The following is a 72,089-nucleotide window of genomic DNA, read 5'->3' as shown; positions in this document are numbered from 1 at the left end:
TGTTTTACAGTGCCGGAGAAGCTTATTCTGATGGAGGAGAACGCTGATAGCATCTTTCCTGGTGAATAAAACAACTATTTTCTTCCTCCTGCCCTACACTGATCTATCTGATTGATGCGGTGTAGGAAAAAAAAGATAGCAGGATCTGCACGGATGCTGCACTCTCTTTATAGCTGTAGGCACTTTCAGGTCATGTAATCAGTCACATTCCTGGAAGGAATTTCAAAATATGGTAACGTATACATTGATTGTGTATATTTATGACATAATCACTATGATTTTGAACATGATAAAATCTATAAGAGGAACTGCTGTCACGAGGGTGATCCCTCCTACCGAGCCAATGCAAGAGGCTTCCGGCCTCAAAGTACAGGTTTGGACGAGGTGCTCTGCTTCTCCACATAGACCTAAGGCTCGGCGATTTTCACATTGTTGATCAGACATTTTGATACTATTCACTTGCTAAGACTTACGAATCTGAACGGAAATTGAAAGATGGGAAGCAAATGGCCTCTGGAAGGATGGAGACAGGCGAATAGGTTTCTTTCTTGCAAGAAACCTTCAAGGATCATTCCTAGAACCTATAACTGACCCTCATGGCTAAGGAGATAAGATCATCCAGAGAAGCGGGTATATCATGACCGGCCAGTTTGTCCTTGATTCTCCCAGATAGAACATCCCAAAACATGGCTGCAAATGCTTGATCATATCATCCTAATTTAGAAGCGAGGTTGGAAAACTGAACTGCATATTATTCCACTATCAGAACTCCATGACACAAGTACAGAGAAGAGGACAAAACCAAGATGACTCAAACCGGTCCTCAAAAACTCTCTGGAAACCTTGCAGAAATTCCTGCATATCAGTGGAAATTGGGTCATTTATGTCCAACAGGGGATTAATGCAAGTGAAAGCCTCTCCCCCGAGGTGCGAAATCAGTAACGCCACATTGGACCTGTCTGAAGAAAACTGATGGGCCAACAGCTCAAAGTGCTAAGCGCGCTGGTTCTTGAAACTTCGGCATTGTTTTGGGTCGCCGTCAAATTAAGGTAAAGCAACCAGAAGAGGTCCGGATGCAGACGACCAGAGCTGGAACGTTCAGACGGAGCCGGAGCTGCAGCAATCAGGTGGACATTTACTGACCATAGGTGGGCAAGAAGTTGATTTTGCTGACCTCGCATGTGCAACATCTCATGGTACAGTTCAGACAAAAGCGGAAAAGTTGAATTAGCAGCGTGCATGCCCTGAGCAAACTGTAATGCTCGCCACTGTTGATAGTAAGGCGGCAAGCAGAAGTGGACCCACTGAACCACAGAGGGCATCCAAACTTACCTTTTCTTCCGGACTTACCTTTTCTTGGGAAGGGCTTGAGTAAGCACCCGACATGAGGCAGACGCCAAGTGCCACTCCCAGGGCAGTGACTGGGACTGTGGCAGTTGACCCCCAGTGCAGAGGCGGACACATGTGAAGACAGGAAGAGCCTAACGGCCGGACGGTGTGCATGTTTTAAAGCTGTTTGTGTATCTAGGAGAGCTGTGTTTTTATCAGTAGGAGAGCTGTATGTGTATGTATGGCATAAAGTGTATGTCATCGCAAGTTCTTTTTGCAGCGGTGCCAGTCTGCAACCCAGGGAGTGAGCGAAATTCATAAAAAATGTCAGGCCGGGGGGTTATCATTTACTTTCCATAAATTATCAGCAAACTGATGAAATTACACCTATCAAAAAAAAAAATTAACAGCCTCCTCCATAACCCCTCTAGCTGTCCAATCCATCGCCAAGATAAGTGTGTCTTCTACCATCCCAGGTAGAAGTAATCTTCAATCAATTTGCTCCTAATTTAGACAAAGTAGCTGGAAGGTTTATCAAGCAAACTATACATGTGAGAGGTCTGCCTATTTTACAACAGGTGTAACATGTATTTATTAAACTTCAATTTTTTATTTGCCTGAACTATACTACTTCTTTATTTTAGTAGGTAATACTACAAAATGAGGTGGTCTTCACCTATAAGATCATCTATCTATCACTTGGACTGGGTAGCATTAATGGTATTTATTGGGCCCCAGATACTTAAAGGGAACCTGTCAGGTAATTTATGTGTTTTAACCTAGTAGCAGTGGGATGTGTGGCCTAGTAACCCCTTCCTACCGTTCTCTGTTTTGTAATATTGTGTAATGTGAATGTATAAAAATGTGTTTATTACTCATGTGCTCTGTATGTAAATGAGCAGGGGCTCTAGCCTCATGGGCATTGCATCGCCCTGTGGGAGTTTGCAAATTTTCCATGGTATCCCGCTCCTGTGGGCGGGATACCATGGATTTACATCAGTGACGTGACCGTCTCTACTTCACATCCCACGCATGCGCACTTACCATTCCCGCAGCCTTGCTTGCTTCTCATCTTCAGACGCGCTCTGCGCATGCTCAGAAGACTCCTGCGTTTCCGGTCATGCGCAGAGCGCGACTGAAGACGAGGAGCAAGCACCCGCATAACAAGGCTGGGGGAGTGGTAAGTGCGCACGTGCGGGATGTGAAGTAGCGACGGTAACGTCGCTGATGTAAATCCATGGTATCTGGCTCACAGAGGCATGATACCATGGAAAATATGCAAACGCCCACAGGGTGATGCGACGCACATGGGGCTAGAGCCCCTGCTCATTTACATACAGAACACATAAGTAATAAACACATTTTTATACATTCACATTATTACAACACAGGGATGGGTAGGAAGGGGTTACTAGGCCACACCTCACACTGCTACTAGGTTAGAACACATAAATTACCTGACAGCTTCCCTTTAAGTACAACTCAATATTCCTTCTAAAAAGGCAGTCAGGCACACATTTACTGGAAGAATGTTAAAATAGTAAGCAAAATTGTGAAAACTACTTATCAAAGCTAAAGCCACCACAAAAGAACCCAGCATGGTTAAACTCTTGAAATTTACCCATGACAACATACATGGCAAAAATGCATTATAAACTAATCTACTTTTTAGCTCCAGTATCTTTACGATAACAATAAATGTTGGTGAAAAGTGTATGTTTTACAGTGCCGGAGAAGCTTATTCTGATGGAGGAGAACGCTGATAGCATCTTTCCTGGTGAATAAAACAACTATTTTCTTCCTCCTGCCCTACACTGATCTATCTGATTGATGCGGTGTAGGAAAAAAAAGATAGCAGGATCTGCACGGATGCTGCACTCTCTTTATAGCTGTAGGCACTTTCAGGTCATGTAATCAGTCACATTCCTGGAAGGAATTTCAAAATATGGTAACGTATACATTGATTGTGTATATTTATGACATAATCACTATGATTTTGAACATGATAAAATCTATAAGAGGAACTGCTGTCACGAGGGTGATCCCTCCTACCGAGCCAATGCAAGAGGCTTCCGGCCTCAAAGTACAGGTTTGGACGAGGTGCTCTGCTTCTCCACATAGACCTAAGGCTCGGCGATTTTCACATTGTTGATCAGACATTTTGATACTATTCACTTGCTAAGACTTACGAATCTGAACGGAAATTGAAAGATGGGAAGCAAATGGCCTCTGGAAGGATGGAGACAGGCGAATAGGTTTCTTTCTTGCAAGAAACCTTCAAGGATCATTCCTAGAACCTATAACTGACCCTCATGGCTAAGGAGATAAGATCATCCAGAGAAGCGGGTATATCATGACCGGCCAGTTTGTCCTTGATTCTCCCAGATAGAACATCCCAAAACATGGCTGCAAATGCTTGATCATATCATCCTAATTTAGAAGCGAGGTTGGAAAACTGAACTGCATATTATTCCACTATCAGAACTCCATGACACAAGTACAGAGAAGAGGACAAAACCAAGATGACTCAAACCGGTCCTCAAAAACTCTCTGGAAACCTTGCAGAAATTCCTGCATATCAGTGGAAATTGGGTCATTTATGTCCAACAGGGGATTAATGCAAGTGAAAGCCTCTCCCCCGAGGTGCGAAATCAGTAACGCCACATTGGACCTGTCTGAAGAAAACTGATGGGCCAACAGCTCAAAGTGCTAAGCGCGCTGGTTCTTGAAACTTCGGCATTGTTTTGGGTCGCCGTCAAATTAAGGTAAAGCAACCAGAAGAGGTCCGGATGCAGACGACCAGAGCTGGAACGTTCAGACGGAGCCGGAGCTGCAGCAATCAGGTGGACATTTACTGACCATAGGTGGGCAAGAAGTTGATTTTGCTGACCTCGCATGTGCAACATCTCATGGTACAGTTCAGACAAAAGCGGAAAAGTTGAATTAGCAGCGTGCATGCCCTGAGCAAACTGTAATGCTCGCCACTGTTGATAGTAAGGCGGCAAGCAGAAGTGGACCCACTGAACCACAGAGGGCATCCAAACTTACCTTTTCTTCCGGACTTACCTTTTCTTGGGAAGGGCTTGAGTAAGCACCCGACATGAGGCAGACGCCAAGTGCCACTCCCAGGGCAGTGACTGGGACTGTGGCAGTTGACCCCCAGTGCAGAGGCGGACACATGTGAAGACAGGAAGAGCCTAACGGCCGGACGGTGTGCATGTTTTAAAGCTGTTTGTGTATCTAGGAGAGCTGTGTTTTTATCAGTAGGAGAGCTGTATGTGTATGTATGGCATAAAGTGTATGTCATCGCAAGTTCTTTTTGCAGCGGTGCCAGTCTGCAACCCAGGGAGTGAGCGAAATTCATAAAAAATGTCAGGCCGGGGGGTTATCATTTACTTTCCATAAATTATCAGCAAACTGATGAAATTACACCTATCAAAAAAAAAAATTAACAGCCTCCTCCATAACCCCTCTAGCTGTCCAATCCATCGCCAAGATAAGTGTGTCTTCTACCATCCCAGGTAGAAGTAATCTTCAATCAATTTGCTCCTAATTTAGACAAAGTAGCTGGAAGGTTTATCAAGCAAACTATACATGTGAGAGGTCTGCCTATTTTACAACAGGTGTAACATGTATTTATTAAACTTCAATTTTTTATTTGCCTGAACTATACTACTTCTTTATTTTAGTAGGTAATACTACAAAATGAGGTGGTCTTCACCTATAAGATCATCTATCTATCACTTGGACTGGGTAGCATTAATGGTATTTATTGGGCCCCAGATACTTAAAGGGAACCTGTCAGGTAATTTATGTGTTTTAACCTAGTAGCAGTGGGATGTGTGGCCTAGTAACCCCTTCCTACCGTTCTCTGTTTTGTAATATTGTGTAATGTGAATGTATAAAAATGTGTTTATTACTCATGTGCTCTGTATGTAAATGAGCAGGGGCTCTAGCCTCATGGGCATTGCATCGCCCTGTGGGAGTTTGCAAATTTTCCATGGTATCCCGCTCCTGTGGGCGGGATACCATGGATTTACATCAGTGACGTGACCGTCTCTACTTCACATCCCACGCATGCGCACTTACCATTCCCGCAGCCTTGCTTGCTTCTCATCTTCAGACGCGCTCTGCGCATGCTCAGAAGACTCCTGCGTTTCTGGTCATGCGCAGAGCGCGACTGAAGACGAGGAGCAAGCACCCGCATAACAAGGCTGGGGGAGTGGTAAGTGCGCACGTGCGGGATGTGAAGTAGCGACGGTAACGTCGCTGATGTAAATCCATGGTATCTGGCTCACAGAGGCATGATACCATGGAAAATATGCAAACGCCCACAGGGTGATGCGACGGCCATGGGGCTAGAGCCCCTGCTCATTTACATACAGAACACATAAGTAATAAACACATTTTTATACATTCACATTATTACAACACAGGGATGGGTAGGAAGGGGTTACTAGGCCACACCTCACACTGCTACTAGGTTAGAACACATAAATTACCTGACAGCTTCCCTTTAAGTACAACTCAATATTCCTTCTAAAAAGGCAGTCAGGCACACATTTACTGGAAGAATGTTAAAATAGTAAGCAAAATTGTGAAAACTACTTATCAAAGCTAAAGCCACCACAAAAGAACCCAGCATGGTTAAACTCTTGAAATTTACCCATGACAACATACATGGCAAAAATGCATTATAAACTAATCTACTTTTTAGCTCCAGTATCTTTACGATAACAATAAATGTTGGTGAAAAGTGTATGTTTTACAGTGCCGGAGAAGCTTATTCTGATGGAGGAGAACGCTGATAGCATCTTTCCTGGTGAATGAAACAACTATTTTCTTCCTCCTGCCCTACACTGATCTATCTGATTGATGCGGTGTAGGAAAAAAAAGATAGCAGGATCTGCACGGATGCTGCACTCTCTTTATAGCTGTAGGCACTTTCAGGTCATGTAATCAGTCACATTCCTGGAAGGAATTTCAAAATATGGTAACGTATACATTGATTGTGTATATTTATGACATAATCACTATGATTTTGAACATGATAAAATCTATAAGAGGAACTGCTGTCACGAGGGTGATCCCTCCTACCGAGCCAATGCAAGAGGCTTCCGGCCTCAAAGTACAGGTTTGGACGAGGTGCTCTGCTTCTCCACATAGACCTAAGGCTCGGCGATTTTCACATTGTTGATCAGACATTTTGATACTATTCACTTGCTAAGACTTACGAATCTGAATGGAAATTGAAAGATGGGAAGCAAATGGCCTCTGGAAGGATGGAGACAGGCGAATAGGTTTCTTTCTTGCAAGAAACCTTCAAGGATCATTCCTAGAACCTATAACTGACCCTCATGGCTAAGGAGATAAGATCATCCAGAGAAGCGGGTATATCATGACCGGCCAGTTTGTCCTTGATTCTCCCAGATAGAACATCCCAAAACATGGCTGCAAATGCTTGATCATATCATCCTAATTTAGAAGCGAGGTTGGAAAACTGAACTGCATATTATTCCACTATCAGAACTCCATGACACAAGTACAGAGAAGAGGACAAAACCAAGATGACTCAAACCGGTCCTCAAAAACTCTCTGGAAACCTTGCAGAAATTCCTGCATATCAGTGGAAATTGGGTCATTTATGTCCAACAGGGGATTAATGCAAGTGAAAGCCTCTCCCCCGAGGTGCGAAATCAGTAACGCCACATTGGACCTGTCTGAAGAAAACTGATGGGCCAACAGCTCAAAGTGCTAAGCGCGCTGGTTCTTGAAACTTCGGCATTGTTTTGGGTCGCCGTCAAATTAAGGTAAAGCAACCAGAAGAGGTCCGGATGCAGACGACCAGAGCTGGAACGTTCAGACGGAGCCGGAGCTGCAGCAATCAGGTGGACATTTACTGACCATAGGTGGGCAAGAAGTTGATTTTGCTGACCTCGCATGTGCAACATCTCATGGTACAGTTCAGACAAAAGCGGAAAAGTTGAATTAGCAGCGTGCATGCCCTGAGCAAACTGTAATGCTCGCCACTGTTGATAGTAAGGCGGCAAGCAGAAGTGGACCCACTGAACCACAGAGGGCATCCAAACTTACCTTTTCTTCCGGACTTACCTTTTCTTGGGAAGGGCTTGAGTAAGCACCCGACATGAGGCAGACGCCAAGTGCCACTCCCAGGGCAGTGACTGGGACTGTGGCAGTTGACCCCCAGTGCAGAGGCGGACACATGTGAAGACAGGAAGAGCCTAACGGCCGGACGGTGTGCATGTTTTAAAGCTGTTTGTGTATCTAGGAGAGCTGTGTTTTTATCAGTAGGAGAGCTGTATGTGTATGTATGGCATAAAGTGTATGTCATCGCAAGTTCTTTTTGCAGCGGTGCCAGTCTGCAACCCAGGGAGTGAGCGAAATTCATAAAAAATGTCAGGCCGGGGGGTTATCATTTACTTTCCATAAATTATCAGCAAACTGATGAAATTACACCTATCAAAAAAAAAAATTAACAGCCTCCTCCATAACCCCTCTAGCTGTCCAATCCATCGCCAAGATAAGTGTGTCTTCTACCATCCCAGGTAGAAGTAATCTTCAATCAATTTGCTCCTAATTTAGACAAAGTAGCTGGAAGGTTTATCAAGCAAACTATACATGTGAGAGGTCTGCCTATTTTACAACAGGTGTAACATGTATTTATTAAACTTCAATTTTTTATTTGCCTGAACTATACTACTTCTTTATTTTAGTAGGTAATACTACAAAATGAGGTGGTCTTCACCTATAAGATCATCTATCTATCACTTGGACTGGGTAGCATTAATGGTATTTATTGGGCCCCAGATACTTAAAGGGAACCTGTCAGGTAATTTATGTGTTTTAACCTAGTAGCAGTGGGATGTGTGGCCTAGTAACCCCTTCCTACCGTTCTCTGTTTTGTAATATTGTGTAATGTGAATGTATAAAAATGTGTTTATTACTCATGTGCTCTGTATGTAAATGAGCAGGGGCTCTAGCCTCATGGGCATCGCATCGCCCTGTGGGAGTTTGCAAATTTTCCATGGTATCCCGCTCCTGTGGGCGGGATACCATGGATTTACATCAGTGACGTGACCGTCTCTACTTCACATCCCACGCATGCGCACTTACCATTCCCGCAGCCTTGCTTGCTTCTCATCTTCAGACGCGCTCTGCACATGCTCAGAAGACTCCTGCGTTTCCGGTCATGCGCAGAGCGCGACTGAAGACGAGGAGCAAGCACCCGCATAACAAGGCTGGGGGAGTGGTAAGTGCGCACGTGCGGGATGTGAAGTAGCGACGGTAACGTTGCTGATGTAAATCCATGGTATCTGGCTCACAGAGGCATGATACCATGGAAAATATGCAAACGCCCACAGGGTGATGCGACGCCCATGGGGCTAGAGCCCCTGCTCATTTACATACAGAACACATAAGTAATAAACACATTTTTATACATTCACATTATTACAACACAGGGATGGGTAGGAAGGGGTTACTAGGCCACACCTCACACTGCTACTAGGTTAGAACACATAAATTACCTGACAGCTTCCCTTTAAGTACAACTCAATATTCCTTCTAAAAAGGCAGTCAGGCACACATTTACTGGAAGAATGTTAAAATAGTAAGCAAAATTGTGAAAACTACTTATCAAAGCTAAAGCCACCACAAAAGAACCCAGCATGGTTAAACTCTTGAAATTTACCCATGACAACATACATGGCAAAAATGCATTATAAACTAATCTACTTTTTAGCTCCAGTATCTTTACGATAACAATAAATGTTGGTGAAAAGTGTATGTTTTACAGTGCCGGAGAAGCTTATTCTGATGGAGGAGAACGCTGATAGCATCTTTCCTGGTGAATGAAAAAACTATTTTCTTCCTCCTGCCCTACACTGATCTATCTGATTGATGCGGTGTAGGAAAAAAAAGATAGCAGGATCTGCACGGATGCTGCACTCTCTTTATAGCTGTAGGCACTTTCAGGTCATGTAATCAGTCACATTCCTGGAAGGAATTTCAAAATATGGTAACGTATACATTGATTGTGTATATTTATGACATAATCACTATGATTTTGAACATGATAAAATCTATAAGAGGAACTGCTGTCACGAGGGTGATCCCTCCTACCGAGCCAATGCAAGAGGCTTCCGGCCTCAAAGTACAGGTTTGGACGAGGTGCTCTGCTTCTCCACATAGACCTAAGGCTCGGCGATTTTCACATTGTTGATCATACATTTTGATACTATTCACTTGCTAAGACTTACGAATCTGAACGGAAATTGAAAGATGGGAAGCAAATGGCCTCTGGAAGGATGGAGACAGGCGAATAGGTTTCTTTCTTGCAAGAAACCTTCAAGGATCATTCCTAGAACCTATAACTGACCCTCATGGCTAAGGAGATAAGATCATCCAGAGAAGCGGGTATATCATGACCGGCCAGTTTGTCCTTGATTCTCCCAGATAGAACATCCCAAAACATGGCTGCAAATGCTTGATCATATCATCCTAATTTAGAAGCGAGGTTGGAAAACTGAACTGCATATTATTCCACTATCAGAACTCCATGACACAAGTACAGAGAAGAGGACAAAACCAAGATGACTCAAACCGGTCCTCAAAAACTCTCTGGAAACCTTGCAGAAATTCCTGCATATCAGTGCAAATTGGGTCATTTATGTCCAACAGGGGATTAATGCAAGTGAAAGCCTCTCCCCCGAGGTGCGAAATCAGTAACGCCACATTGGACCTGTCTGAAGAAAACTGATGGGCCAACAGCTCAAAGTGCTAAGCGCGCTGGTTCTTGAAACTTCGGCATTGTTTTGGGTCGCCGTCAAATTAAGGTAAAGCAACCAGAAGAGGTCCGGATGCAGACGACCAGAGCTGGAACGTTCAGACGGAGCCGGAGCTGCAGCAATCAGGTGGACATTTACTGACCATAGGTGGGCAAGAAGTTGATTTTGCTGACCTCGCATGTGCAACATCTCATGGTACAGTTCAGACAAAAGCGGAAAAGTTGAATTAGCAGCGTGCATGCCCTGAGCAAACTGTAATGCTCGCCACTGTTGATAGTAAGGCGGCAAGCAGAAGTGGACCCACTGAACCACAGAGGGCATCCAAACTTACCTTTTCTTCCGGACTTACCTTTTCTTGGGAAGGGCTTGAGTAAGCACCCGACATGAGGCAGACGCCAAGTGCCACTCCCAGGGCAGTGACTGGGACTGTGGCAGTTGACCCCCAGTGCAGAGGCGGACACATGTGAAGACAGGAAGAGCCTAACGGCCGGACGGTGTGCATGTTTTAAAGCTGTTTGTGTATCTAGGAGAGCTGTGTTTTTATCAGTAGGAGAGCTGTATGTGTATGTATGGCATAAAGTGTATGTCATCGCAAGTTCTTTTTGCAGCGGTGCCAGTCTGCAACCCAGGGAGTGAGCGAAATTCATAAAAAATGTCAGGCCGGGGGGTTATCATTTACTTTCCATAAATTATCAGCAAACTGATGAAATTACACCTATCAAAAAAAAAAATTAACAGCCTCCTCCATAACCCCTCTAGCTGTCCAATCCATCGCCAAGATAAGTGTGTCTTCTACCATCCCAGGTAGAAGTAATCTTCAATCAATTTGCTCCTAATTTAGACAAAGTAGCTGGAAGGTTTATCAAGCAAACTATACATGTGAGAGGTCTGCCTATTTTACAACAGGTGTAACATGTATTTATTAAACTTCAATTTTTTATTTGCCTGAACTATACTACTTTTTTATTTTAGTAGGTAATACTACAAAATGAGGTGGTCTTCACCTATAAGATCATCTATCTATCACTTGGACTGGGTAGCATTAATGGTATTTATTGGGCCCCAGATACTTAAAGGGAACCTGTCAGGTAATTTATGTGTTTTAACCTAGTAGCAGTGGGATGTGTGGCCTAGTAACCCCTTCCTACCGTTCTCTGTTTTGTAATATTGTGTAATGTGAATGTATAAAAATGTGTTTATTACTCATGTGCTCTGTATGTAAATGAGCAGGGGCTCTAGCCTCATGGGCATCGCATCGCCCTGTGGGAGTTTGCAAATTTTCCATGGTATCCCGCTCCTGTGGGCGGGATACCATGGATTTACATCAGTGACGTGACCGTCTCTACTTCACATCCCACGCATGCGCACTTACCATTCCCGCAGCCTTGCTTGCTTCTCATCTTCAGACGCGCTCTGCGCATGCTCAGAAGACTCCTGCGTTTCCGGTCATGCGCAGAGCGCGACTGAAGACGAGGAGCAAGCACCCGCATAACAAGGCTGGGGGAGTGGTAAGTGCGCACGTGCGGGATGTGAAGTAGCGACGGTAACGTCGCTGATGTAAATCCATGGTATCTGGCTCACAGAGGCATGATACCATGGAAAATATGCAAACGCCCACAGGGTGATGCGACGCCCATGGGGCTAGAGCCCCTGCTCATTTACATACAGAACACATAAGTAATAAACACATTTTTATACATTCACATTATTACAACACAGGGATGGGTAGGAAGGGGTTACTAGGCCACACCTCACACTGCTACTAGGTTAGAACACATAAATTACCTGACAGCTTCCCTTTAAGTACAACTCAATATTCCTTCTAAAAAGGCAGTCAGGCACACATTTACTGGAAGAATGTTAAAATAGTAAGCAAAATTGTGAAAACTACTTATCAAAGCTAAAGCCACCACAAAAGAACCCAGCATGGTTAAACTCTTGAAATTTACCCATGACAACATACATGGCAAAAATGCATTATAAACTAATCTACTTTTTAGCTCCAGTATCTTTACGATAACAATAAATGTTGGTGAAAAGTGTATGTTTTACAGTGCCGGAGAAGCTTATTCTGATGGAGGAGAACGCTGATAGCATCTTTCCTGGTGAATGAAACAACTATTTTCTTCCTCCTGCCCTACACTGATCTATCTGATTGATGCGGTGTAGGAAAAAAAAGATAGCAGGATCTGCACGGATGCTGCACTCTCTTTATAGCTGTAGGCACTTTCAGGTCATGTAATCAGTCACATTCCTGGAAGGAATTTCAAAATATGGTAACGTATACATTGATTGTGTATATTTATGACATAATCACTATGATTTTGAACATGATAAAATCTATAAGAGGAACTGCTGTCACGAGGGTGATCCCTCCTACCGAGCCAATGCAAGAGGCTTCCGGCCTCAAAGTACAGGTTTGGACGAGGTGCTCTGCTTCTCCACATAGACCTAAGGCTCGGCGATTTTCACATTGTTGATCAGACATTTTGATACTATTCACTTGCTAAGACTTACGAATCTGAACGGAAATTGAAAGATGGGAAGCAAATGGCCTCTGGAAGGATGGAGACAGGCGAATAGGTTTCTTTCTTGCAAGAAACCTTCAAGGATCATTCCTAGAACCTATAACTGACCCTCATGGCTAAGGAGATAAGATCATCCAGAGAAGCGGGTATATCATGACCGGCCAGTTTGTCCTTGATTCTCCCAGATAGAACATCCCAAAACATGGCTGCAAATGCTTGATCATATCATCCTAATTTAGAAGCGAGGTTGGAAAACTGAACTGCATATTATTCCACTATCAGAACTCCATGACACAAGTACAGAGAAGAGGACAAAACCAAGATGACTCAAACCGGTCCTCAAAAACTCTCTGGAAACCTTGCAGAAATTCCTGCATATCAGTGGAAATTGGGTCATTTATGTCCAACAGGGGATTAATGCAAGTGAAAGCCTCTCCCCCGAGGTGCGAAATCAGTAACGCCACATTGGACCTGTCTGAAGAAAACTGATGGGCCAACAGCTCAAAGTGCTAAGCGCGCTGGTTCTTGAAACTTCGGCATTGTTTTGGGTCGCCGTCAAATTAAGGTAAAGCAACCAGAAGAGGTCCGGATGCAGACGACCAGAGCTGGAACGTTCAGACGGAGCCGGAGCTGCAGCAATCAGGTGGACATTTACTGACCATAGGTGGGCAAGAAGTTGATTTTGCTGACCTCGCATGTGCAACATCTCATGGTACAGTTCAGACAAAAGCGGAAAAGTTGAATTAGCAGCGTGCATGCCCTGAGCAAACTGTAATGCTCGCCACTGTTGATAGTAAGGCGGCAAGCAGAAGTGGACCCACTGAACCACAGAGGGCATCCAAACTTACCTTTTCTTCCGGACTTACCTTTTCTTGGGAAGGGCTTGAGTAAGCACCCGACATGAGGCAGACGCCAAGTGCCACTCCCAGGGCAGTGACTGGGACTGTGGCAGTTGACCCCCAGTGCAGAGGCGGACACATGTGAAGACAGGAAGAGCCTAACGGCCGGACGGTGTGCATGTTTTAAAGCTGTTTGTGTATCTAGGAGAGCTGTGTTTTTATCAGTAGGAGAGCTGTATGTGTATGTATGGCATAAAGTGTATGTCATCGCAAGTTCTTTTTGCAGCGGTGCCAGTCTGCAACCCAGGGAGTGAGCGAAATTCATAAAAAATGTCAGGCCGGGGGGTTATCATTTACTTTCCATAAATTATCAGCAAACTGATGAAATTACACCTATCAAAAAAAAAAATTAACAGCCTCCTCCATAACCCCTCTAGCTGTCCAATCCATCGCCAAGATAAGTGTGTCTTCTACCATCCCAGGTAGAAGTAATCTTCAATCAATTTGCTCCTAATTTAGACAAAGTAGCTGGAAGGTTTATCAAGCAAACTATACATGTGAGAGGTCTGCCTATTTTACAACAGGTGTAACATGTATTTATTAAACTTCAATTTTTTATTTGCCTGAACTATACTACTTCTTTATTTTAGTAGGTAATACTACAAAATGAGGTGGTCTTCACCTATAAGATCATCTATCTATCACTTGGACTGGGTAGCATTAATGGTATTTATTGGGCCCCAGATACTTAAAGGGAACCTGTCAGGTAATTTATGTGTTTTAACCTAGTAGCAGTGGGATGTGTGGCCTAGTAACCCCTTCCTACCGTTCTCTGTTTTGTAATATTGTGTAATGTGAATGTATAAAAATGTGTTTATTACTCATGTGCTCTGTATGTAAATGAGCAGGGGCTCTAGCCTCATGGGCATCGCATCGCCCTGTGGGAGTTTGCAAATTTTCCATGGTATCCCGCTCCTGTGGGCGGGATACCATGGATTTACATCAGTGACGTGACCGTCTCTACTTCACATCCCACGCATGCGCACTTACCATTCCCGCAGCCTTGCTTGCTTCTCATCTTCAGACGCGCTCTGCGCATGCTCAGAAGACTCCTGCGTTTCCGGTCATGCGCAGAGCGCGACTGAAGACGAGGAGCAAGCACCCGCATAACAAGGCTGGGGGAGTGGTAAGTGCGCACGTGCGGGATGTGAAGTAGCGACGGTAACGTCGCTGATGTAAATCCATGGTATCTGGCTCACAGAGGCATGATACCATGGAAAATATGCAAACGCCCACAGGGTGATGCGACGCCCATGGGGCTAGAGCCCCTGCTCATTTACATACAGAACACATAAGTAATAAACACATTTTTATACATTCACATTATTACAACACAGGGATGGGTAGGAAGGGGTTACTAGGCCACACCTCACACTGCTACTAGGTTAGAACACATAAATTACCTGACAGCTTCCCTTTAAGTACAACTCAATATTCCTTCTAAAAAGGCAGTCAGGCACACATTTACTGGAAGAATGTTAAAATAGTAAGCAAAATTGTGAAAACTACTTATCAAAGCTAAAGCCACCACAAAAGAACCCAGCATGGTTAAACTCTTGAAATTTACCCATGACAACATACATGGCAAAAATGCATTATAAACTAATCTACTTTTTAGCTCCAGTATCTTTACGATAACAATAAATGTTGGTGAAAAGTGTATGTTTTACAGTGCCGGAGAAGCTTATTCTGATGGAGGAGAACGCTGATAGCATCTTTCCTGGTGAATGAAAAAACTATTTTCTTCCTCCTGCCCTACACTGATCTATCTGATTGATGCGGTGTAGGAAAAAAAAGATAGCAGGATCTGCACGGATGCTGCACTCTCTTTATAGCTGTAGGCACTTTCAGGTCATGTAATCAGTCACATTCCTGGAAGGAATTTCAAAATATGGTAACGTATACATTGATTGTGTATATTTATGACATAATCACTATGATTTTGAACATGATAAAATCTATAAGAGGAACTGCTGTCACGAGGGTGATCCCTCCTACCGAGCCAATGCAAGAGGCTTCCGGCCTCAAAGTACAGGTTTGGACGAGGTGCTCTGCTTCTCCACATAGACCTAAGGCTCGGCGATTTTCACATTGTTGATCAGACATTTTGATACTATTCACTTGCTAAGACTTACGAATCTGAACGGAAATTGAAAGATGGGAAGCAAATGGCCTCTGGAAGGATGGAGACAGGCGAATAGGTTTCTTTCTTGCAAGAAACCTTCAAGGATCATTCCTAGAACCTATAACTGACCCTCATGGCTAAGGAGATAAGATCATCCAGAGAAGCGGGTATATCATGACCGGCCAGTTTGTCCTTGATTCTCCCAGATAGAACATCCCAAAACATGGCTGCAAATGCTTGATCATATCATCCTAATTTAGAAGCGAGGTTGGAAAACTGAACTGCATATTATTCCACTATCAGAACTCCATGACACAAGTACAGAGAAGAGGACAAAACCAAGATGACTCAAACCGGTCCTCAAAAACTCTCTGGAAACCTTGCAGAAATTCCTGCATATCAGTGCAAATTGGGTCATTTATGTCCAACAGGGGATTAATGCAAGTGAAAGCCTCTCCCCCGAGGTGCGAAAGCAGTAACGCCACATTGGACCTGTCTGAAGAAAACTGATGGGCCAAAAGCTCAAAGTGCTAAGCGCGCTGGTTCTTGAAACTTCGGCATTGTTTTGGGTCGCCGTCAAATTAAGGTAAAGCAACCAGAAGAGGTCCGGATGCAGACGACCAGAGCTGGAACGTTCAGACGGAGCCGGAGCTGCAGCAATCAGGTGGACATTTACTGACCATAGGTGGGCAAGAAGTTGATTTTGCTGACCTCGCATGTGCAACATCTCATGGTACAGTTCAGACAAAAGCGGAAAAGTTGAATTAGCAGCGTGCATGCCCTGAGCAAACTGTAATGCTCGCCACTGTTGATAGTAAGGCGGCAAGCAGAAGTGGACCCACTGAACCACAGAGGGCATCCAAACTTACCTTTTCTTCCGGACTTACCTTTTCTTGGGAAGGGCTTGAGTAAGCACCCGACATGAGGCAGACGCCAAGTGCCACTCCCAGGGCAGTGACTGGGACTGTGGCAGTTGACCCCCAGTGCAGAGGCGGACACATGTGAAGACAGGAAGAGCCTAACGGCCGGACGGTGTGCATGTTTTAAAGCTGTTTGTGTATCTAGGAGAGCTGTGTTTTTATCAGTAGGAGAGCTGTATGTGTATGTATGGCATAAAGTGTATGTCATCGCAAGTTCTTTTTGCAGCGGTGCCAGTCTGCAACCCAGGGAGTGAGCGAAATTCATAAAAAATGTCAGGCCGGGGGGTTATCATTTACTTTCCATAAATTATCAGCAAACTGATGAAATTACACCTATCAAAAAAAAAAATTAACAGCCTCCTCCATAACCCCTCTAGCTGTCCAATCCATCGCCAAGATAAGTGTGTCTTCTACCATCCCAGGTAGAAGTAATCTTCAATCAATTTGCTCCTAATTTAGACAAAGTAGCTGGAAGGTTTATCAAGCAAACTATACATGTGAGAGGTCTGCCTATTTTACAACAGGTGTAACATGTATTTATTAAACTTCAATTTTTTATTTGCCTGAACTATACTACTTCTTTATTTTAGTAGGTAATACTACAAAATGAGGTGGTCTTCACCTATAAGATCATCTATCTATCACTTGGACTGGGTAGCATTAATGGTATTTATTGGGCCCCAGATACTTAAAGGGAACCTGTCAGGTAATTTATGTGTTTTAACCTAGTAGCAGTGGGATGTGTGGCCTAGTAACCCCTTCCTACCGTTCTCTGTTTTGTAATATTGTGTAATGTGAATGTATAAAAATGTGTTTATTACTCATGTGCTCTGTATGTAAATGAGCAGGGGCTCTAGCCTCATGGGCATCGCATCGCCCTGTGGGAGTTTGCAAATTTTCCATGGTATCCCGCTCCTGTGGGCGGGATACCATGGATTTACATCAGTGACGTGACCGTCTCTACTTCACATCCCACGCATGCGCACTTACCATTCCCGCAGCCTTGCTTGCTTCTCATCTTCAGACGCGCTCTGCGCATGCTCAGAAGACTCCTGCGTTTCCGGTCATGCGCAGAGCGCGACTGAAGACGAGGAGCAAGCACCCGCATAACAAGGCTGGGGGAGTGGTAAGTGCGCACGTGCGGGATGTGAAGTAGCGACGGTAACGTCGCTGATGTAAATCCATGGTATCTGGCTCACAGAGGCATGATACCATGGAAAATATGCAAACGCCCACAGGGTGATGCGACGCCCATGGGGCTAGAGCCCCTGCTCATTTACATACAGAACACATAAGTAATAAACACATTTTTATACATTCACATTATTACAACACAGGGATGGGTAGGAAGGGGTTACTAGGCCACACCTCACACTGCTACTAGGTTAGAACACATAAATTACCTGACAGCTTCCCTTTAAGTACAACTCAATATTCCTTCTAAAAAGGCAGTCAGGCACACATTTACTGGAAGAATGTTAAAATAGTAAGCAAAATTGTGAAAACTACTTATCAAAGCTAAAGCCACCACAAAAGAACCCAGCATGGTTAAACTCTTGAAATTTACCCATGACAACATACATGGCAAAAATGCATTATAAACTAATCTACTTTTTAGCTCCAGTATCTTTACGATAACAATAAATGTTGGTGAAAAGTGTATGTTTTACAGTGCCGGAGAAGCTTATTCTGATGGAGGAGAACGCTGATAGCATCTTTCCTGGTGAATGAAAAAACTATTTTCTTCCTCCTGCCCTACACTGATCTATCTGATTGATGCGGTGTAGGAAAAAAAAGATAGCAGGATCTGCACGGATGCTGCACTCTCTTTATAGCTGTAGGCACTTTCAGGTCATGTAATCAGTCACATTCCTGGAAGGAATTTCAAAATATGGTAACGTATACATTGATTGTGTATATTTATGACATAATCACTATGATTTTGAACATGATAAAATCTATAAGAGGAACTGCTGTCACGAGGGTGATCCCTCCTACCGAGCCAATGCAAGAGGCTTCCGGCCTCAAAGTACAGGTTTGGACGAGGTGCTCTGCTTCTCCACATAGACCTAAGGCTCGGCGATTTTCACATTGTTGATCAGACATTTTGATACTATTCACTTGCTAAGACTTACGAATCTGAACGGAAATTGAAAGATGGGAAGCAAATGGCCTCTGGAAGGATGGAGACAGGCGAATAGGTTTCTTTCTTGCAAGAAACCTTCAAGGATCATTCCTAGAACCTATAACTGACCCTCATGGCTAAGGAGATAAGATCATCCAGAGAAGCGGGTATATCATGACCGGCCAGTTTGTCCTTGATTCTCCCAGATAGAACATCCCAAAACATGGCTGCAAATGCTTGATCATATCATCCTAATTTAGAAGCGAGGTTGGAAAACTGAACTGCATATTATTCCACTATCAGAACTCCATGACACAAGTACAGAGAAGAGGACAAAACCAAGATGACTCAAACCGGTCCTCAAAAACTCTCTGGAAACCTTGCAGAAATTCCTGCATATCAGTGCAAATTGGGTCATTTATGTCCAACAGGGGATTAATGCAAGTGAAAGCCTCTCCCCCGAGGTGCGAAAGCAGTAACGCCACATTGGACCTGTCTGAAGAAAACTGATGGGCCAACAGCTCAAAGTGCTAAGCGCGCTGGTTCTTGAAACTTCGGCATTGTTTTGGGTCGCCGTCAAATTAAGGTAAAGCAACCAGAAGAGGTCCGGATGCAGACGACCAGAGCTGGAACGTTCAGACGGAGCCGGAGCTGCAGCAATCAGGTGGACATTTACTGACCATAGGTGGGCAAGAAGTTGATTTTGCTGACCTCGCATGTGCAACATCTCATGGTACAGTTCAGACAAAAGCGGAAAAGTTGAATTAGCAGCGTGCATGCCCTGAGCAAACTGTAATGCTCGCCACTGTTGATAGTAAGGCGGCAAGCAGAAGTGGACCCACTGAACCACAGAGGGCATCCAAACTTACCTTTTCTTCCGGACTTACCTTTTCTTGGGAAGGGCTTGAGTAAGCACCCGACATGAGGCAGACGCCAAGTGCCACTCCCAGGGCAGTGACTGGGACTGTGGCAGTTGACCCCCAGTGCAGAGGCGGACACATGTGAAGACAGGAAGAGCCTAACGGCCGGACGGTGTGCATGTTTTAAAGCTGTTTGTGTATCTAGGAGAGCTGTGTTTTTATCAGTAGGAGAGCTGTATGTGTATGTATGGCATAAAGTGTATGTCATCGCAAGTTCTTTTTGCAGCGGTGCCAGTCTGCAACCCAGGGAGTGAGCGAAATTCATAAAAAATGTCAGGCCGGGGGGTTATCATTTACTTTCCATAAATTATCAGCAAACTGATGAAATTACACCTATCAAAAAAAAAAATTAACAGCCTCCTCCATAACCCCTCTAGCTGTCCAATCCATCGCCAAGATAAGTGTGTCTTCTACCATCCCAGGTAGAAGTAATCTTCAATCAATTTGCTCCTAATTTAGACAAAGTAGCTGGAAGGTTTATCAAGCAAACTATACATGTGAGAGGTCTGCCTATTTTACAACAGGTGTAACATGTATTTATTAAACTTCAATTTTTTATTTGAATGAACTATACTACTTCTTTATTTTAGTAGGTAATACTACAAAATGAGGTGGTCTTCACCTATAAGATCATCTATCTATCACTTGGACTGGGTAGCATTAATGGTATTTATTGGGCCCCAGATACTTAAAGGGAACCTGTCAGGTAATTTATGTGTTTTAACCTAGTAGCAGTGGGATGTGTGGCCTAGTAACCCCTTCCTACCGTTCTCTGTTTTGTAATATTGTGTAATGTGAATGTATAAAAATGTGTTTATTACTCATGTGCTCTGTATGTAAATGAGCAGGGGCTCTAGCCTCATGGGCATCGCATCGCCCTGTGGGAGTTTGCAAATTTTCCATGGTATCCCGCTCCTGTGGGCGGGATACCATGGATTTACATCAGTGACGTGACCGTCTCTACTTCACATCCCACGCATGCGCACTTACCATTCCCGCAGCCTTGCTTGCTTCTCATCTTCAGACGCGCTCTGCGCATGCTCAGAAGACTCCTGCGTTTCCGGTCATGCGCAGAGCGCGACTGAAGACGAGGAGCAAGCACCCGCATAACAAGGCTGGGGGAGTGGTAAGTGCGCACGTGCGGGATGTGAAGTAGCGACGGTAACGTCGCTGATGTAAATCCATGGTATCTGGCTCACAGAGGCATGATACCATGGAAAATATGCAAACGCCCACAGGGTGATGCGACGCCCATGGGGCTAGAGCCCCTGCTCATTTACATACAGAACACATAAGTAATAAACACATTTTTATACATTCACATTATTACAACACAGGGATGGGTAGGAAGGGGTTACTAGGCCACACCTCACACTGCTACTAGGTTAGAACACATAAATTACCTGACAGCTTCCCTTTAAGTACAACTCAATATTCCTTCTAAAAAGGCAGTCAGGCACACATTTACTGGAAGAATGTTAAAATAGTAAGCAAAATTGTGAAAACTACTTATCAAAGCTAAAGCCACCACAAAAGAACCCAGCATGGTTAAACTCTTGAAATTTACCCATGACAACATACATGGCAAAAATGCATTATAAACTAATCTACTTTTTAGCTCCAGTATCTTTACGATAACAATAAATGTTGGTGAAAAGTGTATGTTTTACAGTGCCGGAGAAGCTTATTCTGATGGAGGAGAACGCTGATAGCATCTTTCCTGGTGAATGAAACAACTATTTTCTTCCTCCTGCCCTACACTGATCTATCTGATTGATGCGGTGTAGGAAAAAAAAGATAGCAGGATCTGCACGGATGCTGCACTCTCTTTATAGCTGTAGGCACTTTCAGGTCATGTAATCAGTCACATTCCTGGAAGGAATTTCAAAATATGGTAACGTATACATTGATTGTGTATATTTATGACATAATCACTATGATTTTGAACATGATAAAATCTATAAGAGGAACTGCTGTCACGAGGGTGATCCCTCCTACCGAGCCAATGCAAGAGGCTTCCGGCCTCAAAGTACAGGTTTGGACGAGGTGCTCTGCTTCTCCACATAGACCTAAGGCTCGGCGATTTTCACATTGTTGATCAGACATTTTGATACTATTCACTTGCTAAGACTTACGAATCTGAACGGAAATTGAAAGATGGGAAGCAAATGGCCTCTGGAAGGATGGAGACAGGCGAATAGGTTTCTTTCTTGCAAGAAACCTTCAAGGATCATTCCTAGAACCTATAACTGACCCTCATGGCTAAGGAGATAAGATCATCCAGAGAAGCGGGTATATCATGACCGGCCAGTTTGTCCTTGATTCTCCCAGATAGAACATCCCAAAACATGGCTGCAAATGCTTGATCATATCATCCTAATTTAGAAGCGAGGTTGGAAAACTGAACTGCATATTATTCCACTATCAGAACTCCATGACACAAGTACAGAGAAGAGGACAAAACCAAGATAACTCAAACCGGTCCTCAAAAACTCTCTGGAAACCTTGCAGAAATTCCTGCATATCAGTGGAAATTGGGTCATTTATGTCCAACAGGGGATTAATGCAAGTGAAAGCCTCTCCCCCGAGGTGCGAAAGCAGTAACGCCACATTGGACCTGTCTGAAGAAAACTGATGGGCCAACAGCTCAAAGTGCTAAGCGCGCTGGTTCTTGAAACTTCGGCATTGTTTTGGGTCGCCGTCAAATTAAGGTAAAGCAACCAGAAGAGGTCCGGATGCAGACGACCAGAGCTGGAACGTTCAGACGGAGCCGGAGCTGCAGCAATCAGATGGACATTTACTGACCATAGGTGGGCAAGAAGTTGATTTTGCTGACCTCGCATGTGCAACATCTCATGGTACAGTTCAGACAAAAGCGGAAAAGTTGAATTAGCAGCGTGCATGCCCTGAGCAAACTGTAATGCTCGCCACTGTTGATAGTAAGGCGGCAAGCAGAAGTGGACCCACTGAACCACAGAGGGCATCCAAACTTACCTTTTCTTCCGGACTTACCTTTTCTTGGGAAGGGCTTGAGTAAGCACCCGACATGAGGCAGACGCCAAGTGCCACTCCCAGGGCAGTGACTGGGACTTTGGCAGTTGACCCCCAGTGCAGAGGCGGACACATGTGAAGACAGGAAGAGCCTAACGGCCGGACGGTGTGCATGTTTTAAAGCTGTTTGTGTATCTAGGAGAGCTGTGTTTTTATCAGTAGGAGAGCTGTATGTGTATGTATGGCATAAAGTGTATGTCATCGCAAGTTCTTTTTGCAGCGGTGCCAGTCTGCAACCCAGGGAGTGAGCGAAATTCATAAAAAATGTCAGGCTGGGGGGTTATCATTTACTTTCCATAAATTATCAGCAAACTGATGAAATTACACCTATCAAAAAAAAAAATTAACAGCCTCCTCCATAACCCCTCTAGCTGTCCAATCCATCGCCAAGATAAGTGTGTCTTCTACCATCCCAGGTAGAAGTAATCTTCAATCAATTTGCTCCTAATTTAGACAAAGTAGCTGGAAGGTTTATCAAGCAAACTATACATGTGAGAGGTCTGCCTATTTTACAACAGGTGTAACATGTATTTATTAAACTTCAATTTTTTATTTGAATGAACTATACTACTTCTTTATTTTAGTAGGTAATACTACAAAATGAGGTGGTCTTCACCTATAAGATCATCTATCTATCACTTGGACTGGGTAGCATTAATGGTATTTATTGGGCCCCAGATACTTAAAGGGAACCTGTCAGGTAATTTATGTGTTTTAACCTAGTAGCAGTGGGATGTGTGGCCTAGTAACCCCTTCCTACCGTTCTCTGTTTTGTAATATTGTGTAATGTGAATGTATAAAAATGTGTTTATTACTCATGTGCTCTGTATGTAAATGAGCAGGGGCTCTAGCCTCATGGGCATCGCATCGCCCTGTGGGAGTTTGCAAATTTTCCATGGTATCCCGCTCCTGTGGGCGGGATACCATGGATTTACATCAGTGACGTGACCGTCTCTACTTCACATCCCACGCATGCGCACTTACCATTCCCGCAGCCTTGCTTGCTTCTCATCTTCAGACGCGCTCTGCGCATGCTTAGAAGACTCCTGCGTTTCCGGTCATGCGCAGAGCGCGACTGAAGACGAGGAGCAAGCACCCGCATAACAAGGCTGGGGGAGTGGTAAGTGCGCACGTGCGGGATGTGAAGTAGCGACGGTAACGTCGCTGATGTAAATCCATGGTATCTGGCTCACAGAGGCATGATACCATGGAAAATATGCAAACGCCCACAGGGTGATGCGACGCCCATGGGGCTAGAGCCCCTGCTCATTTACATACAGAACACATAAGTAATAAACACATTTTTATACATTCACATTATTACAACACAGGGATGGGTAGGAAGGGGTTACTAGGCCACACCTCACACTGCTACTAGGTTAGAACACATAAATTACCTGACAGCTTCCCTTTAAGTACAACTCAATATTCTTTCTAAAAAGGCAGTCAGGCACACATTTACTGGAAGAATGTTAAAATAGTAAGCAAAATTGTGAAAACTACTTATCAAAGCTAAAGCCACCACAAAAGAACCCAGCATGGTTAAACTCTTGAAATTTACCCATGACAACATACATGGCAAAAATGCATTATAAACTAATCTACTTTTTAGCTCCAGTATCTTTACGATAACAATAAATGTTGGTGAAAAGTGTATGTTTTACAGTGCCGGAGAAGCTTATTCTGATGGAGGAGAACGCTGATAGCATCTTTCCTGGTGAATGAAACAACTATTTTCTTCCTCCTGCCCTACACTGATCTATCTGATTGATGCGGTGTAGGAAAAAAAAGATAGCAGGATCTGCACGGATGCTGCACTCTCTTTATAGCTGTAGGCACTTTCAGGTCATGTAATCAGTCACATTCCTGGAAGGAATTTCAAAATATGGTAACGTATACATTGATTGTGTATATTTATGACATAATCACTATGATTTTGAACATGATAAAATCTATAAGAGGAACTGCTGTCACGAGGGTGATCCCTCCTACCGAGCCAATGCAAGAGGCTTCCGGCCTCAAAGTACAGGTTTGGACGAGGTGCTCTGCTTCTCCACATAGACCTAAGGCTCGGCGATTTTCACATTGTTGATCAGACATTTTGATACTATTCACTTGCTAAGACTTACGAATCTGAACGGAAATTGAAAAATGGGAAGCAAATGGCCTCTGGAAGGATGGAGACAGGCGAATAGGTTTCTTTCTTGCAAGAAACCTTCAAGGATCATTCCTAGAACCTATAACTGACCCTCATGGCTAAGGAGATAAGATCATCCAGAGAAGCGGGTATATCATGACCGGCCAGTTTGTCCTTGATTCTCCCAGATAGAACATCCCAAAACATGGCTGCAAATGCTTGATCATATCATCCTAATTTAGAAGCGAGGTTGGAAAACTGAACTGCATATTATTCCACTATCAGAACTCCATGACACAAGTACAGAGAAGAGGACAAAACCAAGATAACTCAAACCGGTCCTCAAAAACTCTCTGGAAACCTTGCAGAAATTCCTGCATATCAGTGGAAATTGGGTCATTTATGTCCAACAGGGGATTAATGCAAGTGAAAGCCTCTCCCCCGAGGTGCGAAAGCAGTAACGCCACATTGGACCTGTCTGAAGAAAACTGATGGGCCAACAGCTCAAAGTGCTAAGCGCGCTGGTTCTTGAAACTTCGGCATTGATTTGGGTCGCCGTCAAATTAAGGTAAAGCAACCAGAAGAGGTCCGGATGCAGACGACCAGAGCTGGAACGTTCAGACGGAGCCGGAGCTGCAGCAATCAGATGGACATTTACTGACCATAGGTGGGCAAGAAGTTGATTTTGCTGACCTCGCATGTGCAACATCTCATGGTACAGTTCAGACAAAAGCGGAAAAGTTGAATTAGCAGCGTGCATGCCCTGAGCAAACTGTAATGCTCGCCACTGTTGATAGTAAGGCGGCAAGCAGAAGTGGACCCACTGAACCACAGAGGGCATCCAAACTTACCTTTTCTTCCGGACTTACCTTTTCTTGGGAAGGGCTTGAGTAAGCACCCGACATGAGGCAGACGCCAAGTGCCACTCCCAGGGCAGTGACTGGGACTTTGGCAGTTGACCCCCAGTGCAGAGGCGGACACATGTGAAGACAGGAAGAGCCTAACGGCCGGACGGTGTGCATGTTTTAAAGCTGTTTGTGTATCTAGGAGAGCTGTGTTTTTATCAGTAGGAGAGCTGTATGTGTATGTATGGCATAAAGTGTATGTCATCGCAAGTTCTTTTTGCAGCGGTGCCAGTCTGCAACCCAGGGAGTGAGCGAAATTCATAAAAAATGTCAGGCTGGGGGGTTATCATTTACTTTCCATAAATTATCAGCAAACTGATGAAATTACACCTATCAAAAAAAAAAATTAACAGCCTCCTCCATAACCCCTCTAGCTGTCCAATCCATCGCCAAGATAAGTGTGTCTTCTACCATCCCAGGTAGAAGTAATCTTCAATCAATTTGCTCCTAATTTAGACAAAGTAGCTGGAAGGTTTATCAAGCAAACTATACATGTGAGAGGTCTGCCTATTTTACAACAGGTGTAACATGTATTTATTAAACTTCAATTTTTTATTTGCCTGAACTATACTACTTCTTTATTTTAGTAGGTAATACTACAAAATGAGGTGGTCTTCACCTATAAGATCATCTATCTATCACTTGGACTGGGTAGCATTAATGGTATTTATTGGGCCCCAGATACTTAAAGGGAACCTGTCAGGTAATTTATGTGTTTTAACCTAGTAGCAGTGGGATGTGTGGCCTAGTAACCCCTTCCTACCGTTCTCTGTTTTGTAATATTGTGTAATGTGAATGTATAAAAATGTGTTTATTACTCATGTGCTCTGTATGTAAATGAGCAGGGGCTCTAGCCTCATGGGCATTGCATCGCCCTGTGGGAGTTTGCAAATTTTCCATGGTATCCCGCTCCTGTGGGCGGGATACCATGGATTTACATCAGTGACGTGACCGTCTCTACTTCACATCCCACGCATGCGCACTTACCATTCCCGCAGCCTTGCTTGCTTCTCATCTTCAGACGCGCTCTGCGCATGCTCAGAAGACTCCTGCGTTTCCGGTCATGCGCAGAGCGCGACTGAAGACGAGGAGCAAGCACCCGCATAACAAGGCTGGGGGAGTGGTAAGTGCGCACGTGCGGGATGTGAAGTAGCGACGGTAACGTCACTGATGTAAATCCATGGTATCTGGCTCACAGAGGCATGATACCATGGAAAATATGCAAACGCCCACAGGGTGATGCGACGCCCATGGGGCTAGAGCCCCTGCTCATTTACATACAGAACACATAAGTAATAAACACATTTTTATACATTCACATTATTACAACACAGGGATGGGTAGGAAGGGGTTACTAGGCCACACCTCACACTGCTACTAGGTTAGAACACATAAATTACCTGACAGCTTCCCTTTAATACAACTCAATATTCCTTCTAAAAAGGCAGTCAGGCACACATTTACTGGAAGAATGTTAAAATAGTAAGCAAAATTGTGAAAACTACTTATCAAAGCTAAAGCCACCACAAAAGAACCCAGCATGGTTAAACTCTTGAAATTTACCCATGACAACATACATGGCAAAAATGCATTATAAACTAATCTACTTTTTAGCTCCAGTATCTTTACGATAACAATAAATGTTGGTGAAAAGTGTATGTTTTACAGTGCCGGAGAAGCTTATTCTGATGGAGGAGAACGCTGATAGCATCTTTCCTGGTGAATGAAACAACTATTTTCTTCCTCCTGCCCTACACTGATCTATCTGATTGATGCGGTGTAGGAAAAAAAAGATAGCAGGATCTGCACGGATGCTGCACTCTCTTTATAGCTGTAGGCACTTTCAGGTCATGTAATCAGTCACATTCCTGGAAGGAATTTCAAAATATGGTAACATATACATTGATTGTGTATATTTATGACATAATCACTATGATTTTGAACATGATAAAATCTATAAGAGGAACTGCTGTCACGAGGGTGATCCCTCCTACCGAGCCAATGCAAGAGGCTTCCGGCCTCAAAGTACAGGTTTGGACGAGGTGCTCTGCTTCTCCACATAGACCTAAGGCTCGGCGATTTTCACATTGTTGATCAGACATTTTGATACTATTCACTTGCTAAGACTTACGATTCTGAACGGAAATTGAAAGATGGGAAGCAAATGGCCTCTGGAAGGATGGAGACAGGCGAATAGGTTTCTTTCTTGCAAGAAACCTTCAAGGATCATTCCTAGAACCTATAACTGACCCTCATGGCTAAGGAGATAAGATCATCCAGAGAAGCGGGTATATCATGACCGGCCAGTTTGTCCTTGATTCTCCCAGATAGAACATCCCAAAACATGGCTGCAAATGCTTGATCATATCATCCTAATTTAGAAGCGAGGTTGGAAAACTGAACTGCATATTATTCCACTATCAGAACTCCATGACACAAGTACAGAGAAGAGTTCAAAACCAAGATGACTCAAACCGGTCCTCAAAAACTCTCTGGAAACCTTGCAGAAATTCCTGCATATCAGTGGAAATTGGGTCATTTATGTCCAACAGGGGATTAATGCAAGTGAAAGCCTCTCCCCCGAGGTGCGAAATCAGTAACGCCACATTGGACCTGTCTGAAGAAAACTGATGGGCCAACAGCTCAAAGTGCTAAGCGCGCTGGTTCTTGAAACTTCGGCATTGTTTTGGGTCGCCGTCAAATTAAGGTAAAGCAACCAGAAGAGGTCCGGATGCAGACGACCAGAGCTGGAACGTTCAGACGGAGCCGGAGCTGCAGCAATCAGGTGGACATTTACTGACCATAGGTGGGCAAGAAGTTGATTTTGCTGACCTCGCATGTGCAACATCTCATGGTACAGTTCAGACAAAAGCGGAAAAGTTGAATTAGCAGCGTGCATGCCCTGAGCAAACTGTAATGCTCGCCACTGTTGATAGTAAGGCGGCAAGCAGAAGTGGACCCACTGAACCACAGAGGGCATCCAAACTTACCTTTTCTTCCGGACTTACCTTTTCTTGGGAAGGGCTTGAGTAAGCACCCGACATGAGGCAGACGCCAAGTGCCACTCCCAGGGCAGTGACTGGGACTGTGGCAGTTGACCCCCAGTGCAGAGGCGGACACATGTGAAGACAGGAAGAGCCTAACGGCCGGACGGTGTGCATGTTTTAAAGCTGTTTGTGTATCTAGGAGAGCTGTGTTTTTATCAGTAGGAGAGCTGTATGTGTATGTATGGCATAAAGTGTATGTCATCGCAAGTTCTTTTTGCAGCGGTGCCAGTCTGCAACCCAGGGAGTGAGCGAAATTCATAAAAAATGTCAGGCCGGGGGGTTATCATTTACTTTCCATAAATTATCAGCAAACTGATGAAATTACACCTATCAAAAAAAAAAATTAACAGCCTCCTCCATAACCCCTCTAGCTGTCCAATCCATCGCCAAGATAAGTGTGTCTTCTACCATCCCAGGTAGAAGTAATCTTCAATCAATTTGCTCCTAATTTAGACAAAGTAGCTGGAAGGTTTATCAAGCAAACTATACATGTGAGAGGTCTGCCTATTTTACAACAGGTGTAACATGTATTTATTAAACTTCAATTTTTTATTTGCCTGAACTATACTACTTCTTTATTTTAGTAGGTAATACTACAAAATGAGGTGGTCTTCACCTATAAGATCATCTATCTATCACTTGGACTGGGTAGCATTAATGGTATTTATTGGGCCCCAGATACTTAAAGGGAACCTGTCAGGTAATTTATGTGTTTTAACCTAGTAGCAGTGGGATGTGTGGCCTAGTAACCCCTTCCTACCGTTCTCTGTTTTGTAATATTGTGTAATGTGAATGTATAAAAATGTGTTTATTACTCATGTGCTCTGTATGTAAATGAGCAGGGGCTCTAGCCTCATGGGCATCGCATCGCCCTGTGGGAGTTTGCAAATTTTCCATGGTATCCCGCTCCTGTGGGCGGGATACCATGGATTTACATCAGTGACGTGACCGTCTCTACTTCACATCCCACGCATGCGCACTTACCATTCCCGCAGCCTTGCTTGCTTCTCATCTTCAGACGCGCTCTGCGCATGCTCAGAAGACTCCTGCGTTTCCGGTCATGCGCAGAGCGCGACTGAAGACGAGGAGCAAGCACCCGCATAACAAGGCTGGGGGAGTGGTAAGTGCGCACGTGCGGGATGTGAAGTAGCGACGGTAACGTCGCTGATGTAAATCCATGGTATCTGGCTCACAGAGGCATGATACCATGGAAAATATGCAAACGCCCACAGGGTGATGCGACGCCCATGGGGCTAGAGCCCCTGCTCATTTACATACAGAACACATAAGTAATAAACACATTTTTATACATTCACATTATTACAACACAGGGATGGGTAGGAAGGGGTTACTAGGCCACACCTCACACTGCTACTAGGTTAGAACACATAAATTACCTGACAGCTTCCCTTTAAGTACAACTCAATATTCCTTCTAAAAAGGCAGTCAGGCACACATTTACTGGAAGAATGTTAAAATAGTAAGCAAAATTGTGAAAACTACTTATCAAAGCTAAAGCCACCACAAAAGAACCCAGCATGGTTAAACTCTTGAAATTTACCCATGACAACATACATGGCAAAAATGCATTATAAACTAATCTACTTTTTAGCTCCAGTATCTTTACGATAACAATAAATGTTGGTGAAAAGTGTATGTTTTACAGTGCCGGAGAAGCTTATTCTGATGGAGGAGAACGCTGATAGCATCTTTCCTGGTGAATGAAACAACTATTTTCTTCCTCCTGCCCTACACTGATCTATCTGATTGATGCGGTGTAGGAAAAAAAGATAGCAGGATCTGCACGGATGCTGCACTCTCTTTATAGCTGTAGGCACTTTCAAGTCATGTAATCAGTCACATTCCTGGAAGGAATTTCAAAATATGGTAACGTATACATTGATTGTGTATATTTATGACATAATCACTATGATTTTGAACATGATAAAATCTATAAGAGGAACTGCTGTCACGAGGGTGATCCCTCCTACCGAGCCAATGCAAGAGGCTTCCGGCCTCAAAGTACAGGTTTGGACAAGGTGCTCTGCTTCTCCACATAGACCTAAGGCTCGGCGATTTTCACATTGTTGATCAGACATTTTGATACTATTCACTTGCTAAGACTTACGAATCTGAACGGAAATTGAAAGATGGGAAGCAAATGGCCTCTGGAAGGATGGAGACAGGCGAATAGGTTTCTTTCTTGCAAGAAACCTTCAAGGATCATTCCTAGAACCTATAACTGACCCTCATGGCTAAGGAGATAAGATCATCCAGAGAAGCGGGTATATCATGACCGGCCAGTTTGTCCTTGATTCTCCCAGATAGAACATCCCAAAACATGGCTGCAAATGCTTGATCATATCATCCTAATTTAGAAGCGAGGTTGGAAAACTGAACTGCATATTATTCCACTATCAGAACTCCATGACACAAGTACAGAGAAGAGGACAAAACCAAGATGACTCAAACCGGTCCTCAAAAACTCTCTGGAAACCTTGCAGAAATTCCTGCATATCAGTGGAAATTGGGTCATTTATGTCCAACAGGGGATTAATGCAAGTGAAAGCCTCTCCCCCGAGGTGCGAAAGCAGTAACGCCACATTGGACCTGTCTGAAGAAAACTGATGGGCCAACAGCTCAAAGTGCTAAGCGCGCTGGTTCTTGAAACTTCGGCATTGTTTTGGGTCGCCGTCAAATTAAGGTAAAGCAACCAGAAGAGGTCCGGATGCAGACGACCAGAGCTGGAACGTTCAGACGGAGCCGGAGCTGCAGCAATCAGGTGGACATTTACTGACCATAGGTGGGCAAGAAGTTGATTTTGCTGACCTCGCATGTGCAACATCTCATGGTACAGTTCAGACAAAAGCGGAAAAGTTGAATTAGCAGCGTGCATGCCCTGAGCAAACTGTAATGCTCACCACTGTTGATAGTAAGGCGGCAAGCAGAAGTGGACCCACTGAACCACAGAGGGCATCCAAACTTACCTTTTCTTCCGGACTTACCTTTTCTTGGGAAGGGCTTGAGTAAGCACCCGACATGAGGCAGACGCCAAGTGCCACTCCCAGGGCAGTGACTGGGACTGTGGCAGTTGACCCCCAGTGCAGAGGCGGACACATGTGAAGACAGGAAGAGCCTAACGGCCGGACGGTGTGCATGTTTTAAAGCTGTTTGTGTATCTAGGAGAGCTGTGTTTTTATCAGTAGGAGAGCTGTATGTGTATGTATGGCATAAAGTGTATGTCATCGCAAGTTCTTTTTGCAGCGGTGCCAGTCTGCAAACCAGGGAGTGAGCGAAATTCATAAAAAATGTCAGGCCGGGGGGTTATCATTTACTTTCCATAAATTATCAGCAAACTGATGAAATTACACCTATCAAAAAAAAAAATTAACAGCCTCCTCCATAACCCCTCTAGCTGTCCAATCCATCGCCAAGATAAGTGTGTCTTCTACCATCCCAGGTAGAAGTAATCTTCAATCAATTTGCTCCTAATTTAGACAAAGTAGCTGGAAGGTTTATCAAGCAAACTATACATGTGAGAGGTCTGCCTATTTTACAACAGGTGTAACATGTATTTATTAAACTTCAATTTTTTATTTGCCTGAACTATACTACTTCTTTATTTTAGTAGGTAATACTACAAAATGAGGTGGTCTTCACCTATAAGATCATCTATCTATCACTTGGACTGGGTAGCATTAATGGTATTTATTGGGCCCCAGATACTTAAAGGGAACCTGTCAGGTAATTTATGTGTTTTAACCTAGTAGCAGTGGGATGTGTGGCCTAGTAACCCCTTCCTACCGTTCTCTGTTTTGTAATATTGTGTAATGTGAATGTATAAAAATGTGTTTATTACTCATGTGCTCTGTATGTAAATGAGCAGGGGCTCTAGCCTCATGGGCATCGCATCGCCCTGTGGGAGTTTGCAAATTTTCCATGGTATCCCGCTCCTGTGGGCGGGATACCATGGATTTACATCAGTGACGTGACCGTCTCTACTTCACATCCCACGCATGCGCACTTACCATTCCCGCAGCCTTGCTTGCTTCTCATCTTCAGACGCGCTCTGCGCATGCTCAGAAGACTCCTGCGTTTCCGGTCATGCGCAGAGCGCGACTGAAGACGAGGAGCAAGCACCCGCATAACAAGGCTGGGGGAGTGGTAAGTGCGCACGTGCGGGATGTGAAGTAGCGACGGTAACGTCGCTGATGTAAATCCATGGTATCTGGCTCACAGAGGCATGATACCATGGAAAATATGCAAACGCCCACAGGGTGATGCGACGCCCATGGGGCTAGAGCCCCTGCTCATTTACATACAGAACACATAAGTAATAAACACATTTTTATACATTCACATTATTACAACACAGGGATGGGTAGGAAGGGGTTACTAGGCCACACCTCACACTGCTACTAGGTTAGAACACATAAATTATCTGACAGCTTCCCTTTAAGTACAACTCAATATTCCTTCTAAAAAGGCAGTCAGGCACACATTTACTGGAAGAATGTTAAAATAGTAAGCAAAATTGTGAAAACTACTTATCAAAGCTAAAGCCACCACAAAAGAACCCAGCATGGTTAAACTCTTGAAATTTACCCATGACAACATACATGGCAAAAATGCATTATAAACTAATCTACTTTTTAGCTCCAGTATCTTTACGATAACAATAAATGTTGGTGAAAAGTGTATGTTTTACAGTGCCGGAGAAGCTTATTCTGATGGAGGAGAACGCTGATAGCATCTTTCCTGGTGAATGAAACAACTATTTTCTTCCTCCTGCCCTACACTGATCTATCTGATTGATGCGGTGTAGGAAAAAAAAGATAGCAGGATCTGCACGGATGCTGCACTCTCTTTATAGCTGTAGGCACTTTCAGGTCATGTAATCAGTCACATTCCTGGAAGGAATTTCAAAATATGGTAACGTATACATTGATTGTGTATATTTATGACATAATCACTATGATTTTGAACATGATAAAATCTATAAGAGGAACTGCTGTCACGAGGGTGATCCCTCCTACCGAGCCAATGCAAGAGGCTTCCGGCCTCAAAGTACAGGTTTGGACGAGGTGCTCTGCTTCTCCACATAGACCTAAGGCTCGGCGATTTTCACATTGTTGATCAGACATTTTGATACTATTCACTTGCTAAGACTTACGAATCTGAACGGAAATTGAAAGATGGGAAGCAAATGGCCTCTGGAAGGATGGAGACAGGCGAATAGGTTTCTTTCTTGCAAGAAACCTTCAAGGATCATTCCTAGAACCTATAACTGACCCTCATGGCTAAGGAGATAAGATCATCCAGAGAAGCGGGTATATCATGACCGGCCAGTTTGTCCTTGATTCTCCCAGATAGAACATCCCAAAACATGGCTGCAAATGCTTGATCATATCATCCTAATTTAGAAGCGAGGTTGGAAAACTGAACTGCATATTATTCCACTATCAGAACTCCATGACACAAGTACAGAGAAGAGGACAAAACCAAGATGACTCAAACCGGTCCTCAAAAACTCTCTGGAAACCTTGCAGAAATTCCTGCATATCAGTGGAAATTGGGTCATTTATGTCCAACAGGGGATTAATGCAAGTGAAAGCCTCTCCCCCGAGGTGAGAAAGCAGTAACGCCACATTGGACCTGTCTGAAGAAAACTGATGGGCCAACAGCTCAAAGTGCTAAGCGCGCTGGTTCTTGAAACTTCGGCATTGTTTTGGGTCGCCGTCAAATTAAGGTAAAGCAACCAGAAGAGGTCCGGATGCAGACGACCAGAGCTGGAACGTTCAGACGGAGCAGGAGCTGCAGCAATCAGGTGGACATTTACTGATCATAGGTGGGCAAGAAGTTGATTTTGCTGACCTCGCATGTGCAACATCTCATGGTACAGTTCAGACAAAAGCGGAAAAGTTGAATTAGCAGCGTGCATGCCCTGAGCAAACTGTAATGCTCGCCACTGTTGATAGTAAGGCGGCAAGCAGAAGTGGACCCACTGAACCACAGAGGGCATCCAAACTTACCTTTTCTTCCGGACTTACCTTTTCTTGGGAAGGGCTTGAGTAAGCACCCGACATGAGGCAGACGCCAAGTGCCACTCCCAGGGCAGTGACTGGGACTGTGGCAGTTGACCCCCAGTGCAGAGGCGGACACATGTGAAGACAGGAAGAGCCTAACGGCCGGACGGTGTGCATGTTTTAAAGCTGTTTGTGTATCTAGGAGAGCTGTGTTTTTATCAGTAGGAGAGCTGTATGTGTATGTATGGCATAAAGTGTATGTCATCGCAAGTTCTTTTTGCAGCGGTGCCAGTCTGCAAACCAGGGAGTGAGCGAAATTCATAAAAAATGTCAGGCCGGGGGGTTATCATTTACTTTCCATAAATTATCAGCAAACTGATGAAATTACACCTATCAAAAAAAAAAATTAACAGCCTCCTCCATAACCCCTCTAGCTGTCCAATCCATCGCCAAGATAAGTGTGTCTTCTACCATCCCAGGTAGAAGTAATCTTCAATCAATTTGCTCCTAATTTAGACAAAGTAGCTGGAAGGTTTATCAAGCAAACTATACATGTGAGAGGTCTGCCTATTTTACAACAGGTGTAACATGTATTTATTAAACTTCAATTTTTTATTTGCCTGAACTATACTACTTCTTTATTTTAGTAGGTAATACTACAAAATGAGGTGGTCTTCACCTATAAGATCATCTATCTATCACTTGGACTGGGTAGCATTAATGGTATTTATTGGGCCCCAGATACTTAAAGGGAACCTGTCAGGTAATTTATGTGTTTTAACCTAGTAGCAGTGGGATGTGTGGCCTAGTAACCCCTTCCTACCGTTCTCTGTTTTGTAATATTGTGTAATGTGAATGTATAAAAATGTGTTTATTACTCATGTGCTCTGTATGTAAATGAGCAGGGGCTCTAGCCTCATGGGCATCGCATCGCCCTGTGGGAGTTTGCAAATTTTCCATGGTATCCCGCTCCTGTGGGCGGGATACCATGGATTTACATCAGTGACGTGACCGTCTCTACTTCACATCCCACGCATGCGCACTTACCATTCCCGCAGCCTTGCTTGCTTCTCATCTTCAGACGCGCTCTGCGCATGCTCAGAAGACTCCTGCGTTTCCGGTCATGCGCAGAGCGCGACTGAAGACAAGGAGCAAGCACCCGCATAACAAGGCTGGGGGAGTGGTAAGTGCGCACGTGCGGGATTTGAAGTAGCGACGGTAACGCCGCTGATGTAAATCCATGGTATCTGGCTCACAGAGGCATGATACCATGGAAAATATGCAAACGCCCACAGGGTGATGCGACGCCCATGGGGCTAGAGCCCCTGCTCATTTACATACAGAACACATAAGTAATAAACACATTTTTATACATTCACATTATTACAACACAGGGATGGGTAGGAAGGGGTTACTAGGCCACACCTCACACTGCTACTAGGTTAGAACACATAAATTACCTGACAGCTTCCCTTTAAGTACAACTCAATATTCCTTCTAAAAAGGCAGTCAGGCACACATTTACTGGAAGAATGTTAAAATAGTAAGCAAAATTGTGAAAACTACTTATCAAAGCTAAAGCCACCACAAAAGAACCCAGCATGGTTAAACTCTTGAAATTTACCCATGACAACATACATGGCAAAAATGCATTATAAACTAATCTACTTTTTAGCTCCAGTATCTTTACGATAACAATAAATGTTGGTGAAAAGTGTATGTTTTACAGTGCCGGAGAAGCTTATTCTGATGGAGGAGAACGCTGATAGCATCTTTCCTGGTGAATGAAACAACTATTTTCTTCCTCCTGCCCTACACTGATCTATCTGATTGATGCGGTGTAGGAAAAAAAAGATAGCAGGATCTGCACGGATGCTGCACTCTCTTTATAGCTGTAGGCACTTTCAGGTCATGTAATCAGTCACATTCCTGGAAGGAATTTCAAAATATGGTAACGTATACATTGATTGTGTATATTTATGACATAATCACTATGATATTGAACATGATAAAATCTATAAGAGGAACTGCTGTCACGAGGGTGATCCCTCCTACCGAGCCAATGCAAGAGGCTTCCGGCCTCAAAGTACAGGTTTGGACGAGGTGCTCTGCTTCTCCACATAGACCTAAGGCTCGGCGATTTTCACATTGTTGATCAGACATTTTGATACTATTCACTTGCTAAGACTTACGAATCTGAACGGAAATTGAAAGATGGGAAGCAAATGGCCTCTGGAAGGATGGAGACAGGCGAATAGGTTTCTTTCTTGCAAGAAACCTTCAAGGATCATTCCTAGAACCTATAACTGACCCTCATGGCTAAGGAGATAAGATCATCCAGAGAAGCGGGTATATCATGACCGGCCAGTTTGTCCTTGATTCTCCCAGATAGAACATCCCAAAACATGGCTGCAAATGCTTGATCATATCATCCTAATTTAGAAGCGAGGTTGGAAAACTGAACTGCATATTATTCCACTATCAGAACTCCATGACACAAGTACAGAGAAGAGGACAAAACCAAGATGACTCAAACCGGTCCTCAAAAACTCTCTGGAAACCTTGCAGAAATTCCTGCATATCAGCGGAAATTGGGTCATTTATGTCCAACAGGGGATTAATGCAAGTGAAAGCCTCTCCCCCGAGGTGCGAAAGCAGTAACGCCACATTGGACCTGTCTGAAGAAAACTGATGGGCCAACAGCTCAAAGTGCTAAGCGCGCTGGTTCTTGAAACTTCGGCATTGTTTTGGGTCGCCGTCAAATTAAGGTAAAGCAACCAGAAGAGGTCCGGATGCAGACGACCAGAGCTGGAACGTTCAGACGGAGCAGGAGCTGCAGCAATCAGGTGGACATTTACTGACCATAGGTGGGCAAGAAGTTGATTTTGCTGACCTCGCATGTGCAACATCTCATGGTACAGTTCAGACAAAAGCAGAAAAGTTGAATTAGCAGCGTGCATGCCCTGAGCAAACGGTAATGCTCGCCACTGTTGATAGTAAGGCGGCAAGCAGAAGTGGACCCACTGAACCACAGAGGGCATCCAAACTTACCTTTTCTTCCGGACTTACCTTTTCTTGGGAAGGGCTTGAGTAAGCACCCGACATGAGGCAGACGCCAAGTGCCACTCCCAGGGCAGTGACTGGGACTGTGGCAGTTGACCCCCAGTGCAGAGGCGGACACATGTGAAGATAGGAAGAGCCTAACGGCCGGACGGTGTGCATGTTTTAAAGCTGTTTGTGTATCTAGGAGAGCTGTGTTTTTATCAGTAGGAGAGCTGTATGTGTATGTATGGCATAAAGTGTATGTCATCGCAAGTTCTTTTTGCAGCGGTGCCAGTCTGCAACCCAGGGAGTGAGCGAAATTCATAAAAAATGTCAGGCCGGGGGGTTATCATTTACTTTCCATAAATTATCAGCAAACTGATGAAATTACACCTATCAAAAAAAAAAATTAACAGCCTCCTCCATAACCCCTCTAGCTGTCCAATCCATCGCCAAGATAAGTGTGTCTTCTACCATCCCAGGTAGAAGTAATCTTCAATCAATTTGCTCCTAATTTAGACAAAGTAGCTGGAAGGTTTATCAAGCAAACTATACATGTGAGAGGTCTGCCTATTTTACAACAGGTGTAACATGTATTTATTAAACTTCAATTTTTTATTTGCCTGAACTATACTACTTCTTTATTTTAGTAGGTAATACTACAAAATGAGGTGGTCTTCACCTATAAGATCATCTATCTATCACTTGGACTGGGTAGCATTAATGGTATTTATTGGGCCCCAGATACTTAAAGGGAACCTGTCAGGTAATTTATGTGTTTTAACCTAGTAGCAGTGGGATGTGTGGCCTAGTAACCCCTTCCTACCGTTCTCTGTTTTGTAATATTGTGTAATGTGAATGTATAAAAATGTGTTTATTACTCATGTGCTCTGTATGTAAATGAGCAGGGGCTCTAGCCTCATGGGCATCGCATCGCCCTGTGGGAGTTTGCAAATTTTCCATGGTATCCCGCTCCTGTGGGCGGGATACCATGGATTTACATCAGTGACGTGACCGTCTCTACTTCACATCCCACGCATGCGCACTTACCATTCCCGCAGCCTTGCTTGCTTCTCATCTTCAGACGCGCTCTGCGCATGCTCAGAAGACTCCTGCGTTTCCGGTCATGCGCAGAGCGCGACTGAAGACGAGGAGCAAGCACCCGCATAACAAGGCTGGGGGAGTGGTAAGTGCGCACGTGCGGGATTTGAAGTAGCGACGGTAACGTCGCTGATGTAAATCCATGGTATCTGGCTCACAGAGGCATGATACCATGGAAAATATGCAAACGCCCACAGGGTGATGCGACGCCCATGGGGCTAGAGCCCCTGCTCATTTACATACAGAACACATAAGTAATAAACACATTTTTATACATTCACATTATTACAACACAGGGATGGGTAGGAAGGGGTTACTAGGCCACACCTCACACTGCTACTAGGTTAGAACACATAAATTACCTGACAGCTTTCCTTTAAGTACAACTCAATATTCCTTCTAAAAAGGCAGTCAGGCACACATTTACTGGAAGAATGTTAAAATAGTAAGCAAAATTGTGAAAACTACTTATCAAAGCTAAAGCCACCACAAAAGAACCCAGCATGGTTAAACTCTTGAAATTTACCCATGACAACATACATGGCAAAAATGCATTATAAACTAATCTACTTTTTAGCTCCAGTATCTTTACGATAACAATAAATGTTGGTGAAAAGTGTATGTTTTACAGTGCCGGAGAAGCTTATTCTGATGGAGGAGAACGCTGATAGCATCTTTCCTGGTGAATGAAACAACTATTTTCTTCCTCCTGCCCTACACTGATCTATCTGATTGATGCGGTGTAGGAAAAAAAAGATAGCAGGATCTGCACGGATGCTGCACTCTCTTTATAGCTGTAGGCACTTTCAGGTCATGTAATCAGTCACATTCCTGGAAGGAATTTCAAAATATGGTAACGTATACATTGATTGTGTATATTTATGACATAATCACTATGATTTTGAACATGATAAAATCTATAAGAGGAACTGCTGTCACGAGGGTGATCCCTCCTACCGAGCCAATGCAAGAGGCTTCCGGCCTCAAAGTACAGGTTTGGACGAGGTGCTCTGCTTCTCCACATAGACCTAAGGCTCGGCGATTTTCACATTGTTGATCAGACATTTTGATACTATTCACTTGCTAAGACTTACGAATCTGAACGGAAATTGAAAGATGGGAAGCAAATGGCCTCTGGAAGGATGGAGACAGGCGAATAGGTTTCTTTCTTGCAAGAAACCTTCAAGGATCATTCCTAGAACCTATAACTGACCCTCATGGCTAAGGAGATAAGATCATCCAGAGAAGCGGGTATATCATGACCGGCCAGTTTGTCCTTGATTCTCCCAGATAGAACATCCCAAAACATGGCTGCAAATGCTTGATCATATCATCCTAATTTAGAAGCGAGGTTGGAAAACTGAACTGCATATTATTCCACTATCAGAACTCCATGACACAAGTACAGAGAAGAGGACAAAACCAAGATGACTCAAACCGGTCCTCAAAAACTCTCTGGAAACCTTGCAGAAATTCCTGCATATCAGTGGAAATTGGGTCATTTATGTCCAACAGGGGATTAATGCAAGTGAAAGCCTCTCCCCCGAGGTGCGAAAGCAGTAACGCCACATTGGACCTGTCTGAAGAAAACTGATGGGCCAACAGCTCAAAGTGCTAAGCGCGCTGGTTCTTGAAACTTCGGCATTGTTTTGGGTCGCCGTCAAATTAAGGTAAAGCAACCAGAAGAGGTCCGGATGCAGACGACCAGAGCTGGAACGTTCAGACGGAGCCGGAGCTGCAGCAATCAGGTGGACATTTACTGACCATAGGTGGGCAAGAAGTTGATTTTGCTGACCTCGCATGTGCAACATCTCATGGTACAGTTCAGACAAAAGCGGAAAAGTTGAATTAGCAGCGTGCATGCCCTGAGCAAACTGTAATGCTCGCCACTGTTGATAGTAAGGCGGCAAGCAGAAGTGGACCCACTGAACCACAGAGGGCATCCAAACTTACCTTTTCTTCCGGACTTACCTTTTCTTGGGAAGGGCTTGAGTAAGCACCCGACATGAGGCAGGCGCCAAGTGCCACTCCCAGGGCAGTGACTGGGACTGTGGCAGTTGACCCCCAGTGCAGAGGCGGACACATGTGAAGACAGGAAGAGCCTAACGGCCGGACGGTGTGCATGTTTTAAAGCTGTTTGTGTATCTAGGAGAGCTGTGTTTTTATCAGTAGGAGAGCTGTATGTGTATGTATGGCATAAAGTGTATGTCATCGCAAGTTCTTTTTGCAGCGGTGCCAGTCTGCAACCCAGGGAGTGAGCGAAATTCATAAAAAATGTCAGGCCGGGGGGTTATCATTTACTTTCCATAAATTATCAGCAAACTGATGAAATTACACCTATCAAAAAAAAAAATTAACAGCCTCCTCCATAACCCCTCTAGCTGTCCAATCCATCGCCAAGATAAGTGTGTCTTCTACCATCCCAGGTAGAAGTAATCTTCAATCAATTTGCTCCTAATTTAGACAAAGTAGCTGGAAGGTTTATCAAGCAAACTATACATGTGAGAGGTCTGCCTATTTTACAACAGGTGTAACATGTATTTATTAAACTTCAATTTTTTATTTGCCTGAACTATACTACTTCTTTATTTTAGTAGGTAATACTACAAAATGAGGTGGTCTTCACCTATAAGATCATCTATCTATCACTTGGACTGGGTAGCATTAATGGTATTTATTGGGCCCCAGATACTTAAAGGGAACCTGTCAGGTAATTTATGTGTTTTAACCTAGTAGCAGTGGGATGTGTGGCCTAGTAACCCCTTCCTACCGTTCTCTGTTTTGTAATATTGTGTAATTTGAATGTATAAAAATGTGTTTATTACTCATGTGCTCTGTATGTAAATGAGCAGGGGCTCTAGCCTCATGGGCATCGCATCGCCCTGTGGGAGTTTGCAAATTTTCCATGGTATCCCGCTCCTGTGGGCGGGATACTATGGATTTACATCAGTGACGTGACCGTCTCTACTTCACATCCCACGCATGCGCACTTACCATTCCCGCAGCCTTGCTTGCTTCTCATCTTCAGACGCGCTCTGCGCATGCTCAGAAGACTCCTGCGTTTCCGGTCATGCGCAGAGCGCGACTGAAGACGAGGAGCAAGCACCCGCATAACAAGGCTGGGGGAGTGGTAAGTGCGCACGTGCGGGATGTGAAGTAGCGACGGTAACGTCGCTGATGTAAATCCATGGTATCTGGCTCACAGAGGCATGATACCATGGAAAATATGCAAACGCCCACAGGGTGATGCGACGCCCATGGGGCTAGAGCCCCTGCTCATTTACATACAGAACACATAAGTAATAAACACATTTTTATACATTCACATTATTACAACACAGGGATGGGTAGGAAGGGGTTACTAGGCCACACCTCACACTGCTACTAGGTTAGAACACATAAATTACCTGACAGCTTCCCTTTAAGTACAACTCAATATTCCTTCTAAAAAGGCAGTCAGGCACACATTTACTGGAAGAATGTTAAAATAGTAAGCAAAATTGTGAAAACTACTTATCAAAGCTAAAGCCACCACAAAAGAACCCAGCATGGTTAAACTCTTGAAATTTACCCATGACAACATACATGGCAAAAATGCATTATAAACTAATCTACTTTTTAGCTCCAGTATCTTTACGATAACAATAAATGTTGGTGAAAAGTGTATGTTTTACAGTGCCGGAGAAGCTTATTCTGATGGAGGAGAACGCTGATAGCATCTTTCCTGGTGAATGAAACAACTATTTTCTTCCTCCTGCCCTACACTGATCTATCTGATTGATGCGGTGTAGGAAAAAAAAGATAGCAGGATCTGCACGGATGCTGCACTCTCTTTATAGCTGTAGGCACTTTCAGGTCATGTAATCAGTCACATTCCTGGAAGGAATTTCAAAATATGGTAACGTATACATTGATTGTGTATATTTATGACATAATCACTATGATTTTGAACATGATAAAATCTATAAGAGGAACTGCTGTCACGAGGGTGATCCCTCCTACCGAGCTAATGCAAGAGGCTTCCGGCCTCAAAGTACAGGTTTGGACGAGGTGCTCTGCTTCTCCACATAGACCTAAGGCTCGGCGATTTTCACATTGTTGATCAGACATTTTGATACTATTCACTTGCTAAGACTTACGAATCTGAACGGAAATTGAAAGATGGGAAGCAAATGGCCTCTGGAAGGATGGAGACAGGCGAATAGGTTTCTTTCTTGCAATAAACCTTCAAGGATCATTCCTAGAACCTATAACTGACCCTCATGGCTAAGGAGATAAGATCATCCAGAGAAACGGGTATATAATGACCGGCCAGTTTGTCCTTGATTCTCCCAGATAGAACATCCCAAAACATGGCTGCAAATGCTTGATCATATCATCCTAATTTAGAAGCGAGGTTGGAAAACTGAACTGCATATTATTCCACTATCAGAACTCCATGACACAAGTACAGAGAAGAGGACAAAACCAAGATGACTCAAACCGGTCCTCAAAAACTCTCTGGAAACCTTGCAGAAATTCCTGCATGTCAGTGGAAATTGGGTCATTTATGTCCAACAGGGGATTAATGCAAGTGAAAGCCTCTCCCCCGAGGTGCGAAAGCAGTAACGCCACATTGGACCTGTCTGAAGAAAACTGATGGGCCAACAGCTCAAAGTGCTAAGCGCGCTGGTTCTTGAAACTTCGGCATTGTTTTGGGTCGCCGTCAAATTAAGGTAAAGCAACCAGAAGAGGTCCGGATGCAGACGACCAGAGCTGGAACGTTCAGACGGAGCCGGAGCTGCAGCAATCAGGTGGACATTTACTGACCATAGGTGGGCAAGAAGTTGATTTTGCTGACCTCGCATGTGCAACATCTCATGGTACAGTTCAGACAAAAGCGGAAAAGTTGAATTAGCAGCGTGCATGCCCTGAGCAAACTGTAATGCTCGCCACTGTTGATAGTAAGGCGGCAAGCAGAAGTGGACCCACTGAACCACAGAGGGCATCCAAACTTACCTTTTCTTCCGGACTTACCTTTTCTTGGGAAGGGCTTGAGTAAGCACCCGACATGAGGCAGACGCCAAGTGCCACTCCCAGGGCAGTGACTGGGACTGTGGCAGTTGACCCCCAGTGCAGAGGCGGACACATGTGAAGACAGGAAGAGCCTAACGGCCGGACGGTGTGCATGTTTTAAAGCTGTTTGTGTATCTAGGAGAGCTGTGTTTTTATCAGTAGGAGAGCTGTATGTGTATGTATGGCATAAAGTGTATGTCATCGCAAGTTCTTTTTGCAGCGGTGCCAGTCTGCAACCCAGGGAGTGAGCGAAATTCATAAAAAATGTCAGGCCGGGGGGTTATCATTTACTTTCCATAAATTATCAGCAAACTGATGAAATTACACCTATCAAAAAAAAAAATTAACAGCCTCCTCCATAACCCCTCTAGCTGTCCAATCCATCGCCAAGATAAGTGTGTCTTCTACCATCCCAGGTAGAAGTAATCTTCAATCAATTTGCTCCTAATTTAGACAAAGTAGCTGGAAGGTTTATCAAGCAAACTATACATGTGAGAGGTCTGCCTATTTTACAACAGGTGTAACATGTATTTATTAAACTTCAATTTTTTATTTGCCTGAACTATACTACTTCTTTATTTTAGTAGGTAATACTACAAAATGAGGTGGTCTTCACCTATAAGATCATCTATCTATCACTTGGACTGGGTAGCATTAATGGTATTTATTGGGCCCCAGATACTTAAAGGGAACCTGTCAGGTAATTTATGTGTTTTAACCTAGTAGCAGTGGGATGTGTGGCCTAGTCACCCCTTCCTACCGTTCTCTGTTTTGTAATATTGTGTAATGTGAATGTATAAAAATGTGTTTATTACTCATGTGCTCTGTATGTAAATGAGCAGGGGCTCTAGCCTCATGGGCATCGCATCGCCCTGTGGGAGTTTGCAAATTTTCCATGGTATCCCGCTCCTGTGGGCGGGATACCATGGATTTACATCAGTGACGTGACCGTCTCTACTTCACATCCCACGCATGCGCACTTACCATTCCCGCAGCCTTGCTTGCTTCTCATCTTCAGACGCGCTCTGCGCATGCTCAGAAGACTCCTGCGTTTCCGGTCATGCGCAGAGCGCGACTGAAGACGAGGAGCAAGCACCCGCATAACAAGGCTGGGGGAGTGGTAAGTGCGCACGTGCGGGATGTGAAGTAGCGACGGTAACGTCGCTGATGTAAATCCATGGTATCTGGCTCACAGAGGCATGATACCATGGAAAATATGCAAACGCCCACAGGGTGATGCGACGCCCATGGGGCTAGAGCCCCTGCTCATTTACATACAGAACACATAAGTAATAAACACATTTTTATACATTCACATTATTACAACACAGGGATGGGTAGGAAGGGGTTACTAGGCCACACCTCACACTGCTACTAGGTTAGAACACATAAATTACCTGACAGCTTCCCTTTAAGTACAACTCAATATTCCTTCTAAAAAGGCAGTCAGGCACACATTTACTGGAAGAATGTTAAAATAGTAAGCAAAATTGTGAAAACTACTTATCAAAGCTAAAGCCACCACAAAAGAACCCAGCATGGTTAAACTCTTGAAATTTACCCATGACAACATACATGGCAAAAATGCATTATAAACTAATCTACTTTTTAGCTCCAGTATCTTTACGATAACAATAAATGTTGGTGAAAAGTGTATGTTTTACAGTGCCGGAGAAGCTTATTCTGATGGAGGAGAACGCTGATAGCATCTTTCCTGGTGAATGAAACAACTATTTTCTTCCTCCTGCCCTACACTGATCTATCTGATTGATGCGGTGTAGGAAAAAAAAGATAGCAGGATCTGCACGGATGCTGCACTCTCTTTATAGCTGTAGGCACTTTCGGGTCATGTAATCAGTCACATTCCTGGAAGGAATTTCAAAATATGGTAACGTATACATTGATTGTGTATATTTATGACATAATCACTATGATTTTGAACATGATAAAATCTATAAGAGGAACTGCTGTCACGAGGGTGATCCCTCCTACCGAGCCAATGCCAGAGGCTTCCGGCCTCAAAGTACAGGTTTGGACGAGGTGCTCTGCTTCTCCACATAGACCTAAGGCTCGGCGATTTTCACATTGTTGATCAGACATTTTGATACTATTCACTTGCTAAGACTTACGAATCTGAACGGAAATTGAAAGATGGGAAGCAAATGGCCTCTGGAAGGATGGAGACAGGCGAATAGGTTTCTTTCTTGCAAGAAACCTTCAAGGATCATTCCTAGAACCTATAACTGACCCTCATGGCTAAGGAGATAAGATCATCCAGAGAAGCGGGTATATCATGACCGGCCAGTTTGTCCTTGATTCTCCCAGATAGAACATCCCAAAACATGGCTGCAAATGCTTGATCATATCATCCTAATTTAGAAGCGAGGTTGGAAAACTGAACTGCATATTATTCCACTATCAGAACTCCATGACACAAGTACAGAGAAGAGGACAAAACCAAGATGACTCAAACCGGTCCTCAAAAACTCTCTGGAAACCTTGCAGAAATTCCTGCATATCAGTGGAAATTGGGTCATTTATGTCCAACAGGGGATTAATGCAAGTGAAAGCCTCTCCCCCTAGGTGCGAAAGCAGTAACGCCACATTGGACCTGTCTGAAGAAAACTGATGGGCCAACAGCTCAAAGTGCTAAGCGCGCTGGTTCTTGAAACTTCGGCATTGTTTTGGGTCGCCGTCAAATTAAGGTAAAGCAACCAGAAGAGGTCCGGATGCAGACGACCAGAGCTGGAACGTTCAGACGGAGACGGAGCTGCAGCAATCAGGTGGACATTTACTGACCATAGGTGGGCAAGAAGTTGATTTTGCTGACCTCGCATGTGCAACATCTCATGGTACAGTTCAGACAAAAGCGGAAAAGTTGAATTAGCAGCGTGCATGCCCTGAGCAAACTGTAATGCTCGCCATTGTTGATAGTAAGGCGGCAAGCAGAAGTGGACCCACTGAACCACAGAGGGCATCCAAACTTACCTTTTCTTGGGAAGGGCTTGAGTAAGCACCCGACATGAGGCAGACGCCAAGTGCCACTCCCAGGGCAGTGACTGGGACTGTGGCAGTTGACCCCCAGTGCAGAGGCGGACACATGTGAAGACAGGAAGAGCCTAACGGCCGGACGGTGTGCATGTTTTAAAGCTGTTTGTGTATCTAGGAGAGCTGTGTTTTTATCAGTAGGAGAGCTGTATGTGTATGTATGGCATAAAGTGTATGTCATCGCAAGTTCTTTTTGCAGCGGTGCCAGTCTGCAACCCAGGGAGTGAGCGAAATTCATAAAAAATGTCAGGCCGGGGGGTTATCATTTACTTTCCATAAATTATCAGCAAACTGATGAAATTACACCTATCAAAAAAAAAATTAACAGCCTCCTCCATAACCCCTCTAGCTGTCCAATCCATCGCCAAGATAAGTGTGTCTTCTACCATCCCAGGTAGAAGTAATCTTCAATCAATTTGCTCCTAATTTAGACAAAGTAGCTGGAAGGTTTATCAAGCAAACTATACATGTGAGAGGTCTGCCTATTTTACAACAGGTGTAACATGTATTTATTAAACTTCAATTTTTTATTTGCCTGAACTATACTACTTCTTTATTTTAGTAGGTAATACTACAAAATGAGGTGGTCTTCACCTATAAGATCATCTATCTATCACTTGGACTGGGTAGCATTAATGGTATTTATTGGGCCCCAGATACTTAAAGGGAACCTGTCAGGTAATTTATGTGTTTTAACCTAGTAGCAGTGGGATGTGTGGCCTAGTAACCCCTTCCTACCGTTCTCTGTTTTGTAATATTGTGTAATGTGAATGTATAAAAATGTGTTTATTACTCATGTGCTCTGTATGTAAATGAGCAGGGGCTCTAGCCTCATGGGCATCGCATCGCCCTGTGGGAGTTTGCAAATTTTCCATGGTATCCCGCTCCTGTGGGCGGGATACCATGGATTTACATCAGTGACGTGACCGTCTCTACTTCACATCCCACGCATGCGCACTTACCATTCCCGCAGCCTTGCTTGCTTCTCATCTTCAGACGCGCTCTGCGCATGCTCAGAAGACTCCTGCGTTTCCGGTCATGCGCAGAGCGCGACTGAAGACGAGAAGCAAGCACCCGCATAACAAGGCTGGGGGAGTGGTAAGTGCGCACGTGCGGGATGTGAAGTAGCGACGGTAACGTCGCTGATGTAAATCCATGGTATCTGGCTCACAGAGGCATGATACCATGGAAAATATGCAAACGCCCACAGGGTGATGCGACGCCCATGGGGCTAGAGCCCCTGCTCATTTACATACAGAACACATAAGTAATAAACACATTTTTATACATTCACATTATTACAACACAGGGATGGGTAGGAAGGGGTTACTAGGCCACACCTCACACTGCTACTAGGTTAGAACACATAAATTACCTGACAGCTTCCCTTTAAGTACAACTCAATATTCCTTCTAAAAAGGCAGTCAGGCACACATGTACTGGAAGAATGTTAAAATAGTAAGCAAAATTGTGAAAACTACTTATCAAAGCTAAAGCCACCACAAAAGAACCCAGCATGGTTAAACTCTTGAAATTTACCCATGACAACATACATGGCAAAAATGCTTTATAAACTAATCTACTTTTTAGCTCCAGTATCTTTACGATAACAATAAATGTTGGTGAAAAGTGTATGTTTTACAGTGCCGGAGAAGCTTATTCTGATGGAGGAGAACGCTGATAGCATCTTTCCTGGTGAATGAAACAACTATTTTCTTCCTCCTGCCCTACACTGATCTATCTGATTGATGCGGTGTAGGAAAAAAAAGATAGCAGGATCTGCACGGATGCTGCACTCTCTTTATAGCTGTAGGCACTTTCAGGTCATGTAATCAGTCACATTCCTGGAAGGAATTTCAAAATATGGTAACGTATACATTGATTGTGTATATTTATGACATAATCACTATGATTTTGAACATGATAAAATCTATAAGAGGAACTGCTGTCACGAGGGTGATCCCTCCTACCGAGCCAATGCCAGAGGCTTCCGGCCTCAAAGTACAGGTTTGGACGAGGTGCTCTGCTTCTCCACATAGACCTAAGGCTCGGCGATTTTCACATTGTTGATCAGACATTTTGATACTATTCACTTGCTAAGACTTACGAATCTGAACGGAAATTGAAAGATGGGAAGCAAATGGCCTCTGGAAGGATGGAGACAGGCGAATAGGTTTCTTTCTTGCAAGAAACCTTCAAGGATCATTCCTAGAACCTATAACTGACCCTCATGGCTAAGGAGATAAGATCATCCAGAGAAGCGGGTATATCATGACCGGCCAGTTTGTCCTTGATTCTCCCAGATAGAACATCCCAAAACATGGCTGCAAATGCTTGATCATATCATCCTAATTTAGAAGCGAGGTTGGAAAACTGAACTGCATATTATTCCACTATCAGAACTCCATGACACAAGTACAGAGAAGAGGACAAAACCAAGATGACTCAAACCGGTCCTCAAAAACTCTCTGGAAACCTTGCAGAAATTCCTGCATATCAGTGGAAATTGGGTCATTTATGTCCAACAGGGGATTAATGCAAGTGAAAGCCTCTCCCCCTAGGTGCGAAAGCAGTAACGCCACATTGGACCTGTCTGAAGAAAACTGATGGGCCAACAGCTCAAAGTGCTAAGCGCGCTGGTTCTTGAAACTTCGGCATTGTTTTGGGTCGCCGTCAAATTAAGGTAAAGCAACCAGAAGAGGTCCGGATGCAGACGACCAGAGCTGGAACGTTCAGACGGAGCCGGAGCTGCAGCAATCAGGTGGACATTTACTGACCATAGGTGGGCAAGAAGTTGATTTTGCTGACCTCGCATGTGCAACATCTCATGGTACAGTTCAGACAAAAGCGGAAAAGTTGAATTAGCAGCGTGCATGCCCTGAGCAAACTGTAATGCTCGCCACTGTTGATAGTAAGGCGGCAAGCAGAAGTGGACCCACTGAACCACAGAGGGCATCCAAACTTACCTTTTCTTCCGGACTTACCTTTTCTTGGGAAGGGCTTGAGTAAGCACCCGACATGAGGCAGACGCCAAGTGCCACTCCCAGGGCAGTGACTGGGACTGTGGCAGTTGACCCCCAGTGCAGAGGCGGACACATGTGAAGACAGGAAGAGCCTAACGGCCAGACGGTGTGCATGTTTTAAAGCTGTTTGTGTATCTAGGAGAGCTGTGTTTTTATCAGTAGGAGAGCTGTATGTGTATGTATGGCATAAAGTGTATGTCATCGCAAGTTCTTTTTGCAGCGGTGCCAGTCTGCAACCCAGGGAGTGAGCGAAATTCATAAAAAATGTCAGGCCGGGGGGTTATCATTTACTTTCCATAAATTATCAGCAAACTGATGAAATTACACCTATCAAAAAAAAATTAACAGCCTCCTCCATAACCCCTCTAGCTGTCCAATCCATCGCCAAGATAAGTGTGTCTTCTACCATCCCAGGTAGAAGTAATCTTCAATCAATTTGCTCCTAATTTAGACAAAGTAGCTGGAAGGTTTATCAAGCAAACTATACATGTGAGAGGTCTGCCTATTTTACAACAGGTGTAACATGTATTTATTAAACTTCAATTTTTTATTTGCCTGAACTATACTACTTCTTTATTTTAGTAGGTAATACTACAAAATGAGGTGGTCTTCACCTATAAGATCATCTATCTATCACTTGGACTGGGTAGCATTAATGGTATTTATTGGGCCCCAGATACTTAAAGGGAACCTGTCAGGTAATTTATGTGTTTTAACCTAGTAGCAGTGGGATGTGTGGCCTAGTAACCCCTTCCTACCGTTCTCTGTTTTGTAATATTGTGTAATGTGAATGTATAAAAATGTGTTTATTACTCATGTGCTCTGTATGTAAATGAGCAGGGGCTCTAGCCTCATGGGCATCGCATCGCCCTGTGGGAGTTTGCAAATTTTCCATGGTATCCCGCTCCTGTGGGCGGGATACCATGGATTTACATCAGTGACGTGACCGTCTCTACTTCACATCCCACGCATGCGCACTTACCATTCCCGCAGCCTTGCTTGCTTCTCATCTTCAGACGCGCTCTGCGCATGCTCAGAAGACTCCTGCGTTTCCGGTCATGCGCAGAGCGCGACTGAAGACGAGAAGCAAGCACCCGCATAACAAGGCTGGGGGAGTGGTAAGTGCGCACGTGTGGGATGTGAAGTAGCGACGGTAACGTCGCTGATGTAAATCCATGGTATCTGGCTCACAGAGGCATGATACCATGGAAAATATGAAAACGCCCACAGGGTGATGCGACGCCCATGGGGCTAGAGCCCCTGCTCATTTACATACAGAACACATAAGTAATAAACACATTTTTATACATTCACATTATTACAACACAGGGATGGGTAGGAAGGGGTTACTAGGCCACACCTCACATTGCTACTAGGTTAGAACACATAAATTACCTGACAGCTTCCCTTTAAGTACAACTCAATATTCCTTCTAAAAAGGCAGTCAGGCACACATGTACTGGAAGAATGTTAAAATAGTAAGCAAAATTGTGAAAACTACTTATCAAAGCTAAAGCCACCACAAAAGAACCCAGCATGGTTAAACTCTTGAAATTTACCCATGACAACATACATGGCAAAAATGCATTATAAACTAATCTACTTTTTAGCTCCAGTATCTTTACGATAATAAATGTTGGTGAAAAGTGTATGTTTTACAGTGCCGGAGAAGCTTATTCTGATGGAGGAGAACGCTGATAGCATCTTTCCTGGTGAATGAAACAACTATTTTCTTCCTCCTGCCCTACACTGATCTATCTGATTGATGCGGTGTAGGAAAAAAAAGATAGCAGGATCTGCACGGATGCTGCACTCTCTTTATAGCTGTAGGCACTTTCAGGTCATGTAATCAGTCACATTCCTGGAAGGAATTTCAAAATATGGTAACGTATACATTGATTGTGTATATTTATGACATAATCACTATGATTTTGAACATGATAAAATCTATAAGAGGAACTGCTGTCACGAGGGTGATCCCTCCTACCGAGCCAATGCAAGAGGCTTCCGGCCTCAAAGTACAGGTTTGGACGAGGTGCTCTGCTTCTCCACATAGACCTAAGGCTCGGCGATTTTCACATTGTTGATCAGACATTTTGATACTATTCACTTGCTAAGACTTACGAATCTGAACGGAAATTGAAAGATGGGAAGCAAATGGCCTCTGGAAGGATGGAGACAGGCGAATAGGTTTCTTTCTTGCAAGAAACCTTCAAGGATCATTCCTAGAACCTATAACTGACCCTCATGGCTAAGGAGATAAGATCATCCAGAGAAGCGGGTATATCATGACCGGCCAGTTTGTCCTTGATTCTCCCAGATAGAACATCCCAAAACATGGCTGCAAATGCTTGATCATATCATCCTAATTTAGAAGCGAGGTTGGAAAACTGAACTGCATATTATTCCACTATCAGAACTCCATGACACAAGTACAGAGAAGAGGACAAAACCAAGATGACTCAAACCGGTCCTCAAAAACTCTCTGGAAACCTTGCAGAAATTCCTGCATATCAGTGGAAATTGGGTCATTTATGTCCAACAGGGGATTAATGCAAGTGAAAGCCTCTCCCCCGAGGTGCGAAAGCAGTAACGCCACATTGGACCTGTCTGAAGAAAACTGATGGGCCAACAGCTCAAAGTGCTAAGCGCGCTGGTTCTTGAAACTTCGGCATTGTTTTGGGTCGCCGTCAAATTAAGGTAAAGCAACCAGAAGAGGTCCGGATGCAGACGACCAGAGCTGGAACGTTCAGACGGAGCCGGAGCTGCAGCAATCAGGTGGACATTTACTGACCATAGGTGGGCAAGAAGTTGATTTTGCTGACCTCGCATGTGCAACATCTCATGGTACAGTTCAGACAAAAGCGGAAAAGTTGAATTAGCAGCGTGCATGCCCTGAGCAAACTGTAATGCTCGCCACAGTTGATAGTAAGGCGGCAAGCAGAAGTGGACCCACTGAACCACAGAGGGCATCCAAACTTACCTTTTCTTCCGGACTTACCTTTTCTTGGGAAGGGCTTGAGTAAGCACCCGACATGAGGCAGACGCCAAGTGCCACTCCCAGGGCAGTGACTGGGACTGTGGCAGTTGACCCCCAGTGCAGAGGCGGACACATGTGAAGACAGGAAGAGCCTAACGGCCGGACGGTGTGCATGTTTTAAAGCTGTTTGTGTATCTAGGAGAGCTGTGTTTTTATCAGTAGGAGAGCTGTATGTGTATGTATGGCATAAAGTGTATGTCATCGCAAGTTCTTTTTGCAGCGGTGCCAGTCTGCAACCCAGGGAGTGAGCAAAATTCATAAAAAATGTCAGGCCGGGGGGTTATCATTTACTTTCCATAAATTATCAGCAAACTGATGAAATTACACCTATCAAAAAAAAAAATTAACAGCCTCCTCCATAACCCCTCTAGCTGTCCAATCCATCGCCAAGATAAGTGTGTCTTCTACCATCCCAGGTAGAAGTAATCTTCAATCAATTTGCTCCTAATTTAGACAAAGTAGCTGGAAGGTTTATCAAGCAAACTTTACTGTGAGAGGTCTGCCTATTTTACAACAGGTGTAACATGTATTTATTAAACTTCAATTTTTTATTTGCCTGAACTATACTACTTCTTTATTTTAGTAGGTAATACTACACAATGAGGTGGTCTTCACCTATAAGATCATCTATCTATCACTTGGACTGGGTAGCATTAATGGTATTTATTGGGCCCCAGATACTTAAAGGGAACCTGTCAGGTAATTTATGTGTTTTAACCTAGTAGCAGTGGGATGTGTGGCCTAGTAACCCCTTCCTACCGTTCTCTGTTTTGTAATATTGTGTAATGTGAATGTATAAAAATGTGTTTATTACTCATGTGCTCTGTATGTAAATGAGCAGGGGCTCTAGCCTCATGGGCATCGCATCGCCCTGTGGGAGTTTGCAAATTTTCCATGGTATCACGCTCCTGTGGGCGGGATACCATGGATTTACATCAGTGACGTGACCGTCTCTACTTCACATCCCACGCATGCGCACTTACCATTCCCGCAGCCTTGCTTGCTTCTCATCTTCAGACGCGCTCTGCGCATGCTCAGAAGACTCCTGCGTTTCCGGTCATGCGCAGAGCGCGACTGAAGACGAGGAGCAAGCACCCGCATAACAAGGCTGGGGGAGTGGTAAGTGCGCACGTGCGGGATGTGAAGTAGCGACGGTAACGTCGCTGATGTAAATCCATGGTATCTGGCTCACAGAGGCATGATACCATGGAAAATATGCAAACGCCCACAGGGTGATGCGACGCCCATGGGGCTAGAGCCCCTGCTCATTTACATACAGAACACATAAGTAATAAACACATTTTTATACATTCACATTATTACAACACAGGGATGGGTAGGAAGGGGTTACTAGGCCACACCTCACACTGCTACTAGGTTAGAACACATAAATTACCTGACAGCTTCCCTTTAAGTACAACTCAATATTCCTTCTAAAAAGGCAGTCAGGCACACATTTACTGGAAGAATGTTAAAATAGTAAGCAAAATTGTGAAAACTACTTATCAAAGCTAAAGCCACCACAAAAGAACCCAGCATGGTTAAACTCTTGAAATTTACCCATGACAACATACATGGCAAAAATGCTTTATAAACTAATCTACTTTTTAGCTCCAGTATCTTTACGATAACAATAAATGTTGGTGAAAAGTGTATGTTTTACAGTGCCGGAGAAGCTTATTCTGATGGAGGAGAACGCTGATAGCATCTTTCCTGGTGAATGAAACAACTATTTTCTTCCTCCTGCCCTACACTGATCTATCTGATTGATGCGGTGTAGGAAAAAAAAGATAGCAGGATCTGCACGGATGCTGCACTCTCTTTATAGCTGTAGGCACTTTCAGGTCATGTAATCAGTCACATTCCTGGAAGGAATTTCAAAATATGGTAACGTATACATTGATTGTGTATATTTATGACATAATCACTATGATTTTGAACATGATAAAATCTATAAGAGGAACTGCTGTCACGAGGGTGATCCCTCCTACCGAGCCAATGCAAGAGGCTTCCGGCCTCAAAGTACAGGTTTCACCGAGGTGCTCTGCTTCTCCACATAGACCTAAGGCTCGGCGATTTTCACATTGTTGATCAGACATTTTGATACTATTCACTTGCTAAGACTTACGAATCTGAACGGAAATTGAAAGATGGGAAGCAAATGGCCTCTGGAAGGATGGAGACAGGCGAATAGGTTTCTTTCTTGCAAGAAACCTTCAAGGATCATTCCTAGAACCTATAACTGACCCTCATGGCTAAGGAGATAAGATCATCCAGAGAAGCGGGTATATCATGACCGGCCAGTTTGTCCTTGATTCTCCCAGATAGAACATCCCAAAACATGGCTGCAAATGCTTGATCATATCATCCTAATTTAGAAGCGAGGTTGGAAAACTGAACTGCATATTATTCCACTATCAGAACTCCATGACACAAGTACAGAGAAGAGGACAAAACCAAGATGACTCAAACCGGTCCTCAAAAACTCTCTGGAAACCTTGCAGAAATTCCTGCATATCAGTGGAAATTGGGTCATTTATGTCCAACAGGGGATTAATGCAAGTGAAAGCCTCTCCCCCGAGGTGCGAAAGCAGTAACGCCACATTGGACCTGTCTGAAGAAAACTGATGGGCCAACAGCTCAAAGTGCTAAGCGCGCTGGTTCTTGAAACTTCGGCATTGTTTTGGGTCGCCGTCAAATTAAGGTAAAGCAACCAGAAGAGGTCCGGATGCAGACGACCAGAGCTGGAACGTTCAGACGGAGCCGGAGCTGCAGCAATCAGGTGGACATTTACTGACCATAGGTGGGCAAGAAGTTGATTTTGCTGACCTCGCATGTGCAACATCTCATGGTACAGTTCAGTCAAAAGCGGAAAAGTTGAATTAGCAGCGTGCATGCCCTGAGCAAACTGTAATGCTCGCCACTGTTGATAGTAAGGCGGCAAGCAGAAGTGGACCCACTGAACCACAGAGGGCATCCAAACTTACCTTTTCTTCCGGACTTACCTTTTCTTGGGAAGGGCTTGAGTAAGCACCCGACATGAGGCAGACGCCAAGTGCCACTCCCAGGGCAGTGACTGGGACTGTGGCAGTTGACCCCCAGTGCAGAGGCGGACACATGTGAAGACAGGAAGAGCCTAACGGCCGGACGGTGTGCATGTTTTAAAGCTGTTTGTGTATCTAGGAGAGCTGTGTTTTTATCAGTAGGAGAGCTGTATGTGTATGTATGGCATAAAGTGTATGTCATCGCAAGTTCTTTTTGCAGCGGTGCCAGTCTGCAACCCAGGGAGTGAGCGAAATTCATAAAAAATGTCAGGCCGGGGGGTTATCATTTACTTTCCATAAATTATCAGCAAACTGATGAAATTACACCTATCAAAAAAAAAATTAACAGCCTCCTCCATAACCCCTCTAGCTGTCCAATCCATCGCCAAGATAAGTGTGTCTTCTACCATCCCAGGTAGAAGTAATCTTCAATCAATTTGCTCCTAATTTAGACAAAGTAGCTGGAAGGTTTATCAAGCAAACTATACATGTGAGAGGTCTGCCTATTTTACAACAGGTGTAACATGTATTTATTAAACTTCAATTTTTTATTTGCCTGAACTATACTACTTCTTTATTTTAGTAGGTAATACTACAAAATGAGGTGGTCTTCACCTATAAGATCATCTATCTATCACTTGGACTGGGTAGCATTAATGGTATTTATTGGGCCCCAGATACTTAAAGGGAACCTGTCAGGTAATTTATGTGTTTTAACCTAGTAGCAGTGGGATGTGTGGCCTAGTAACCCCTTCCTACCGTTCTCTGTTTTGTAATATTGTGTAATGTGAATGTATAAAAATGTGTTTATTACTCATGTGCTCTGTATGTAAATGAGCAGGGGCTCTAGCCTCATGGGCATCGCATCGCCCTGTAGGAGTTTGCAAATTTTCCATGGTATCCCGCTCCTGTGGGCGGGATACCATGGATTTACATCAGTGACGTGACCGTCTCTACTTCACATCCCACGCATGCGCACTTACCATTCCCGCGGCCTTGCTTGCTTTTCATCTTCAGACGCGCTCTGCGCATGCTCAGAAGACTCCTGCGTTCCCGGTCATGCGCAGAGCGCGACTGAAGACGAGGAGCAAGCACCCGCATAACAAGGCTGGGGGAGTGGTAAGTGCGCACGTGCGGGATGTGAAGTAGCGACGGTAACGTCGCTGATGTAAATCCATGGTATCTGGCTCATAGAGGCATGATACCATGGAAAATATGCAAACGCCCACAGGGTGATGCGACGCCCATGGGGCTAGAGCCCCTGCTCATTTACATACAGAACACATAAGTAATAAACACATTTTTATACATTCACATTATTACAACACAGGGATGGGTAGGAATGGGTTACTAGGCCACACCTCACACTGCTACTAGGTTAGAACACATAAATTACCTGACAGCTTCCCTTTAAGTACAACTCAATATTCCTTCTAAAAAGGCAGTCAGGCACACATTTACTGGAAGAATGTTAAAATAGTAAGCAAAATTGTGAAAACTACTTATCAAAGCTAAAGCCACCACAAAAGAACCCAGCATGGTTAAACTCTTGAAATTTACCCATGACAACATACATGGCAAAAATGCATTATAAACTAATCTACTTTTTAGCTCCAGTATCTTTACGATAACAATAAATGTTGGTGAAAAGTGTATGTTTTACAGTGCCGGAGAAGCTTATTCTGATGGAGGAGAACGCTGATAGCATCTTTCCTGGTGAATGAAACAACTATTTTCTTCCTCCTGCCCTACACTGATCTATCTGATTGATGCGGTGTAGGAAAAAAAAGATAGCAGGATCTGCACGGATGCTGCACTCTCTTTATAGCTGTAGGCACTTTCAGGTCATGTAATCAGTCACATTCCTGGAAGGAATTTCAAAATATGGTAACGTATACATTGATTGTGTATATTTATGACATAATCACTATGATTTTGAACATGATAAAATCTATAAGAGGAACTGCTGTCACAAGGGTGATCCCTCCTACCGAGCCAATGCAAGAGGCTTCCGGCCTCAAAGTACAGGTTTGGACGAGGTGCTCTGCTTCTCCACATAGACCTAAGGCTCGGCGATTTTCACATTGTTGATCAGATATTTTGATACTATTCACTTGCTAAGACTTACGAATCTGAACGGAAATTGAAAGATGGGAAGCAAATGGCCTCTGGAAGGATGGAGACAGGCGAATAGGTTTCTTTCTTGCAAGAAACCTTCAAGGATCATTCCTAGAACCTATAACTGACCCTCATGGCTAAGGAGATAAGATCATCCAGAGAAGCGGGTATATCATGACCGGCCAGTTTGTCCTTGATTCTCCCAGATAGAACATCCCAAAACATGGCTGCAAATGCTTGATCATATCATCCTAATTTAGAAGCGAGGTTGGAAAACTGAACTGCATATTATTCCACTATCAGAACTCCATGACACAAGTACAGAGAAGAGGACAAAACCAAGATGACTCAAACCGGTCCTCAAAAAAACTCTGGAAACCTTGCAGAAATTCCTGCATGTCAGTGGAAATTGGGTCATTTATGTCCAACAGGGGATTAATGCAAGTGAAAGCCTCTCCCCCGAGGTGCGAAAGCAGTAACGCCACATTGGACCTGTCTGAAGAAAACTGATGGGCCAACAGCTCAAAGTGCTAAGCGCGCTGGTTCTTGAAACTTCGGCATTGTTTTGGGTCGCCGTCAAATTAAGGTAAAGCAACCAGAAGAGGTCCGGATGCAGACGACCAGAGCTGGAACGTTCAGACGGAGCCGGAGCTGCAGCAATCAGGTGGACATTTACTGATCATAGGTGGGCAAGAAGTTGATTTTGCTGACCTCGCATGTGCAACATCTCATGGTACAGTTCAGACAAAAGCGGAAAAATTGAATTAGCAGCGTGCATGCCCTGAGCAAACTGTAATGCTCGCCACTGTTGATAGTAAGGCGGCAAGCAGAAGTGGACCCACTGAACCACAGAGGGCATCCAAACTTACCTTTTCTTCCGGACTTACCTTTTCTTGGGAAGGGCTTGAGTAAGCACCCGACATGAGGCAGACGCCAAGTGCCACTCCCAGGGCAGTGACTGGGACTGTGGCAGTTGACCCCCAGTGCAGAGGCGGACACATGTGAAGACAGGAAGAGCCTAACGGCCGGACGGTGTGCATGTTTTAAAGCTGTTTGTGTATCTAGGAGAGCTGTGTTTTTATCAGTAGGAGAGCTGTATGTGTATGTATGGCATAAAGTGTATGTCATCGCAAGTTCTTTTTGCAGCGGTGCCAGTCTGCAACCCAGGGAGTGAGCGAAATTCATAAAAAATGTCAGGCCGGGGGGTTATCATTTACTTTCCATAAATTATCAGCAAACTGATGAAATTACACCTATCAAAAAAAAAAATTAACAGCCTCCTCCATAACCCCTCTAGCTGTCCAATCCATCGCCAAGATAAGTGTGTCTTCTACCATCCCAGGTAGAAGTAATCTTCAATCAATTTGCTCCTAATTTAGACAAAGTAGCTGGAAGGTTTATCAAGCAAACTATACATGTGAGAGGTCTGCCTATTTTACAACAGGTGTAACATGTATTTATTAAACTTCAATTTTTTATTTGCCTGAACTATACTACTTCTTTATTTTAGTAGAAGTAAAATATATCTTTGTACCGTGTTAGCCAGTAGAGATAAAAAAAAATTGTTTAAAAGAACAGAGAGTCCTCAGTGGTTGATACCTTTTAATGGCTAACTGAAAAGATGGTAATAATTGCAAGCTTTCGAGACTACTCAGGTCTCTTCATCAGGCATGGTATAACACAAAATCTGAAGAGTCACGTATTTATACACAACAGGACTTAGAATAGTGCAGTAAAAAAAAAAAAAAAAAAAAAAAAAAAAAAAAAAAAAAAAAGAACAAGTTATATGAAACAGAACTATCTCTATGGCAGGGGGACAAGCTGTTCTAGCCATAAATACTGATGCAGTTCAGTGTGAAAGTTTTATTGTCCTTTGATAAGGGTCTGGTCCAGGGCTGTGACATGCTCGGATGGTCAGAGGAGCACATCTTTTAACTGATGTAAAAAGACATGAATCCATGAGACACATTCATTCCTTCTCTGAATGTGTCAAAGGTCATCATAAGTTTGTACTCCCATAGTCTCCTGTCTCTCTGGGACTTGAAGTTTCCTTTCAATACCAGCAATTTCATGTCCATGATGCTGTGGTCTGGGTTACAAAAATGTTTGGCCACAGGTAGATCCATCCTTTTTTCTCTAATTGTGTGGCGGTGAGAATTCATCCTTGTCCTGAGCTGTTGTCCTGTCTCCCCTACATACAGACCCCCAGTTGGACATTTGGTACATATAATTAAGTACACCACATTGGTTGTGGTGCAGCTGAACGTACCTGGGATCTTGTAGTCCTGATGTGATCTGGGAATCTTTATCTTGTCCGTTGTCAATATTAATGGACAGGTCTTGCATTTTTTCTGGTTGCAGGGAAATGTTCCTGTTGGTGTTGGAGAGGACAGGGAGCTTCTGACAATGATGCTTCTTAGATTTGGGGGCTGTCTAAAACACAGAAGTGGGGGGTCTGGAAAAATAGATTTTAACCGGGCATCTTTTTGCAGTAATGGTTGTAGTTTCCGTGCAGCTCCTCTAAACACCTCCAGATGTGGATTGTAGGTGACTACAAGAGGGACCCGGTTGTTCTCTTCTTTGGTTTTATAATGTAGAAGATGGTTTCTTGATATTCTGGTGGCTCTTATAATCTGGTTTTCAATTGTTCTTGGGTGGTAGCCTTGATTCAAAAAGGTTTTTCTGAGGCCCTCAAGGTGATTGTCTCTATCTGTACTGTTGGAACATATCCGATTGTACCTGATAGCCTGGCTGTATACAATAGAGTTTTTTATATGTTTTGGATGAAAACTGTCCCATTTCAGGTATGTTGGACGGTCAATTGGCTTCTTGTACAGGGATGTCTGTATTTCATTGTTCCGTAGTTTAATGATGGTGTCCAAGAAGTTGATTTCCGTGCAGGAGTAGTTGAGTGTTAGGTTGATGGTGGGATGAAACTGATTAAATTGTTCATGGAAGGTCTTCAGCTGCTCCTCAGACTCTGTCCAGATGATTAAAATATCATCAATGTAACGGTAGTAGGCCAGAGGCCTGATAGGACAAGAGGATAAAAAGTCACTCTCAAGCTTGGCCATGAAAAGATTTGCATATTGTGGTGCCATTTTGCTTCCCATTGCAGTCCCAGTCTCCTGTAGATATATGTCATTGTCAAATTCAAAGTAATTATGGGTGAGGATAAATTTTGTAAGCTTCACCACAGAATTGGCATCAGTTCCTGTATTTTCCAGGAAAATTTTGCAAGCATTTAATCCATCCTGGTGTGGAATATTCGAGTACAAGGATTCCACATCCATGGTGGCAAGGATGGTTCCCTCTGGAAGAGGACCTATTGCTGATAGTTTTTTCAATAGGTCAGTAGTGTCCTGGATGTAGCTGCTTGTATCCCTTACCAAGGGTTTAAGGATACCCTCTACCCATCCAGAGACTTGTTCAGTGAGGGTGCCCACACATGAAATGATGGGTCTTCCTGGGTTTCCAGATTTGTGAATTTTGGGAAGCATGTAGAATGTGCCTATTCTTGGACTCACCGGTATCAGTTCATCAGTTCTTATGGATATGTCAGGCAGACAAGAGGCCAACTTGTTAAGTTCCTTGTAATAGTCCTGTGTAGGGTCAGACTCCAATTTCTTATAGTAGCGTGTGTCCATCAGTTGTCTGTGTGCTTCCTTCATGTAGTCTGATTTGTTCATCATGACTATTGCACCCCCCTTGTCTGCAGGTTTAATGATGATTTCTTTGTTGGTTTTCAAAGATTTTATGGCCCTTCTCTCCTGGGCACTGATGTTGGATGGTTGCCTCCTGTGTGTGTCTAGGAAAGTGGATTTTACCAAATGTCTGAAAGTGTCTATATAGTTATCCAGATGAGGGTTGCGTCCTGGTGGAGGTGTCCAATCTGATCTTTTCCTGGTTGTCAAGATCCGTCTTCCTTCAGTCTGGGAGGATTCTGAAACATCTGCATCGCTAAAATATTCCCTCAGACGTAGTCTCCTGAAGTAATCTTCCATGTCGCTGCAGAGTTCAATTTTGTCTAGAGCTTTAGTCGGACAAAATGAGAGTCCTCTAGAAAGCACAGCAACTTCCATTTTGTTTGGTTTGTAATCCGAGAGATTGATAACACAGTTAGATGCTTTTGTGCCTTGAATGGACTTGGTTTCCAAGTTGTCAGGTTTTGGCTTTGTTCTCCACCTGTTTGTATTAAGTCCTGAATTGAGGCGCAGTCTGTGTAGCTTCTTTTCCTTGTTGTGGATCAGAAGGGTTCGTAGTCTGTAGTAGTATTGTTGTACTTCTTGTTCTGTGCTTTCTGGAAGTGTCTTCCTTTGTGTTTCAAATTCCCTCTGGATTTTACTCTTGATGCTGTAGAAGACATGCAAAAGGTGATTCCTTAGTCTCTCAGAAGTCCTGTGACAAAGGTTTTGTGCATAATGGGTATTGTAGGTATGTAGAATTGGGTTTGTAATCCAGAGTCCTTTGGGGATCAGATTCTCCTTTTTGCATTTGGATAAGAAAAATATGTCGCTGTCCAGTTGTGCGCGTTTCTTCAGAAGTGTCTTTAGTTCCATAAAGATGCGGTACATTCTGGTATCCTCCATTTTGATACAAGTAAAATATATCTTTGTACCGTGTTAGCCAGTAGAGATAAAAAAAAATTGTTTAAAAGAACAGAGAGTCCTCAGTGGTTGATACCTTTTAATGGCTAACTGAAAAGATGGTAATAATTGCAAGCTTTCGAGACTACTCAGGTCTCTTCATCAGGCATGGTATAACACAAAATCTGAACACACATTCAGAGAAGGAATGAATGTGTCTCATGGATTCATGTCTTTTTACATCAGTTAAAAGATGTGCTCCTCTGACCATCCGAGCATGTCACAGCCCTGGACCAGACCCTTATCAAAGGACAATAAAACTTTCACACTGAACTGCATCAGTATTTATGGCTAGAACAGCTTGTCCCCCTGCCATAGAGATAGTTCTGTTTCATATAACTTGTTCTTTTTTTTTTTTTTTTTTTTTTTTTTTTTTTTTTTACTGCACTATTCTAAGTCCTGTTGTGTATAAATACGTGACTCTTCAGATTTTGTGTTATACCATGCCTGATGAAGAGACCTGAGTAGTCTCGAAAGCTTGCAATTATTACCATCTTTTCAGTTAGCCATTAAAAGGTATCAACCACTGAGGACTCTCTGTTCTTTTAAACAATTTTTTTTTTATTTTAGTAGGTAATACTACAAAATGAGGTGGTCTTCACCTATAAGATCATCTATCTATCACTTGGACTGGGTAGCATTAATGGTATTTATTGGGCCCCAGATACTTAAAGGGAACCTGTCAGGTAATTTATGTGTTTTAACCTAGTAGCAGTGGGATGTGTGGCCTAGTAACCCCTTCCTACCGTTCTCTGTTTTGTAATATTGTGTAATGTGAATGTATAAAAATGTGTTTATTACTCATGTGCTCTGTATGTAAATGAGCAGGGGCTCTAGCCTCATGGGCATCGCATCGCCCTGTGGGAGTTTGCAAATTTTCCATGGTATCCCGCTCCTGTGGGCGGGATACCATGGATTTACATCAGTGACGTGACCGTCTCTACTTCACATCCCACGCATGCGCACTTACCATTCCCGCAGCCTTGCTTGCTTCTCATCTTCAGACGCGCTCTGCGCATGCTCAGAAGACTCCTGCGTTTCCGGTCATGCGCAGAGCGCGACTGAAGACGAGGAGCAAGCACCCGCATAACAAGGCTGGGGGAGTGGCAAGTGCGCACGTGCGGGATGTGAAGTAGCGACGGTAACGTCACTGATGTAAATCCATGGTATCTGGCTCACAGAGGCATGATACCATGGAAAATATGCAAACGCCCACAGGGTGATGCGATGCCCATGGGGCTAGAGCCCCTGCTCATTTACATACAGAACACATAAGTAATAAACACATTTTTATACATTCACATTATTACAACACAGGGATGGGTAGGAAGGGGTTACTAGGCCACACCTCACACTGCTACTAGGTTAGAACACATAAATTACCTGACAGCTTCCCTTTAAGTACAACTCAATATTCCTTCTAAAAAGGCAGTCAGGCACACATTTACTGGAAGAATGTTAAAATAGTAAGCAAAATTGTGAAAACTACTTATCAAAGCTAAAGCCACCACAAAAGAACCCAGCATGGTTAAACTCTTGAAATTTACCCATGACAACATACATGGCAAAAATGCATTATAAACTAATCTACTTTTTAGCTCCAGTATCTTTACGATAACAATAAATGTTGGTGAAAAGTGTATGTTTTACAGTGCCGGAGAAGCTTATTCTGATGGAGGAGAACGCTGATAGCATCTTTCCTGGTGAATAAAACAACTATTTTCTTCCTCCTGCCCTACACTGATCTATCTGATTGATGCGGTGTAGGAAAAAAAAGATAGCAGGATCTGCACGGATGCTGCACTCTCTTTATAGCTGTAGGCACTTTCAGGTCATGTAATCAGTCACATTCCTGGAAGGAATTTCAAAATATGGTAACGTATACATTGATTGGGTATATTTCTGACATAATCACTATGATTTTGAACATGATAAAATCTATAAGAGGAACTGCTGTCACGAAGGTGATCCCTCCTACCGAGCCAATGCAAGAGGCTTCCGGCCTCAAAGTACAGGTTTGGACGAGGTGCTCTGCTTCTCCACATAGACCTAAGGCTCGGCGATTTTCACATTGTTGATCAGACATTTTGATACTATTCACTTGCTAAGACTTACGAATCTGAACGGAAATTGAAAGATGGGAAGCAAATGGCCTCTGGAAGGATGGAGACAGGCGAATAGGTTTCTTTCTTGCAAGAAACCTTCAAGGATCATTCCTAGAACCTATAACTGACCCTCATGGCTAAGGAGATAAGATCATCCAGAGAAGCGGGTATATCATGACCGGCCAGTTTGTCCTTGATTCTCCCAGATAGAACATCCCAAAACATGGCTGCAAATGCTTGATCATATCATCCTAATTTAGAAGCGAGGTTGGAAAACTGAACTGCATATTATTCCACTATCAGAACTCCATGACACAAGTACAGAGAAGAGGACAAAACCAAGATGACTCAAACCGGTCCTCAAAAACTCTCTGGAAACCTTGCAGAAATTCCTGCATATCAGTGGAAATTGGGTCATTTATGTCCAACAGGGGATTAATGCAAGTGAAAGCCTCTCCCCCGAGGTGCAAAAGCAGTAACGCCACATTGGACCTGTCTGAAGAAAACTGATGGGCCAACAGCTCAAAGTGCTAAGCGCGCTGGTTCTTGAAACTTCGGCATTGTTTTGGGTCGCCGTCAAATTAAGGTAAAGCAACCAGAAGAGGTCCGGATGCAGACGACCAGAGCTGGAACGTTCAGACGGAGCCGGAGCTGCAGCAATCAGGTGGACATTTACTGACCATAGGTGGGCAAGAAGTTGATTTTGCTGACCTCGCATGTGCAACATCTCATGGTACAGTTCAGACAAAAGCGGAAAAGTTGAATTAGCAGCGTGCATGCCCTGAGCAAACTGTAATGCTCGCCACTGTTGATAGTAAGGCGGCAAGCAGAAGTGGACCCACTGAACCACAGAGGGCATCCAAACTTACCTTTTCTTCCGGACTTACCTTTTCTTGGGAAGGGCTTGAGTAAGCACCCGACATGAGGCAGAGGCCAAGTGCCACTCCCAGGGCAGTGACTGGGACTGTGGCAGTTGACCCCCAGTGCAGAGGCGGACACATGTGAAGACAGGAAGAGCCTAACGGCCGGACGGTGTGCATGTTTTAAAGCTGTTTGTGTATCTAGGAGAGCTGTGTTTTTATCAGTAGGAGAGCTGTATGTGTATGTATGGCATAAAGTGTATGTCATCGCAAGTTCTTTTTGCAGCGGTGCCAGTCTGCAACCCAGGGAGTGAGCGAAATTCATAAAAAATGTCAGGCCGGGGGGTTATCATTTACTTTCCATAAATTATCAGCAAACTGATGAAATTACACCTATCAAAAAAAAATAATTAACGGCCTCCTCCATAACCCCTCTAGCTGTCCAATCCATCGCCAAGATAAGTGTGTCTTCTACCATCCCAGGTAGAAGTAATCTTCAATCAATTTGCTCCTAATTTAGACAAAGTAGCTGGAAGGTTTATCAAGCAAACTATACATGTGAGAGGTCTGCCTATTTTACAACAGGTGTAACATGTATTTATTAAACTTCAATTTTTTATTTGCCTGAACTATACTACTTCTTTATTTTAGTAGGTAATACTACAAAATGAGGTGGTCTTCACCTATAAGATCATCTATCTATCACTTGGACTGGGTAGCATTAATGGTATTTATTGGGCCCCAGATACTTAAAGGGAACCTGTCAGGTAATTTATGTGTTTTAACCTAGTAGCAGTGGGATGTGTGGCCTAGTAACCCCTTCCTACCGTTCTCTGTTTTGTAATATTGTGTAATGTGAATGTATAAAAATGTGTTTATTACTCATGTGCTCTGTATGTAAATGAGCAGGGGCTCTAGCCTCATGGGCATCGCATCGCCCTGTGGGAGTTTGCAAATTTTCCATGGTATCACGCTCCTGTGGGCGGGATACCATGGATTTACATCAGTGACGTGACCGTCTCTACTTCACATCCCACGCATGCGCACTTACCATTCCCGCAGCCTTGCTTGCTTCTCATCTTCAGACGCGCTCTGCGCATGCTCAGAAGACTCCTGCGTTTCCGGTCATGCGCAGAGCGCGACTGAAGACGAGGAGCAAGCACCCGCATAACAAGGCTGGGGGAGTGGTAAGTGCGCACGTGCGGGATGTGAAGTAGCGACGGTAACGTCGCTGATGTAAATCCATGGTATCTGGCTCACAGAGGCATGATACCATGGAAAATATGCAAACGCCCACAGGGTGATGCGACGCCCATGGGGCTAGAGCCCCTGCTCATTTACATACAGAACACATAAGTAATAAACACATTTTTATACATTCACATTATTACAACACAGGGATGGGTAGGAAGGGGTTACTAGGCCACACCTCACACTGCTACTAGGTTAGAACACATAAATTACCTGACAGCTTCCCTTTAAGTACAACTCAATATTCCTTCTAAAAAGGCAGTCAGGCACACATTTACTGGAAGAATGTTAAAATAGTAAGCAAAATTGTGAAAACTACTTATCAAAGCTAAAGCCACCACAAAAGAACCCAGCATGGTTAAACTCTTGAAATTTACCCATGACAACATACATGGCAAAAATGCATTATAAACTAATCTACTTTTTAGCTCCAGTATCTTTACGATAACAATAAATGTTGGTGAAAAGTGTATGTTTTACAGTGCCGGAGAAGCTTATTCTGATGGAGGAGAACGCTGATAGCATCTTTCCTGGTGAATAAAACAACTATTTTCTTCCTCCTGCCCTACACTGATCTATCTGATTGATGCGGTGTAGGAAAAAAAAGATAGCAGGATCTGCACGGATGCTGCACTCTCTTTATAGCTGTAGGCACTTTCAGGTCATGTAATCAGTCACATTCCTGGAAGGAATTTCAAAATATGGTAACGTATACATTGATTGTGTATATTTATGACATAATCACTATGATTTTGAACATGATAAAATCTATAAGAGGAACTGCTGTCACGAGGGTGATCCCTCCTACCGAGCCAATGCAAGAGGCTTCCGGCCTCAAAGTACAGGTTTGGACGAGGTGCTCTGCTTCTCCACATAGACCTAAGGCTCGGCGATTTTCACATTGTTGATCAAACATTTTGATACTATTCACTTGCTAAGACTTACGAATCTGAACGGAAATTGAAAGATGGGAAGCAAATGGCCTCTGGAAGGATGGAGACAGGCGAATAGGTTTCTTTCTTGCAAGAAACCTTCAAGGATCATTCCTAGAACCTATAACTGACCCTCATGGCTAAGGAGATAAGATCATCCAGAGAAGCGGGTATATCATGACCGGCCAGTTTGTCCTTGATTCTCCCAGATAGAACATCCCAAAACATGGCTGCAAATGCTTGATCATATCATCCTAATTTAGAAGCGAGGTTGGAAAACTGAACTGCATATTATTCCACTATCAGAACTCCATGACACAAGTACAGAGAAGAGGACAAAACCAAGATGACTCAAACCGGTCCTCAAAAACTCTCTGGAAACCTTGCAGAAATTCCTGCATATCAGTGGAAATTGGGTCATTTATGTCCAACAGGGGATTAATGCAAGTGAAAGCCTCTCCCCCGAGGTGCGAAAGCAGTAACGCCACATTGGACCTGTCTGAAGAAAACTGATGGGACAACAGCTCAAAGTGCTAAGCGCGCTGGTTCTTGAAACTTCGGCATTGTTTTGGGTCGCCATCAAATTAAGGTAAAGCAACCAGAAGAGGTCCGGATGCAGACGACCAGAGCTGGAACGTTCAGACGGAGCCGGAGCTGCAGCAATCAGGTGGACATTTACTGACCATAGGTGGGCAAGAAGTTGATTTTGCTGACCTCGCATGTGCAACATCTCATGGTACAGTTCAGACAAAAGCGGAAAAGTTGAATTAGCAGCGTGCATGCCCTGAGCAAACTGTAATGCTCGCCTCTGTTGATAGTAAGGCGGCAAGCAGAAGTGGACCCACTGAACCACAGAGGGCATCCAAACTTACCTTTTCTTCCGGACTTACCTTTTCTTGGGAAGGGCTTGAGTAAGCACCCGACATGAGGCAGACGCCAAGTGCCACTCCCAGGGCAGTGACTGGGACTGTGGCAGTTGACCCCCAGTGCAGAGGCGGACACATGTGAAGACAGGAAGAGCCTAACGGCCGGACGGTGTGCATGTTTTAAAGCTGTTTGTGTATCTAGGAGAGCTGTGTTTTTATCAGTAGGAGAGCTGTATGTGTATGTATGGCATAAAGTGTATGTCATCGCAAGTTCTTTTTGCAGCGGTGCCAGTCTGCAACCCAGGGAGTGAGCGAAATTCATAAAAAATGTCAGGCCGGGGGGTTATCATTTACTTTCCATAAATTATCAGCAAACTGATGAAATTACACCTATCAAAAAAAAAATTAACAGCCTCCTCCATAACCCCTCTAGCTGTCCAATCCATCGCCAAGATAAGTGTGTCTTCTACCATCCCAGGTAGAAGTAATCTTCAATCAATTTGCTCCTAATTTAGACAAAGTAGCTGGAAGGTTTATCAAGCAAACTATACATGTGAGAGGTCTGCCTATTTTACAACAGGTGTAACATGTATTTATTAAACTTCAATTTTTTATTTGCCTGAACTATACTACTTCTTTATTTTAGTAGGTAATACTACAAAATGAGGTGGTCTTCACCTATAAGATCATCTATCTATCACTTGGACTGGGTAGCATTAATGGTATTTATTGGGCCCCAGATACTTAAAGGGAACCTGTCAGGTAATTTATGTGTTTTAACCTAGTAGCAGTGGGATGTGTGGCCTAGTAACCCCTTCCTACCGTTCTCTGTTTTGTAATATTGTGTAATGTGAATGTATAAAAATGTGTTTATTACTCATGTGCTCTGTATGTAAATGAGCAGGGGCTCTAGCCTCATGGGCATCGCATCGCCCTGTGGGAGTTTGCAAATTTTCCATGGTATCCCGCTCCTGTGGGCGGGATACCATGGATTTACATCAGTGATGTGACCGTCTCTACTTCACATCCCACGCATGCGCACTTACCATTCCCGCAGCCTTGCTTGCTTCTCATCTTCAGACGCGCTCTGCGCATGCTCAGAAGACTCCTGCGTTTCCGGTCATGCGCAGAGCGCGACTGAAGACGAGGAGCAAGCACCCGCATAACAAGGCTGGGGGAGTGGCAAGTGCGCACGTGCGGGATGTGAAGTAGCGACGGTAACGTCACTGATGTAAATCCATGGTATCTGGCTCACAGAAGAATGATACCATGGAAAATATGCAAACGCCCACAGGGTGATGCGATGCCCATGGGGCTAGAGCCCCTGCTCATTTACATACAGAACACATAAGTAATAAACACATTTTTATACATTCACATTATTACAACACAGGGATGGGTAGGAAGGGGTTACTAGGCCACACCTCACACTGCTACTAGGTTAGAACACATAAATTACCTGACAGCTTCCCTTTAAGTACAACTCAATATTCCTTCTAAAAAGGCAGTCAGGCACACATTTACTGGAAGAATGTTAAAATAGTAAGCAAAATTGTGAAAACTACTTATCAAAGCTAAAGCCACCACAAAAGAACCCAGCATGGTTAAACTCTTGAAATTTACCCATGACAACATACATGGCAAAAATGCATTATAAACTAATCTACTTTTTAGCTCCAGTATCTTTACGATAACAATAAATGTTGGTGAAAAGTGTATGTTTTACAGTGCCGGAGAAGCTTATTCTGATGGAGGAGAACGCTGATAGCATCTTTCCTGGTGAATAAAACAACTATTTTCTTCCTCCTGCCCTACACTGATCTATCTGATTGATGCGGTGTAGGAAAAAAAAGATAGCAGGATCTGCACGGATGCTGCACTCTCTTTATAGCTGTAGGCACTTTCAGGTCATGTAATCAGTCACATTCCTGGAAGGAATTTCAAAATATGGTAACGTATACATTGATTGTGTATATTTATGACATAATCACTATGATTTTGAACATGATAAAATCTATAAGAGGAACTGCTGTCACGAAGGTGATCCCTCCTACCGAGCCAATGCAAGAGGCTTCCGGCCTCAAAGTACAGGTTTGGACGAGGTGCTCTGCTTCTCCACATAGACCTAAGGCTCGGCGATTTTCACATTGTTGATCAGACATTTTGATACTATTCACTTGCTAAGACTTACGAATCTGAACGGAAATTGAAAGATGGGAAGCAAATGGCCTCTGGAAGGATGGAGACAGGCGAATAGGTTTCTTTCTTGCAAGAAACCTTCAAGGATCATTCCTAGAACCTATAACTGACCCTCATGGCTAAGGAGATAAGATCATCCAGAGAAGCGGGTATATCATGACCGGCCAGTTTGTCCTTGATTCTCCCAGATAGAACATCCCAAAACATGGCTGCAAATGCTTGATCATATCATCCTAATTTAGAAGCGAGGTTGGAAAACTGAACTGCATATTATTCCACTATCAGAACTCCATGACACAAGTACAGAGAAGAGGACAAAACCAAGATGACTCAAACCGGTCCTCAAAAACTCTTTGGAAACCTTGCAGAAATTCCTGCATATCAGTGGAAATTGGGTCATTTATGTCCAACAGGGGATTAATGCAAGTGAAAGCCTCTCCTCCGAGGTGCGAAAGCAGTAACGCCACATTGGACCTGTCTGAAGAAAACTGATGGGACAACAGCTCAAAGTGCTAAGCGCGCTGGTTCTTGAAACTTCGGCATTGTTTTGGGTCGCCATCAAATTAAGGTAAAGCAACCAGAAGAGGTCCGGATGCAGACGACCAGAGCTGGAACGTTCAGACGGAGCCGGAGCTGCAGCAATCAGGTGGACATTTACTGACCATAGGTGGGCAAGAAGTTGATTTTGCTGACCTCGCATGTGCAACATCTCATGGTACAGTTCAGACAAAAGTGGAAAAGTTGAATTAGCAGCGTGCATGCCCTGAGCAAACTGTAATGCTCGCCACTGTTGATAGTAAGGCAGCAAGCAGAAGTGGACCCACTGAACCACAGAGGGCATCCAAACTTACCTTTTCTTCCGGACTTACCTTTTCTTGGGAAGGGCTTGAGTAAGCACCCGACATGAGGCAGACGCCAAGTGCCACTCCCAGGGCAGTGA

This window comes from Anomaloglossus baeobatrachus, chromosome 2, assembly GCF_048569485.1.
Source record: "Anomaloglossus baeobatrachus isolate aAnoBae1 chromosome 2, aAnoBae1.hap1, whole genome shotgun sequence".
Lineage (NCBI taxonomy): Eukaryota > Metazoa > Chordata > Amphibia > Anura > Aromobatidae > Anomaloglossus > Anomaloglossus baeobatrachus.
The sequence above is the reverse complement of the archived record's forward strand: the minus strand, read 5'-3'. Positions refer to the sequence as shown.